The 72,089-nt window shown below is 36.1% G+C and overlaps 4 protein-coding genes across 5 annotated transcripts; all 4 read left to right on the top strand.

Annotated features, from left to right (window-relative positions):
* Window positions 1-17,607: 17,607 nt before the first annotated feature.
* Window positions 17,608-29,806, top strand: cdc16 (cell division cycle 16 homolog (S. cerevisiae)). Its single transcript, XM_028436176.1, has 18 exons — window positions 17,608-17,782; window positions 17,967-18,021; window positions 19,725-19,822; window positions 19,973-20,011; window positions 20,101-20,241; window positions 22,049-22,208; window positions 22,329-22,423; window positions 22,710-22,843; window positions 23,573-23,652; window positions 23,762-23,811; window positions 23,903-23,976; window positions 24,074-24,199; window positions 25,773-25,925; window positions 26,129-26,192; window positions 26,292-26,353; window positions 26,594-26,729; window positions 26,972-27,062; window positions 29,110-29,806. Exons 1-18 carry the CDS (start codon window positions 17,735-17,737, stop codon window positions 29,361-29,363), a joined length of 1,860 nt encoding a protein of 619 aa, XP_028291977.1. The 5' UTR covers window positions 17,608-17,734; the 3' UTR covers window positions 29,364-29,806.
* A 3,470-nt stretch (window positions 29,807-33,276) lies between these two features.
* Window positions 33,277-41,772, top strand: upf3a (UPF3A regulator of nonsense mediated mRNA decay). 2 transcript variants are annotated; one of them, XM_028436343.1, is made up of 10 exons: window positions 33,277-33,450; window positions 35,666-35,772; window positions 35,875-35,981; window positions 36,182-36,280; window positions 37,115-37,225; window positions 37,789-37,844; window positions 37,924-38,082; window positions 38,165-38,298; window positions 39,785-40,076; window positions 41,280-41,772. In XM_028436343.1, the coding sequence occupies exons 1-10, from the start codon at window positions 33,319-33,321 to the stop codon at window positions 41,466-41,468; spliced, it is 1,386 nt and encodes a 461-aa protein (XP_028292144.1). In that variant the 5' UTR covers window positions 33,277-33,318; the 3' UTR covers window positions 41,469-41,772. The 2 variants fall into 2 exon arrangements, with proteins under 2 accessions (XP_028292144.1, XP_028292143.1); XM_028436342.1 differs by having other exon boundaries at window positions 39,785-40,088.
* Window positions 41,773-45,519: 3,747 nt separating this feature from the next.
* Window positions 45,520-50,775, top strand: p2ry8 (P2Y receptor family member 8). Its single transcript, XM_028436550.1, has 3 exons — window positions 45,520-45,775; window positions 47,242-47,564; window positions 49,230-50,775. Exons 1-3 carry the CDS (start codon window positions 45,752-45,754, stop codon window positions 49,915-49,917), a joined length of 1,035 nt encoding a protein of 344 aa, XP_028292351.1. The 5' UTR covers window positions 45,520-45,751; the 3' UTR covers window positions 49,918-50,775.
* Window positions 50,776-52,702: 1,927 nt separating this feature from the next.
* On the top strand, window positions 52,703-64,123 carry asmtl (acetylserotonin O-methyltransferase-like). The gene is made up of 15 exons (XM_028437029.1): window positions 52,703-52,773; window positions 53,835-53,943; window positions 55,540-55,671; window positions 55,759-55,806; window positions 55,889-55,953; window positions 57,234-57,298; window positions 57,473-57,581; window positions 59,093-59,381; window positions 59,447-59,602; window positions 60,479-60,641; window positions 60,778-60,977; window positions 61,060-61,192; window positions 62,176-62,316; window positions 62,469-62,591; window positions 63,402-64,123. Exons 2-15 carry the CDS (start codon window positions 53,851-53,853, stop codon window positions 63,605-63,607), a joined length of 1,923 nt encoding a protein of 640 aa, XP_028292830.1. The 5' UTR covers window positions 52,703-52,773; window positions 53,835-53,850; the 3' UTR covers window positions 63,608-64,123.
* Window positions 64,124-72,089: the final 7,966 nt, after the last annotated feature.

Genomic DNA, 72,089 nt, shown 5'->3' with positions numbered 1-72,089 from the left:
CTATTTTTATTCCAATTTGTTCCCAATATTCCCAGAATTATAGATAATAGGTCAAAGATAATTATATATTTTAAATACTAAGGTGACCTAAAACTTTTTTGTGTGGAGTTTGCTTGTTCTCCCCATGATTTCCTGTCCAGTGGCGTACACTGCAACCATGTACAGGATGAAGTGTGTATAGAATGTGGTTCTTAATAAATAAAACAGTTAAAAATCTGTTGAATACATTAGAAATGAAAAAAATAAATAATTATGTTATATTTATCAAACTCTCTTTTATTGCTCAAATCGTCACGTACAAATACGCTGCATGTGTTGTGCTTTCTTATCCCCAAGGTCAGGGAACCTGCAGTTAGTGTTGCTCATGGCGACTGCCTTCCCTCTATGATTACTGTACTCCAAGGATTTAGACTAAAGATTTTCCATCACAGACTGAAGACAATATTGTTCTGGCTTTAATATGCCTGGCTTTCACCAAGCAAGGGTTGGGGAGTGAGAAAACATCACGCACATCTGTGTTCAATGTTTTATTGAGTGGCTTTGAGGTAAGACTTGGGAAGCAATTTGTGATTGTTGCTTTTTTTTTTTTTTTTTTTTTTCAACAATGTCACATTCACACTGCTATTACATTATGATTGGAGCTCAACACCAGTGGCCAAATATAGCTTTAAATAAAAGGAGCGCATTACAGTGCAAACAGTGATTTTTGTGAGAAATTGTATGGATTCTCCAACAGGTGCCCTTAGAAAGCATGCAGTTGATTTGAAGTAGGATGAAGTTTAATTATGCTTACACAACTACAGTATGATTATCTCCACATTTGCTGCATAGATTTAATAGTGAAAGCTTCTGTGCTCTCCTATCCTGTGTTTTTTTTTTTTTTTTTTTTTAGTCTGGTGCAGTTCATTAGTGTGTTGTGTTGTGTGTTCATCTCTCAATTACCACATTAATCCACTTTAATGACCTAGTTTTGAGGGCGTCCAGGTCTTGCCAGTTGTCTATGATAACTGTTTCCTTAGGGATGTGGGCTACTTTGACACTAAATGTTTCCTAATTATATATATATTTTTTTACTTTGCACATGTAATCATTTTAAAAAAAAATATACATATATAATTTAATTACGCTGTTTTAATTTTTTTTTAATGATATCTTTCATCTGTGGAGATGTCTTTAGCATACATAGGCTACATCACACGTCCCAGATATATGACAGTGTCCCAGATTAAAGCCTTATGCAATTAGGTGTAAAACCAACTTTCCCATGCACACTGTAGACTGGGGTGAGTTGGAACATCTCCAGCCTTGCAAAAGCCTCCTATGTCATCTTTGTTATCGATCCGTCTAATGTAATGTAAAGTATCATCGCGCCCAGGGAGATATTGTCTGGCTGTTTTGTCAGGGATGATTAGAATACGTTTTTATGATTGCCCATTGTTGAGGTTGGCAGGAAGTGCTCCCTTGTGAGTTTTTAACAGCTTGTTTTCTCCTGAAGTGGAAAAAGCAACTTGATTCTAAAACCACTGAGACAAATGATAGAGTGGTCCCGGTTACATGCACGGCCCCTGTGGATTTACAGCAGGATACACTTTCAAAAACACACGAGGGATTTTTTTCATGAACACTGGAATGACATATTGCCATTATTGGGAAACAAACCTGAATGGAAGGATATAGATCATCATATCTAATTTGAGACTCTTTTTTTGCCTATTCTCACCTTTTAATATATGGATGTATTTTCTTTTAAAAAAAAAACTGACTTGAAGTTAGAGAATTATACTTCACCGTGACTGTAAATCTAAAATAAATGTATTCAATTAAAAAAAACTAATAATTGACCACTTATTTTGTTATTTGGTAATACATTAAAGACATTCTTTTGTTATACAAAACCAGTACAGGCACTCCTTAAGTTTATTTTGACTAAATCACCATTTATGTAAGTTGAACCCTTTCAAAGAATATATAATTCCTGTGGCATGTAGTTGTGTCTACTGTACACTGTTCAATGTAATTAAACAGATTAAGGGGTTTATACTCAAAGTTATACAAAAAGTTCTAATGACTTCATTATGTCAAGTTGGTGTGGCATGTTCTTCCTTTTTTTTTTAAAAAAACTATTTGAGTAAATGGAATCATAATTGTTTAGAAATAAGCATAACTTAAAAACACAACTTAAGTACAACTTAATTAAATTAAATAATTATGGTACATGCTAAGACTGATCAACATTGTTCAAATAGGGGTTATTAAAAAAATTAAGTAATTCATGTCGCACTTTATGTAACTGTTATCAAAAAGTACAAGTAGTCAGTCATCCAACCTTTAAGTTCTGGAAATTTTTTACTTTTAATCAGCTTAAAAAAAATTGAGGCAATCGATTACCTCAATTTTTTTGAGTTCTGGTAACTTATTCAGGTTTGCAGAGTAACAGATGTGAGGATTATGAGGGTTAACAATGACATCTATCATGACGCGTTAGACTAAATTTCTCACTATTTCTTTCTTGGCTCTTTTTTTCTATGTTCTAATACCTTGCAGTGAATCTAAAAGGCTCAGGAAATGTTTGCCTATTCACTTGCATATTAACTATATTAGACAACATCCTGAGCTGCACATATTAGCATATCACCAGCGTTGGGAGTAACGCGTTACAAAAGTAACGCAATTACAGTGATGTGTTACTTTTTGCTGCAAAGTAATGTAACGCATTACTAACACAATTTTAATAATAATATACCCATCATCTCAGTAACGCGTGTTAGAAACAGCACCAGTAACTTGAAGAAACACCTGGACGGGTGCCACGCTGACACCAAGTTGACAGAAAGAGTTGCAGGTGCGGCAAAGAGAAAGAGAGCAGAGGACGAAAAGAGTCAGACAAAGCAGCAGAAATGAAGTTTTTCTCTGTCTGCCGTGCTACTTGAACCAAAAGAAGTGGTGGAGGATACGAAGCCTCTGTCAACTGTGGAATCGCCGGCTTTTAAAAAGCTTGTGGGCTAAATCCCCACCAATGCCAGCAATGACAAGGAAAACTAACGTTGTCATAGAGAGTGGAACCATACCATCCAGTAGTGTTGTAGTAATCGAGACGGGTCTTGGTCTCGAGACCAAATTTTAAAGGTCTCGATCTTGTCTCGGACTCAGAAGCAATCGAGGCCAGCACTAATTCCTGCTATTTTTAAACTTTTTTATAATGTGATAATAACAAGGAGAAGAACGGGATAAAACAATCCTTTATTCATTCTTTAATCCACCTTGTATAATGACCGCAACCTTCCTTAATGTGACTGAGTGACGTGTGTGACACACACACACACACACACAAGCAGGAGAGAGAGGTGGGAGCTAAACATGTACGCTAACTTGTTGGTTGTGAAATAATACATTTGTATTAGGTAACACTCTGTGGTGTGTAGGTGACCAGCCATGTTATTTCTTGGCAGAAATACTTTTAAACTCTTGCTGTACATAATGAAAATACATGGTTATCAGGGAAAATGAAACCAATCGCATCCTTCAAAACCCAAATGATGAACTAAAACAGAAGAATCGTCTCATAGATGAACATCTGGAGACTATTTCAGAAATGGGGGTCGCTCTCAAAAAGATGGAGAATAACTTAAAAAGCAAGATGGACCAATGCAACCAACTGTACATATACAGTATGTGTTCGATTTCCTGTCTTCCCTTAAAGTAGCGTTTTGGCTTTGCTGCTCTCAGACCTTGCCATGGAGACTGATCTTCACTTTGTATTAATAAAATGTTATGTTTATATCAAGAAGGTGTCCGTGGAGAATTATTCACATCATCACATCAACATTTTAAAGGGAAATCCACCACTGACGTGAAACAATGATTGAACCTATTATTTACCAGCTACCACAAACTGTGATTCCCAAATGGGTTTTCTTCTCCCTCTGAAAACCATCATCCATCTCCTCCTTTGAAACTTTCACATTTGATGATCTAATTAAGTTTTAATTCATCAAGCGTTGCTTTTGTGCGCTACTGGAGACTGCTGCTGCTGCTTTCCTCGTTTGACATTAAAGCCTAAAAATGCCTGAGTTCATCCAGGGTTTTAACTCTCTCTTGAACTATTGTCTATATTTGGAGACATCAGTCACAGAGACCTGAGACTAAAATATTGATGAAGTATGGCTGTTCTTTCTGATGTAGCATTATGCCTTTGCAGAGTAGACTACGGTAGTTTCCCAAAGCAGTATAAGGTAAACGCATATATGTAAATGTTTTTTTTTTTGGATAAAAGCTGTAATAGTCATTATTTGTGAGGGAAAAATGTTCCTAGTTATAGCTCTGGCTGCATTCAAATCATGCACTCTAGCAGCAGCTCCCAGAGAGATTTTTGTTCAAAACAGTCCCAATCAACATATCCACTTCCTTATCATCAGCTCACTCTATTTTTAGCAGCTCTGGGTTGTCACACGCTTGACAGCGATGCTCTATATAGCTGTAACAATGCACATACACAGTAATGCTCATGAGGCCAAGGTTTCACCCGAACATATACAGGCATGTGTGGTCATGCCATTGATTGGGTCCTGCAGCGCAAAGAAGATAATCAATATTTAAGCTATTTCAATCCCCGTTTAACCACTGATCCAACATGTAGTAAAGCATTTTGTTCTGCTCACCCAGTAATCTTTTTTGAATCAGTTGTTCTTACAAGGATGAATTCTTACAAAGAAGGGAAAATGGTTTATTTGCAGAGCTGGCCCTGAACTGAATGTTACCCGTTTAAAACTCTGTGATAAAGGGGGCAGCATTTGAGTTTTTGGTGTCAACACAACATTACTTTTACTATGTGTTCTACCTCTATTTCTTGATGAACCTTTTTTTTTTAGAAGTTTTTACTCACAGTTTTATGGTGGGACACATTTCAACCAATTCATACTCCCCACATCTGCTCACCTTGGCAGGGACCAGACCAGGGGTGGACTGGGACAATTTTGCAACTTTCTTTGTCACATTTTTGCCCTTTTTGATACTTTTTTCAGACTTTAGCTACCTTTAGCCAATAAATATCCCTTTTTTCACAGTTTTTTGTCTATTTTTGCAAGTTCTTTTTGACAATTTTCATCCCAATGAGCTATCTTTTGCCCAATAAATACCACTTGTTTCATTTTTTCCCTATATTTTGCCTCGTTTTGTTCCACATTTTTGTCATTTTTCACAATTTTTTGCCATATTTTACCATTTTTCACATTTTTTGCCATATTTTACCATTTTTCACATTTTTTGCCATATTTTGCCCATTTAAGCTACCCTTTTCCATTACATACCTCCTAGTTCCTCTTTATTTGCCCATTTTTTTGGTCACTCTTGACTACTTTTAGCTCATTTTAATCACTTTTCACTCTTTTTTGCCACTTTTTTGCCACTTTTGGATCATTTTTGGTCACCTGTTACCATGTCTGCCTCCACTAACTAGTCAAAAAAAAAAAAGAGTACCAGACTGGCCCACTTTGGGTCGACGTTCCACCGGGACGATGCCAGATGGCCAGTCCACCCCTGGACCAAACCATTGGGAGACAAATGAGGGAAGAAAGTTTCATCTTTTATTAATTATTTTTAGAGTCTTTACCAAAGTCGAGTTCAATGTGTTGGTTGTCTCCAATATGTTTTCGCACAATATTTGTCTTTTCGTAAATATTTCCTTTTCAGCAAATCACTTTTTCCAAGGTTTTGCCAAACCAGTGAATTCCTTTAACTTCAGCTGGTTTTCACAATAAATGACCAAACTTCACTTAATCTGCAGGGTTGGAGTCAATTAAAATTGTTAGCACGTAACTGTAATTAATCGTAATTGATAATTAATTGTAAATGAAAGAATTTGTTGCTGTTGTAATCGTAATTGAATTGAAATCTGTAAAAACGGTCAATTACATATTACACTTCTATGGCTTACACATGAGTACTATGGTTAACATTCAATAAAATATGTTTCATATCAATTTTTCTTGTCAGTTTTCTTGAGGATCCTTTTACCATTTAAAAAAAATTGAAATTGAGGGATATACAGTCAGAAAAAAAAGGCTCAGACACACACATCATAAACATTAATATCAATATTTTCATGGATAAGTAAGCCTAAAAAAATAACCAAGAGATGAAAAACAAATTGGATGATAGACAATATGTTTTAGTACATTTTACAGTTGATTTAAGACATGGGTCAAAACTGACCTGTCATCATAAGAGATGCTAACAGAACGCTAACACAAGAGGAAGATTACATTCAATTACTGAGTAATTGTGATTAATTGTAATTGAACATGGAAAATTGAAGATGAAATTGTAATTGAAAAATGTAGTTCAAACCAGCATTGGGGTCAATTATAATTAGAATTTTGTAATTCATCATTAATTACAATTATGGCATCATTTTAATTTTAAAAATCTGTTGCTGTCGTAATCGTAATTAAATTGTAATTAAGTTGACGTTGTGATTGCAATTGCATGAAAATTCTATAAGAATTGTCAATTATAATTTAACGTAAAACTGGGGAACCATGTTTTATGTACAGATCTGTACATATATAGTTAACAATTATTAAAATATGTTTCATATCAACATTCCCACATTTCACCATTTAAAAAAATGTACATCTAGGGGCAAAATGACACAAAAAAGGCTCAGACACCCACACCAACAAAATTAGGAAGCCTAACAAAGCCAATAGAACCAATAGATAGGAAATAAATTACATGACAGATATTTGATTTTGTGTATTTTACAGCTGATTTAGGATCAGGTATCATAAGAGATGCTAACAAAGCTAACACAAGAGGTTGGTTAACTTTTATATGGTTATTCATTTCAGACTCAGCTATTGTGATTAATTGTAATTGTACTTTGGTAATTGAGAAGGAAATTGTAATTGACTTTCTGGAGATAAAAAAAAAAAAAAAAAAAACTATTTTAATTGAATTGTAATTGGAAAAAAAAAATGCTAGTCACTGTAATCGTAATTGAATTGTAATTAAACATGGATAATTGGAAATGCAATTTTAACTGAAAAATGTAATTGACCCCAACCCTGTGTGTAAAGAAAATGCTGCATTTTTGCACCAACATCTTTAATGTTCACAAACAAGCAGGGTTGTTTTGATAATGTAGCCAAAGAGACAAACTCCCTTCCTTGCAGTCCCCAGGCTGAGATGTCCATAATACTGTCTGTGAGGTTTCAAAGAGAAGTGGAGGCCTCTTTAAGTGTAATGGGGCCAAATTAAAGTTAGATCTGCTGCTCTGTTTGCATGCGGGAGTCGATTAGTCCAACATGTGAGAATCTCGACCTCTCTTCAGCTATAATTCCTTACCCTCACGACTCATTCCATGGTTACGTAACTGTGCTGTGGCTCTTTTTTAACTTGTAAAAAAAGTGGCATTCATTATTAATACCCTTTCATAGCGCTGATCTATCGGAGATATAGAGCTTTATGGGTTTGTGTATTAAAAGGAGACAAACTTCCTGCATTCAGGAGGAAGCGCCATCTGTATTTGCCAAACTGTCATCAAAAGAGCCACTTTTAAAGGGTTGAAGCCTATTTCTGAGTCAAAGCATCCATCTCTATGTAGCTCAGCGGCATTAATGGAGCAGCAGTGCTGAGAGTATGCTGCCTCCGAGTCGTTACCTATTCTACCATCCATTAGCTGGAAATTGTGTTGGCTTTAAAACAACGTGGTGCATATAAAGAGAAGACGTGTTGTTAAAGTCACACTTTACCAGAGAAAACTCAGCTTAAGGACAAATAAATTAGGATCAGAGGTGGATAAAAGTATGGTTTATAACACTCCTTAAATGGGCAGTATTATGAAAAAATCACTTTATAATGGTTTTGCTTTAGCCTCAGTCAGAGGGCCAAAGTTGAAAAAGTTCTGTTTCCTCCCTCCCTTGTTATTTCACATTTTGTAAAAAGTCAGCTCCAAACGGGCGAGTTGGAGTTTTCCCTCATTATGACTGGAAACTCCTCCTCCTGACAATCCTTACTCCTCCTACCATATATGGCGAAGGCAGGGCATCGTCACCATGGTTTCATAGAGAATATACTTTAATGTCATATATGTAAAGTTACATACACAAAATGTGTTCTCAGCATCCCACAGTGATGGACCATGTGGAATATGAACCAGTGACCCTCCGCTCCCTTAACCACTTGGCCACTAATGCCCTTTATCCACAGTTAATACTGTATATTTACGTTGAGTATAGGGATAAACCGAAGCGCAGCGTTAGCGCTCGCAATTATTTTTATAAGGCTATATACCGCCTCGTATCATCTTTGACATGATCTGACGTGTTTGTGACCCAATGCGACGCAGTGGTAGGACAAAACAATGAACTGTCACCTTAAATAAACTGTTCCTGTAGCTAGAAGAGGTGAGGATGACAAGAAAGCAAAGTAGCAGTTTCAGTGAGTGTTTGAAGCAGCTAAAACAGCGTGATAAAGGTGTGCTTCAGGGTGTGATAAACACCAGCTTGCACTCAGAGGAGAAGGACGCTTTTCCCTCCTTTTTCCCCCCTGCTTGCTCTCTTTGTCTGGTTTTTGTCTTGTTTTATTCTAACAGTATCTGCATCCCCATCCTAAATCTAAATCAAAGAATTGATCAGCTAATCTTTCTTAATTTTTGGTCAAATTTCTCAACTAGGAGGACGGGCATTGGGAGAGTCCGTAAGTCCCGAGGACATGGAAGACGTCCACCACCTGATTGGAATTATGATAACTGGTCTGCTGATTGGATCTGGCATTTTCCTGATTTATCGTAAAATTCGGATTATGTTGGCAGCAATATTAGAAGCCGCTTGTCAAAGATGGAACTACCCGACCTCTCAGAACTCTCTGATGGATTCCACCGTGGTGAACTTTAAGAGGAGTGGAGAGTTTGTCTCAAGGAAATGGCCACAATATTTGGTAATTGATTGAAAGACCAGGAACAATAGGGCTGGCAGTCATGTTGTGGCTAGCCCGTCTGAAAACAACTTCTCTTATCTCATTCGGCCCCCCTTAAAACAGCCTGTCTAGGTCTGTTTTTTTTTCCACACTCTCCATGGATGGCTGTTGATTCGACACTCTGACCTTTACTTTACTTTCCATAAACACCTGCGATCTGGCACAGCTAACAAACTTTCGAGGTCATTTCTACGGCAACGCTGTCCCACATCATCAGCTGGAGAACTATGAGAGACTATAGCAGAGTGTTTGTAAACAGGCTTATCTCAAATGAACACTGAACCTTCACTCCCACATTTACATACACAACCTGTTTCTTCACCATCTCCTCTGCCCCCTTCCCCTCCTCCCTTCCCGCAGAGGCAGCAGGAGGCGAGCCATAAGGGCAGCGCCATCCTGTGGCCGACCTACAAACTACCCATCTTAAGACCATTCCCTGTGCTGATGTGCTGTTATATTGAATTGAATGTTGTGTTTGTTGTTTTTTGTCGCAATGTTTGCTGAAGAGTTTTTTCATGACCCCAAACTCCGCCTCGCTCTTCAAGGGCCTAGTTTGTTTTTTTTTTTTACCTCTTCTTCCTACCCATTGTTTCATATTTCTCATCTAAGAAATGGAGCTCTGCCTGCTGTGGCTGCTCCCCCCATGTGACATGTTATTGTCTTTCTTTGGTCGGGATGCATTTGAAACTGAATTGCCCCTCGGGGATGAATAAAGTTTTCTGAATCTGAATCTGAAGCAGTGTTTGTCAGACTCACAATCACAATAGCCGCTTAAATAGCCATATGTTTTACTGTAATGTTTAGTCGGGGTCTACAGACACGCCCATTCATATGCATGAAGGCCTGTTTTTAGAAGCGGTCTGAAAGTGACTTTTCAAAGGGCCAAAACTTTGGTAAACAGGCGAGTCTGGGAAAACAAACCTCAAATAGAATGTTGATGGGGGTCTTAACAATTGGAGATGGGTGAAAAATAGCATAATACTGGACCTTTAATTTTCATTTTGGGTGCATGATCTGATAAAATTTTAAAAACATTAATTTCCATAACACAATAGTCAGCCGAAAAAAAAGTATCAAGAGAAAACGTGATCTCGCTTCATTCTTACAGTCAGTGGAGCATTTGTTTTTTCTCTAATTCCACTCTCTAAAGAGCTTCGTTGCATATCTCTACTGCAACAAACAGGTGGCTTTGAGGTGGTGTGATGCAGCCACCTTTGAAAAGGAGCTTCTTGTGGGACTTGTTACCATAGTCACTTCCACCACACACTCACCAAAGACTCAACCTTGGCCTTAGGGAAACACAGTGACTCCAGCAGCTGACGTGACCATTGTTCCTGGCTTAAAAACAAACCAAGAGAAATGTATGAACTCATGGAACTTTTGGCATTGTAGTATTTCACTAGGGTAGGGTAAAGGGTGTTGGTTTTCTACCTCTCAATCTCTTTTTTAATAACAATAGGAATAATAATTTTAATATCACTCACAATAATGAATAACTCTTTCCAAAACTCAGTGGCTGGAATGTTTAAAAATGCATTTAATTCTTTGTAACAGGGGTCACCAACCTTTCTGAAGGGCCACCAGTTTGATAGACATTTTTTCAACACAAAATTTTCATGATTTCACTTTAATTAAAGAGTAAGATAATAAGGAAAACTAGCAGGGCCTTAAAAAGTTGGAAATGTTTCAACATGCAACCATTTCTTTTCTTAATCCATTCAATTGTTTTATTTTCAATCTAACTAATCATAAAACATGGAACATTTGTACAATTTAACTGTTTTGTAATATTTTACAAAAATCCACTTTATATTTTATTTTAAAAAAAAAAAAAAAAACCTGTTACCACAATCTGCAGCTTCTTTGACAAAATCCTATCCGCAACACTTAAATTTGTCCCAATGTTTCATTGAAAATAAACATTTAAGTTAGAAGCATGGCAAATAAATCCGATTTTGGACAAAGCTCATTGGTTACTAGTGCTTCTGTTGCAACAGGCCTGAGGCTACGTCTTGTGGTCCATCTGGGCTACCTGGTGCCCACTGCTTTATAAAGACTACAAAGTATTAAAGAAGCAGTGACAGAACAGAAGCAAAAACAAACAGAGACAGCTTTGTCTTAATGAGAGAGCTCAGCTGTTCTCATTCCTTTCTGTTCCATTAAGACGTCTCCTACAATAAAAACAACAAGAACAGATTTGGGCCAAATGAGACTGGAAATACTTCATTTATTTCATCAAATTCATTTATGAGAGTTTCTCCAATGAATGTCAGGGAGATGTTTGTCTGAACCAGGGGTGTCAAATTAATTTTTAGTTCAGGGGTCAAATATAAAATAGTTTGATCTTAGGCCATATTTTAGGTGGGAAAATGAGCAATTTCAACAATATTCTCCCCAAGTTTGCACTTTGATATACAAGTGATATAAAGTATGTAATATCCAAGCAATAATTGACAGGTATAAGTCCCTGCAGGATTTTCAATTTTAAATTTCTTTGATTTTGTGACTAATTTTGATTTAATTTGGGGAAATAATGAGAAATAACTTCAGGAAGATTTAGTCCTTTGAACAATTTGAGATTTGAAATGACTGCACTCACGTGATGGAAGCATGGGGAAATTACGATCCTCGAAATGTTGCATTTAGAAGGTCTGAGATATCTACAACTGAATTATTTGGTCATTTACACAATAGCTTACGTTTTTTTATTTCTGCTGCGGGCTGAATTAGATGGTCTAAAGCAGCGATTCTCAACTGATGGGTCGGGACCCAAAAGTGGTCGTAGACCTGTATTGGGTGGGTCGCGGACAGCTGGTCAAAAATAAATAAATGAATATTAATTGTCTCTCATGTTGGACTTTTATTTTGACAGGCATGCAGTGAAATGCATGTTGCACAGGAAACTATACAGATTTATGTGTTAAAAAAAGATATATATGTGAGTTTTTACTGGCATTTTTGAAAAACTAAATTTGGTTTTTGGAATTCTATAAAAAAAAAAAGTGGGTCGCGATTTAATGACCGTGACAAAAATGTGGGTCACTGTGTCAGACCAGTTGAGAACCCCTGGTCTAAAGGGCCGGATTTGGCCCCCGGGCCTTGATTTTTGACTTGCATTATCTAAGCAATGGCGGTTATACACTACTTCAAATTGCAACAACTACATTCTTGTATTGACTGATAAATAATAAATGATAAAATGGATAGCCTTTAAGTAAGTTTTGAAAAATAAATAAATAAAACCATATATTTGTAATTATGTGTATTCCTGGTTCACATATTACTGGTCATTTTCACTGAGTTAAGGATGCTTCTGTTCAGAGAGCCGTAAGAAAAAGATCTTACTTGCACTAAATATGTAATACCATTTTCCTGTCAGTAAGGAGCAGTGTTGTTACATATACAGTATGTTCATGTTCATTCAGAAAATCCCAACAGCTTGAATGGGCTTCATTCACTATATCAGTGTTTCTCAAATGGGGGTACGTGTACCCCTCGCAGGGTTGGGGTCAATTACATATTTCAGTTACAATTATATTTTTAATTACCCGTGTTCGATTACAATTGCAGTGACCAGCATGGTTACAAAATGAATGAATGAGTCCTTTACTTCTAAACAATCAGGTGTTTCTACTGTTTCTATTGTGTATTATACTTACGGTATTACAAAGATCTCTCTGCAATCCCAATGAGGCAGTGGATAATTAAAAAAAAAAAAAAAAAGTCTCGTAAATCGACTGTTTATTTCCAGTAGTGAGAATCAATTCACAGGGCAGGAAACTCACAGGTTAGTAGATGTGGCATTAAGGTGCTAATATCCTTTTTAGTGGACCATACTGGGTGATATGAGAGGTGTGGTGTGCACTTACCAGGTTAGCACGCACCATCACACACACACACACACACACACACACTGTTGACAAAAGTTCCTTGGCTACAAATGGAAAGTGTGTTTATTGCAGAGGAAGGATTATACTTCTTGTATACAGGAGAGTTGTCACCTTTCACCAGGTTTTACAGAAAGAAGTAGTTAACCTCCTATTATCCTCTAATATTACTAATACTTTTTTACCCCTGGGGTCAATCTGACTCCAATGATATTTGCCTCCTGATGACGATGTTAAAAAAAATTGTTGACCAAGTTTTTGTGTCAGACACTTTGTTGAATATGGAAATATTAGTTCTACTTTGGCAGGTTTGAGTAGTAGGTCACGCATACACACACAGATACACAAACACCCACATTCATGCCCATGGTTTGGAAAAGTTCTCATGAGAATTTTGGTATTATTATTTCTGCAAAAAAAAATAAAAGACCAGCTTTATCATGAGGTATAGGTAGTAAAATAATATGTTCTGAATTACCTGTTGGCCTTTTTTTTAAAATCTAATGTGTCAGGTGTGATTTGTTTAACAAAGGCTGAAAAAACTCCTCTAACATGTGACTCTAGAAGCAACAATGAGCAGCATATTGTCATGTTATAAATATGATTTAATAAAAAAAAAGAGAATATTGTTACATAAAAATATCTCCTCTATAGATAGTGTTGTGTGTGCCTGTGTGTGTGTTGCATTATGTGTAGAGTTTACAGTAAGCCACATCCTTTGCATGTTTCCAAGTTACTGTTGCTAGGCTGTTGTGTTTTACAGTAAAATAGTATATTTTATTAGTTGGTTTAAAAGCCAAACGTCTAACATTAAGTTAACAGCATTGAAGTAACTTGATTATAATTTGTTATTTTTTTTTGACATGTGCTTTTGTAACATCTACAGATTATATATATATACATAGTTAGATTGATAGACAGACCATTATTATTATACTTACCCCAGAAAAGGTTTAACTACACTGCAGTTTCTCAATTAGCATAGAGGTTTTAATGTGTAATATGTATTTCTGCATCACTGTTGTGCTGTATATCGTTTGCTATCCTAAACAATCACACCACTTGAAACTATTCATTTACACCACCTCCTTCAAACTGCTGTCATGGCAACCAACAGATAATGCCATCTTTGAGATCAACTCAAACACACACACATTAGCGGGATAAAGAGTTGGGACATTGAAGCACCCGGACAACCGCAGATTGTAAGGTGAGCTAGAGAGCTTTATCTGTTCATTTATTAAGCACACACGTTACTCTCAAGCTGTCCATAGAAAAAGATGAAGTGTTACTATGTTTTCATTTTTCAGGTGAAAGTTTAGGCCTTGTGGTTTTGCAGCTTAATGCAGTGTTGTGTGTGTGTGTGTGTGTTTTTTTAGTGTTGTGATGCAGCGCCAGGCTTCCCAATCTGGAAACAAATTACAGCAGAAATGGGACAATGCTTCATTTGATTTGCAAAGAAGAAAGGTAAAGTAGGAAAAAAAAAAACATGAATGAAGCTTCATATCTGCCATAATACAATGACTTCACACTTGTATAACATTTTTAAACTGATGTAATTAATCTGTCCTTTTAAATGGATAATTGACATATTTGTACCAAGGTGAAATTGGCTAAAACCACTTTGGACATGACTGCACCAAAGTGCTATGACCACTTGTCTGTTAAACTGAAGAATCTAAAGGTGGGTATTTATTTATTTATTTATTTATTTTCTTATTTATTTATTTATTTATTTATTTTTGTGTGTGACAGTGTGTATTAATGTACAGCCAAAGTTGTACATACACTGGATTTCACTAAGCGCTAATTTCCATCCGTAGTCCCATGATGCAGGGAGTAGAAGCAGATACAGAATATAAAACATATACACAGCTCCACGACAATATGACAATACACGGTAACAGTGTTGTGAAATATACAAACAACAACAGACATAATCGGACGATACATGATGCAATACAATCATCCTATTTAAATGCTCGATTAAAATGCCTCAGCCTACAAGATACACACACACACACACACACACACTTACTAGTGCATGAAGAATAGATTATGAGAATATGTTTAATTAGTGGTCACAACTTTGGTTACTAATAAGCCATTCTTTAAGCAGTTTGTTGAATGAAACACAAGGGTGGGTAAAGAAATACTACAAAATGTAATTATAGTTACATTTACACGTTCGCCTCACAGCAAGAAGGTCCTGGGTTCAAGCTCTGGGGTGGACTTGGGTCCTTTCTGTGTGGAGTTTGCATGTTCTCCCCGTGCTGCGTGGGTTTCCTCCGGATACTCCGGCTTCCTCCCACAATCCAAAAACATGACTGTATGGTTGATTGGAGTCTCTAAATTGCCCATAGGAGTGAGTGAGAGAGTGAATGGTTGTCTGTGTCTGTGTTGCCCTGTGATGGACTGGCGCCCTGTCCAGGGTGTACCCCCGCCCAGTGCCCTATGAGAGCCGGAGATTGGCACCGGCAGACCCCCGCGACCCTGTTAAACGGGAATAAGTATGAAGATGGACGGATGGATTAGGGGTGTGTATTGCCTGGCATCTGGCGATGCGATTCGTATCCCGATACATATGTCACGGTACGATACGATATGATATATCCCGATATTAAAGTATAAGGCGATTATTGCGATTTTGCACAAAGAACTGCAATTACAAAGTGGGAAAGACTTTCCTGGTTAAATAAAAGTAAAAAAAATAAAATAAATATATATATGGATGCATTTTGAATTGATCCAAGAATCGCGCAGCGTAAGATCGCCGAATCGATTTTTTCTAACACCCCTTGTAAACGTAGTGGTTTTGGGTGTAATTAACAACATGTCATAGCTGTAAAATGTCTTATTTATTCATTTTGTCTCTTGTATCTTAACAAACTATGCCCATTGCTCAAAGCTGAAAGACGATTTGACAACAAAGATTCAGGGGGAAAACAACAGACTGAAAGAAAAAATATCCCATATCATGAGGACAGGATCGGGAACAATGGAATACAGAAATGTCTATGAACAAAAAAGGTTAGTTGTAGTTGAGATATGGGCATCTCATGATAAGTAGGATGAAAACTGTTGTTTCTGCAGTAGAAAGTGTCCTCTCGCTTGTTACTTATTGTAGCCTTAACCAATGGAGACGGAAGACTGAGTTGCTTCGGATAACCAAGGAAAATGAGGCAATCCAGCTGCGCCTGAATCAGTGCAAACCTCACTATTATCTGGGGAGCTGGAAGGAGGATTGGCTCAAAACTCTGAAGATAATGGACAGCATTGCTCGTTACCCACGAGGAGACATGAATCACCAAATGGTGATTATTTCTATTCAAACGCTGACGTCCATGCCTTCTGCACATTTCATTATACAGCACAACATTTAATGTTGTGTAATAAAGTACAGCGATATGAAATTGCTTGTTATTTGTGTTTCATTTCAATAGCAGAAAAACGAGAGGAAAAAAACACAAAAAAGAGGAGTACAAGCATCAAGACACTCAACAGAGCAGATTCAAGAAAAAAAAAGCACATTGGCAGAGACAAGCCAGCATGTAGAACCGGCAATTCACAAATAGATGACCGTTTTTCAGACAAGCTGGTGTGGACTTCATACTGAATAAAAAATCTTTTTTTCATCTGTACTGTATCTTTTTTTTTTGGTAACTCTTTTGGGAAATGTACTGTACATGGAAGAGTCATACAGTGTTTTTTTTTTGGCTGTTTGTTTTTGTTTATTTCAACCAATCACTGTGTATTGCATAATCACTTTCTAAAGATATGAGGCAGATATTATAACAATAAATTGAAGACTTTTGTAATTATTAACCGTACAGCACGGAAACTGCAAGATATGCTATGTAGCATTTCCATCTTTTAAGTTTATGTAGACCTACCCAAAGTTAGAATAGATCAAATATATTTAAAAACAGACAGCATACATAGCATGAATATACATACGTATAATATTTAATTTAAATGTTCACCTGCACTACTCATCACTGCACTACTGCACTATTATCCTATTATTATTATTATTATTATTATTATTATTATTATTATTATTATTATTATTATTATTATTATTATTATTGTTATTATTATTATTTTGCACGTATTAGTCTTTAACCACTGTTTATATTGATTGCTACTATTTAATGCCTACATTGTTTGAGAGAGCACAGTTCACCAAGTCAAATTACTCGTGTGCGTATAACATACATTACATGGCCAATAAAGTTGATTCTGATTAACCTGAAAAATAGAAATAACATGTATTTTAATTGGTCCCATTTTGTATAATAAAAATTTAGTAGCCTTGGTTCACATTGATTTTTTCATTGACTGTCTGGGAACTTACTTCTGATTTTATATATATATATATATATATATATATATATATATATATATATATATATATATATATATATATATATACCATAATAGGAAACTACAGGAGTGCCTTTTGCAACAGTAAAGACTTCCGGTATCAAACGTTAGCCAAGATTGGGGAGCGAGTAGCAATAACTTGCTGGCACAACTCCTTAAACAATGAAATAAGGTACTTGGGCTATTTATTCCTTTAAAAAAAAAAAAAAAAAAAAAAAAAAAAAAGGAAGAAAGAAAAATGTTATTATTTTACGACAAATGTGGTTAAAAAAAGAATATATATATATATATATATATATATATAGTTGTCCCGGAAATACTCTCCTAACCCCAGTTTCGTTCCGGAGCAAATTGACGGAGCACTCCCTGCTAAAAGAAGCCGCGGAATTCGTTTATGTGCGCTGTTAGCATGCTAGCTCTGTCTATTTGCGCCTTATAATGCAACTCTTTTGAAAATAAGGGTGTCTACATCTTAAAAACACAACATGAATATGGACAGGCTACGAAAGCGTGTTCGGCAGTACATTGACCAGGTAAGGAATCAAAACAAGCTTGTAGAGTTTGTATATTGCTAGCGAAAGCTAGCCGGTTAGCACATGCACTGACTGTCAGTGAACATTAATGTTTGCAGTTTGCCTGTCCGCTTTATAAATAGCATGGCGTATTGAGAAATATGTATTTAAGGTATTAATGTTGCTGGTGTCCATGTTGTTGCAGCAACAGTATCAAAGTGCTCTGTTTTGGGCGGACAAGATAGCGTCACTTTCTCACGGTGAGTACATCAAGGCTCTGTCCTATAATTCTGTACTTTCGCTTGAGACAGTTGTTGGATTATTATTGGTCATAATAATAAAGTAATATTTCCTTATTTATCGCAATGTGATTCTGCTGGTCGTTCTTTCCCCGACTTACAAACTGCATTGCTGTGTACAGTATATGGTTATAATTAATGAAAATATCCTGGTGCCCTTTAAGTCAAACTGCAACATGTATTAGACTAGCATTTAACAGAGACCAACAAGGAGCTGGAGACATCTGTTTTAACAAGGACTATACTGAAAATACGTGACCACCACATCCAGCTTTTCTTTCCTATGATTTGGTGAAACTAACCCATTTAGACCAAAAATAAATACTCAATATCGTGCTGATTGTTATTTTTATTCTCTTCATTATAGACCACAAACGATAAGGGATTTTTAGGGCCAATGCTGATATTTGGGTTTTTAAAAAGTCATATTCTGATGTATCTGCTGATACAAAGTATTTTGGTCATATATGAAATAAGAACATTTGAGTAAACAGGATATATATTATATAGGCTGTGGCTATTCATACGGAGCACCCCTCATTAGCCAGTTTAGGTGCCGCGATAGGTTCACCACGTGACTTAATGTTCTGTTTTATTTTAGCTCATATTTATTTTTAGCTACACCGCTAACCTTTTTATTATTAGCTTTAACCCTAGTCCTAACCCAGGAAATACCCTAAAATGTATATGTATTTTTCAAGGTGGATTTTTGCTGTGTTAAATATGTTAAAATGAAAAAATATATATGACAAAATTGGGATTCAAACCCACGTTAGCGGAAGAAAAGATCCTTGAGGGCGGCACATTACGCTTATGTAGAAAACGTCTTGATACGTTTCTGTATGAGTAGACACTTTGTATTATATACTGTACATTAACACAAATTCTTACAATGCCCATAATATCATTGAAGACAGTGAAACAAACCTTTACTAAAACACTGTCAACATAAGGTCTGTAAAGCCACTGTTAAATTTTATTTCCTGAGTACAATGTGAAAAAGACTGTCATTCATAAATGAAATTGCTCACATTGCAAATGGTAAACATGGACAGATCATAAAAGGCAAAATGTTAGTTTAAACTATAAACTAGTGCACATTTTGAAATCATTACTGCAGATTCAAAAGTAGCTGTTTATAATGTATAAAGCACCCGTGTGCATTTTGACAGCTAATTTTGATTTTGTTTAGTTTGAGTCAGTCTTTTTGACTAAAAATGCAACTTAGTTTTTGTCTAAATTTAGCCATCAGAATTATTTCCGTTATAATCTAGTTTTAGTCAACCAAATGAAATTAAGATTTTGCTTAATTTAACATTAGTTTTCCTGTAGTTACCATAACAACAGCTCAAAGCTTTAGAAAAACATGAGGTAAATATGCTTTGTTTACGTTTTTACAAACATTAGATTTGAACTGCTTCAGTAAAAGTGCTCCCTTCATCTTATATCCATGCATAACCGAAAGAGTGATGACATTTAATTGCCTTTCACTTGTATTCTACATAACAGCTACTGAGTCACTTATGGATTACCATTACAACGTAAGGGGATAAAACGATGATCTGAAATACTGCTGTGTAAATGTTTACCTCTAGTGTTTGATTAAGTATCCTCTTAATGACAGAAGTACAGTAACTGTTAGTTTTGCTCTGTTTGACCCACAGAGGATCCCCAGGATATCTACTGGCTCGCTCAGTGCCTTTACCTCACCTCCCAGTACCACAGAGCTTCTCATGCTCTACGCTCACGTAAACTAGACAAGGTTAGTGAGGTGTTGCTAATGTGAATGAATTAAGTGGATTGCATCATCAAAATGTCAATTATTTATGTGCTTGGCATGTGCCATGACTTTGATGCCAGACACTATAATGAGTTGTTTAACATGACTCATCTTTCCTGTCCTCACTAATAGATGTATGGAGCATGTCAATATCTTGCTGCTAGGTGTCATGTAAGTAATGCAAATCATTTTAAGGTTTAATGTTGTTTATTATTATGATGACGTTGTATTTTAGTTCATTCATATGTATGGATTTTTAGTACGCTGCTAAAGAGTTCCAGCAGGCCTTGGATATTTTGGATGCAGAGGAGACAGCCTGTAAGAAGCTGCTGGACAGGACCGTGAAAGAGGACAGTGGGACACCAGAGACAGCTAAAGAATGGGACATGTCCCCTACCTCTGTGAGTTTTACGTCATAATATTACCACAGTCCAAGCTATTACTGTATTTACACAGTGGTGTGTTGTCTAAATTATTCTGCTGTTACACGTCACCAGGTAAAATGATGACCAGTTTAACTAATACACCATTAGCTAAATTTGTCTTTGTACCAGTGCCTTTTCAGGTTTGAATGCAGTCATAATAATCTGAACCACTTGTTCATCACAACACATTTCAATTAGGAATGCACCGAAATGAAAATTTGTGGCCGAAGCTGAATAAAATATAAACGCTTGGCCGAATATCGAATGCAGTTAAGTTTTTAACTATTTTTTTAAAATAGTGCATAAATAGCAGAGAATACATTTTTAGACATGTTTTTTAAAGAAAGTAAATGTTTATTGAATATTCTGACATTTTTTTAATATTCCAGTAGCCTTTGCTTTTCAAAAAAAGCACAACAAAGTTTATCATTTATATTAGTCCTTCAAATAAAACAAAACATGCATTCCAAAAAAACTAAAGTGCATTGATGAAAAAAATCACTTTATAATGGTTTTGCTCTAGTGATGTATGCATCCTTTTAGCCTCATTCAGAGGGACAACGTTGATAGTTTTGTTTTCTCCGTCCCTTGTTATTCCACATTTTGTAAAAACAAAGTCAGCTTCAAACAGGCGGGTTGGATTTTGCCCACGTTGGCAGGTGACTGTCACCTAATACCCCTCCTAGAACGTAAACTCCTCCCTCTCCAACTATCTTACAGCAAAAACAAACACTGCGGTGTAATATAGAATATATATTATACTTTACTGCCATATATGTAAACGCAAACTGCACTACTGGATGCCCATACTGTACATAGTTTAGTTTTGTATGAAGTAAAGTTTGACAGTGACTCGGGATATAATATTTGCAAAATGTTTTATCGTCAATATTGATTTTCTGCAACAAGCAGTGGCTGGAATGACAGGTTTCTTTTATATAAATTTAAAAGAAGACGTAACAAATATGTTTTAAATAACAGCAAAGTATTATGTATTCTGTTTCATTTTTGTAGAAATGCTGTACTTAAAATAACTTAACAGTAGCATAACCAACTTAGCATCTGCATTGCTTCACCCCATGGAATTCAATTCAGAGGGTCCTACTCTTATAGTGGGGTCTCCTAACTCTTTTCCCCTTGGAGAACCACAGCTGAACATCTGGCCTGGCCTTATAGTGCATCAGTTTTGGCCCCTCGATGCTGATTCTGATGAGGTCCTGATATTGGGTGGAATTGTGTATGCGCGTGTACGCTCTATCACTTTGCTCTGCATTTCATAGACAAGGCAATTCAATGTGCTTTACATGATTTAAAAAGTGCAACAGAAAACATTTAACAGTTTGAAAATCAATAAGAACATTAAATCAGTTGTAAATTTAAAAAAAAATCTCCCTCTGTCATACGCAGTAGAGAAAGAGTCTTTAATTTCTAGACATTCAGCCACCTGTTTCCAAGTGAAAAATAGCATCTAAATGGGTGATATTGTCCCAAAACATGCATGTAAACTGTTAAGTATTTCAGTGTCATGTTGGGGCCTGATTGTAAATAGAGAGGAAACAAGAAACTGCTCAGGTTGTTTTTTGTTAGATGAATTTTTCCATTTCAGAACGTAAATTCCATTTTTTCCTTCATAGCACTTACGTTTTAAAATGCAATTTTCATACGACTGTCCTTTAGGATCGTTCGTCGCATGCGATTCTTGTCATTTACCAACACATGAATTCCCAGGACTGAGTATTTTGTATGTGTTTGGTTTCATTTCCCTTTCTGTGTAACATTTCAGATCAGCAGCTCTATCTGCCTCCTGCGGGGTAAGATCTATGACGCGATGGACAACAGGCCATTAGCCACATCAAGCTACAAAGAGGCCTTGAAGTTGGATGTGTACTGCTTTGAAGCCTTTGAGCTCTTAACTTCCCATCACATGTTGACTGCACAGGAAGGTAAGGCTGGCCAGTGGTGGACATCAGCATTTTAATCTTCTATAGAAATGTTTTATTGCATAATAGTTCACTGATTTGTACAGTACATTAATACAAAGCATAATGTTTTTCTTTCCTCAGAAAAAGACTTCCTTGACTCGCTTCTTTTGAGTAAACAGTGCAGTAGTGAAGAGGAGGAGCTCTTGCATTTCCTTTTTGAGAATAAATTAAAGAAGGTAAAAAATAATTTTACTAAGGACCACTTATTCATTTGTCATTATGCTAATGTATTTGTGATTAAAGACTTGTGCAGTGTATCACAGAGCTAACAACCCTATCGCGCTACTCAGTAGGACCACATAAATGAATTGAAATGCAAATGTTGATTGTGACAGCTTTTCATTAATATTCTTTTTTCCCCAATGACTGTGGTGTATGTGCTTATCTTCATTCAAGCTTATTTAGGCCTTCATAATGTGGCTCCCAGTATGAATTAATTCCCTCCTTTTCTTAACTGTACAGTACAACAAGCCCAGTGATCTGGTGGTGCCCAAGATGGTCAATGGTCTACAGGATAACTTGGATGTGGTGGTGTCAGTCGCTGAGAGGCATTATTATAACTGTGACTTCAAGATGTGCTACAAACTCACATCAATGTAAGTATCCACATGGTCCATCCTGGTTTATAGAGGAATACAGATCCAGAACACAACAAGTGTACAGCTAAGCTTACAACTGTTATATATGTTTATCCACTGTTGTGAATTAATGCTGAAAGGAAGCTAATCAATAGAGATTTCCCAATCAAACTTTTACTCTTGCAATATCTTTGACGATATCAGCATGAATCATACATACATTTATTACTGGTACTTATTTTCTATTGTGGAATGTTAGGAAAGGCTTATACAAGTGATTTTACTCAGAGAACAATAGTAAGCTACAGTAGGAATGAGAAAAACTGACCCTTTTATTATCAACAAATGGCTTACAGAAATTTTACCCCGGCTCAAACATGAGAATTGAATGAAATAAATGTAAAAGAAAAATAATCTAAAAACCAATAGAACCAAGTTCACTTTAGTTATTTTTTTACTGTCAGCTGGAGTGGATTCTGATTAAGCTTGTTGAGTAAAAGTAACATTTTTAAATAGTTATTCACATTGGTCGATGTGAAAACATAATACAATAAAATAAATTAGTAATTAAGTAATTCGTTATTGCTGTAATTGGCTCTTCATCATGGCAAATTAATTTAGTTTTTTTGTTTAAACAACATAGCCTCATTGATATTTAATTGATTTCCATTTTTATAGCATTGCCCTATGCTCAAAAAAAAAGATTTAGGTTTTAAATTATAAATTGATTTTTATTTGTTTTTTCAGGGTGATGGTCAAAGACCCCTTTCATGCAAACTGTTTACCAGTTCACATAGGAACATTGGTAGAGCTCGGTAAAGCAAATGGTAAAGTATCTCCCAGTGCTCTAAACACACTCGGCTCCTTGTTTACTCTGCTCTTCTATTTTTCCAATCAGTTTAACATGCGTCTGTGTTTTTTCTCTTCCCTTTGTAGAGTTGTTTTACCTTTCACACAAGCTTGTAGACTTGTATCCTAACAACCCAGTAAGTGTACCCTGATATCATTCCCATTACTCTGCATACACAGTTACACACTTTGACCTTAATGCTAACCTGTGTTAAACTTTGTGACAAGGTTTCTTGGTTTGCTGTGGGGTGCTACTATCTAATGGTCGGCCATAAAAATGAACACGCTCGGCGATACTTAAGGTTTGTGTTTATAAACATGGTCAAAACAATATACAGATTGTTTGATGCTGCATTAGATTTACGCTGCAGTTTACTGTTTATGGATGATCTCCTGCAGTAAAGCTACAACCCTGGAGAGGACGTACGGCCCTGCGTGGATAGCCTATGGACATTCATTTGCAGTGGAGAGTGAACATGACCAGGCCATGGCTGCATATTTCACTGCTGCACAGCTCATGAAGGGGTAAGAACATTGACTTATAAGTAATTGACTCAATTACAATTACGACTTTTCACAACACTCTTGAAAGTGCATTTTGTTCCAGTCACATGTAGTGAGCGATGCAGCTTAGAATTTTTATAACAGACTTAAGGTTCAGGGAAAATGTGCAGGTTTAAATGTACAGTGACTAAGAGACAAACCAGACACTTTCATCCAAAGCGATGTACAACACGAGTAGGTAGGGTTAAGGCACTTTCTCAACATCCCACAGTGATGGCCCAGGTTGGATTCGAACCAGCAACCCTCCCACTATAAACCCGCTTCCTTAACCATCACGCCACTACTTTTTAAACCAATCATTTCCTTTTTGTAACAAGCACACAAAAAAATGAAATAGTTACAGTTCATCACAAAAGTATCTGTAAAATCACAGATGCTTTGCTGTAAACTTTAGTTTTTGAAACGGTGAGGGATAGACCGACATCTGGATCCATGTTTTGTTTCCACCTTCATGATCGCAGTCGACAGTGGCTGAAACAGAGACCGGGCTGACTCCAGAGCATGTCGACATGGTGCATTTCTCTTAATAAATACCCGTAAAAAGAATGCAGAGAAATCCTATCCTTATTTAATACCATTCAGCAGCGCTGCAGGTGTGTGATTTAGAAAAATCCTGATATTCTGTTATTGTTTATGCTTGTGTTTGCAAGTATAAAAATGATGATGAAGGGAAAACGTTCTCTTCATCGTGGTGCTTTTTGAATGGGTCATTGAACAGTCTGTGAATGTCACTGTCACTGTTTTGATATCAGGCACTGCAGGGTTGCAGTATTAATAAACTGTCTAATTCTACTTGATTAAAATGTATTATACAGTGGATTTATAATAATAATAGTGGTTTGGATTTATTTAGCGCTTCTTTCAAGGAGACTCAAAGCACATTACACAAGTTACAGAAACCATTATTCATTCACACTGGTCACTCCCATCAGTCATACCAGTGGTGGTACAGAAGCGTGGCTGCCATTTCACGCCTCCGGCCCTTCTGACCAACATGCTTTGCCCAAGGACAGAATGGCAATGACTTGGATAGAACAGGATAGGAACCATCAATCCTTCACTTATTGGATGACCCGTTGTACGACTGAGCCACGGTCGCCCCATGTCGTAGAACTAGAATAGCTGTGTCTGCATGACTGTTATTCATGCATGATTGTGCATTACGTCACAGATTCTCAATAGAACATTTAAATCTTAACGGTAATGGTAATTAATTGGTAAATGAGCGTCGGTTATTGGCGATAAAAACACATTACATTACATTAAACTTTACACTAAGGGCAATAATCTGCAACATAAATATTTTTTCTTTGCATAACCTCAAATTAAATTGTTTAAAAGTGGAATTATTGGACTTGTATATAACTTCTCTACTGTTAAAAATAAAAGATAGTCAGAGCTCGGTTTCATCTATCCCCTTTATTAAACTAAGCCCAGGTTTAAACTAAAGTGATTACTTTGCATCATGTGGATGATCTTTTGTTATTGTTTTTTTTAGGTGTTTTACTTTTGTTTCTACGTCCTTTTAATCTAGTTGCCACTTGCCCATGCTCTACATTGGCCTGGAGTACGGCCTGACCAACAACTCCAAACTGGCAGAACGTTTCTTCAGCCAGGCGCTCAGCATTGCTCCAGAAGATCCGTTTGTTATACACGAGGTCGCAGTCGTGGCGTTCCAAAATGGAGAGTGAGTATACTGCGTAGAATACACAGCAGCACCTTTTACTGCGGTCTAACAGGAACACAGGATTAACTAATTCTTTAAAACAGGACGACACAATGTTTTTTTTTTTTCCATATGAAGTTGAAAGAATGTACTGTTTGATGGTATCCTGATTACTCTTTAGTCGATTGCACAGGAGGTAAATTTTGCTGCTGAATTTGTTTCAGCTGGAAGACAGCAGAGAGGTTTTTTCTGGATGCAATGGAGAAAATTAAAGCCATAGGGAATGAGGTAAACACTACATTAATAATAATCATATCTACATGAGTCATTGGAGTGTTTTTTGTTACATTGAATGTTGATCATTTGGTGATGTTTTCTAAACTGAAGGTTACTGTGGACAAGTGGGAGCCTTTGTTAAACAACTTGGGTCACGTGTGTCGAAAACTGAAGTAAGTTTCAAATCAAACAAATTCTTTCTGGGAATACATGGCAGGACATATCCAAGGCTTCTTCTCTTTCAATTTACCATCATTGGTGTGTCTGTACGAGATAGTGGGATTTAGATAAATGCAGAAACTTTGTATTTCAGTGCCACATGTTATATTTTGTGCAGGATTTATGGAAACTTAAACTTGTAACAGTGGTCAGTTATTGTAGAATGTTAATATTGTTGTTTTCGGATCTTGTAGGAAGTATGACCAGGCTTTAGAGTACCACCGTCAGGCACTAGTGTTGATCCCGCAGCATGCCTCCACCTACGCCTCCATTGGATACGTGCACAGCCTCATGGGTGACTTTGAAAGTGCCATTGACTACTTTCATACGGTGAGAGTTTGTTTAGCTTTATATGACATGTTTTAGGTCTTTTTGTCCCTTAGGAGTCTGTTGACTCTTGTGCTGTTTTGTTGAGACATAAGAATAACATAAAAAAAAAAACAGTTTTCTATATAAGCAAATGGTTGGAGGTTGTTTTTGTGGTCATTTGATTGACAGTCTTTGGATTTCTGTTTTCCTGTAAGCAACAGAAACATTTTAACTTGATTGCTTTGTTATTTTGTTTGTGGCAGGCACTTGGTCTCAAACGGGACGACACTTTTTCTGTGACGATGCTGGGTCACTGCATTGAGATGTACATTGGTGACACTGATGCATATATCGGTGAGATTTTATCTTCAAAAATCAGCAAATAATCTTTTACCAATGTTAAACTGTTTTTTGTTTATAATTTTATTGCACTATTTTTGCTACTGTGTAGTTTGATGCATTTTTAAACAAGGTCACTTTATAGCAGTGTTTTTCAACCTTGGGGTCGCCGGAAGCAGGGTTCTCATCGGGAATTTTTCATAGCATAGGGGGCGTGGTGCGTGAGTAAATGCCACTGGCGGGCAAAATTTTGAAATCTATCATTCTTGGGGGGCCAAATATAGTGAAGTAAAACTAAAGTTTTTTAATCTTTGTTACTGCCTTACTTTAAGGGGTGTGTCATCTAAGGGACTTGACGATACAATGATTAATCAACGATTATTACGATATTATCTCATTGACTGCCGTTGACGTACATATACGTCATTTCAAATCCAAGCGTTCACTGTCATTGACGTATATGTATGCCAATTGTGTTTTTCAACGGGGGTTGCTAGGAGACTGTGACGGATGTCTCCCATGATTATCAGCCTTGTACTATGATGTTGTGACCAACTGGTGCCATGTAGGGGGCAGCAGTGAACCTTGGAGGAAGGCCAAAATACATTGAGGGAACCATACAACTCTGACCCAGATAGCAAAATAATGATCATTTTGCCATCAAAAGTCCGGTCTCAGTGTTGTTTTTGTTGTTTTATAGAAGGAAACCAATATTGAGTTGTCACTCAAGTAAAAAAAAAAAATAGCCTCAAAGTCACTGACAGGTTTTTTCCGAAAAAGCTTGTTTTCTCAGTTTTTTTGCTCAGAAACTGAGGAACGAAACAAGCTAGAAACAAAAAAGAAAAAATTTAATGAAAGTACAGTTTATTTTTTGAGATTTGCTTAACATGAGAGTTAACGGATAAGTCAGTATCAAAATGTTTTTTTTACTGTGGTGACAGAGTAATGCCATCCAGAGACACTATTTGCTCTGATAATGTATCTCTGAGCTGTTTTGGACCAAATAAAATCACTTTGGTTTTATCCTGGTTAAGAAGGAGAAAGTTACGGCTCATCCAGGATGTGATGTCTTTAAGACAAGCCTGGAGTTTTAATAGCTGATAGTTTCATTTGTCAATGAAATCAAATTAAACTTGTGTCAACTGTCGTGGTCCTGTCCCCGTGTCGGGGCACCCTGAGGACAGTCTGTGAAGGGGGCACCAATCTCCACTCTCGGTTCCCGGCTCAGCGAGGTATCCATGTCCACGGACTCTGTAAGCAGCGAGCTGGGAGCGAGGCCGTGCCTTTGCCACGAGGCCCTTCCAGGCCACGCTATGTTTGAGCCTCCGTGCACAGAGGAGTCCGGACTGTTTGCACCCCTCGGAGCTTAAATACGTGGATGGTTATTATGGTTACGTAAGCAGAGGATGCATCGGGGGCAGCTAAAGGGCTGCAGGGGTCTTCAGGTAAAGACTGGAGCATCTGAGCCAATCGTCTGTATTAAATAAATGGTGCGACTGATGAATGTGTCTCTCGGTTATGCAGATTAAAAACAGAGTTATAACAACTCGTGCACATCTGACGGTACCAATTAAAAAAGGAAAAAACAACAGGAAATCCCCATACGTTGCTGAAAACGTAAGGGGGCGTCATTGCTCCGTAGGGGAGCAAAATCAGGGGCCCCTACGCTCCACAGTGCTGGCGAGAACCCTGTGAAGTGTCTAGTAAATTATTTTAAAAAAAAATAATAATAATCATAATAATAATAAACAGGAAAAAAATGAAATAAAATGCAGTATAAAAATATCTGAGCATGTGCATCTCTTCACTTTGTGCACTAATCGTCGCTATTCTGTATCGTAACAAACACGATCAAAAACTCATTATAGAGAAAAAAGTCTTTGGGTTTGCCAGAAATGAGTAATATCACAATGGGGTCAAGGTCCAAAAAAAGGTTGGAAACCACTATGGTAAGGTTAAAGTAATCTTTATGTTTTAAAAAAGCACACAAAAGTTTATGTAGCTATTTTAAAAAGCAGAATCCTTTGAAACTGTAAATATGTCCTATTTCTTTCCTACAAAGGTACAGACATCAGTGACAAAGTGCGCAGTAACTTGAACACCCCATCGCTGATGAAGATGCTAAACACCTCTGAAACGGGGGATTCCGTTGCCACACAGAGATTGGATGATACCAGCGTGACTTCATTAGAAACTCCACTGTCTAACCAGGACAAAATGGTGCTGGAGACACCGCTGCGACTCTCGTTAACGCTGGAGTGTGACATGTATGAGAACGACGTGATGCTAGAGACACTATCAGACACCAGCACGTAATCCAACGCTGTGGATTGAAGAAGTGCTACAGGCCGTCACAGATGCACTCATGGAAGCCCAAGGATAATGTTGGAACCAAACAATGAAAGCCCTCCATCCTCCATCAAAGGTTTAATGTAGATATCCCTCTTGTGCATTATTGGGGACATAGAGAAGAGGCTAAAGGGAGCTAAATAAACATGTGTAAGTCCACTGTGCACTTTAAAGAGGAGATAAATGCGTGCCTTGGTAAAGGGTTGGAGTACATTTGAAAAGGACTTTGGGTAATAACACTCAAAGCATGTGTTTTGACACTTGACTGCACTCAGCAAACACAGCCACACATCGGTCCTATAGGACAGCTCAGACTGTGAAAGAACCTTCTGGTTTGCTTAGCCCTGTGGATTTTTACCTTCAAATAAAGAGCCAGCTCAAGATTTGCAGTTTTGTTGAGAAAAAGAAAACTCTTTTCCTACGCGATAAACATTGCATTTAACTTAAAATAAGTTGTGCTTTTTTTTTTTTTTTTTTCTGTTATCAGATAAAAAGGTCAGATAGTATGTCACAGAAAATGGAAGCACATGCATAAAAAAACATTCTTTGTGGGGTTAGTGTTCTGGTGTTATTATTCATGATTATTTACCAATACCTATTCCAGTTAATCCAATGTGTGTTTTCTGTTCTTTTGGATTAAATTCAGCAACTCTGCAACCAAACATTAGGCAGACAACACGCATTGTGCTTTATTTTATAGTAGTATTGTATACAGTACATAAAAGGCAACGTTTGTGCTTAGACCTGTGGCACCAAGATGTAAATCTGTGCAATTAATCAAAATTTGATTATGATTTTGATTATTACACTCCATGATTACAAACATAACATAATTGAGAAAATTTTTTTTATTTTTTATATATAAAATTCACTTCCACTATTTCAGATATCTACGAAGAATAAAGCTTGGCACACGAGAAAAAATTATTATTATTAATACTAACTTTGAGTTGTTTAATGCACGCTCATGCATGTTCCTCTGCCCCGTAATGACTTATTGTTTGACAAATAATCGTGATTTCAATTATGACTAAAATAATCAGCAGCTGCAATTTTTTTATTTTATTTTTTTATTTAATTTAAAAAAAAATTGGAGGGTCAGGCTTTTTTGGTGCTTCTGGGTGTGATCTCAGACAATCTACTATTATTTCTTTAACATCTTTGTTGTGACTTGTTAATGGGAGGCATGCATTGCATTTTGCAGAACTGGTTAAAAACCTGTTTATCTTGCACTACATTTAAAATAAATGTATTGAAGCACATTCCTCCCAGTAAATATATATATTAAAAACAAAATATGTCAAAATTAAGAGATACTAATTCACAATAATGAGCTATTTTTTTTCTTTTCCTAGGATTTTTTATTTTTAAATTTTTACTGGTGGGAATGGGCTTTCATACTTTGTCCTATTATCTGTATTGTGGGATAAAAACTATTTCCTCGGTATAAGGAAGAGTGTAATTGTCTGGGGGAGGAGTGAGGACTCCCAGCTCCTCAGAGGACCGTCTGAAGAACACTGTAGTCCCGTTCTATTTCACACTGTTCATCCGATGGAGAGCGACTCGAAATGGGCTGCACTCCGTCTAACTCTGCCGGTGTCTACACCCGCGACCCGGTGTGTCGAGACCTGGACACGTGCTCCACGTTTGTCCCCATGAAGAGCTCCGTGTCCTCTCCGGAGAAACCCGGCCTTTGTGGAGACATCGACGGAGAAAAGAAGTCTTTTCTCAGCGGTGAGTTTTCTGTTCATTATGATTTAGTTTACAGAAGAAATAAAGGTGGTTTAACTGAGGAAAAGGGTTGATTCCGCTTGTGTTTCAGTACCCGGTCGCGATGTCCACGGACGGTCAGTGAACCAGTCCTCCCATCGGGATTCATACAGCTCGGTCTGTAGCGTCGCTCCATCGGAGTGAAAACATCATCAAACACCTGCACCGAGAGGCGGAAGACACTGTAAACGCTTTAACTGTATTAAACATTAAAACAAACGGAATTAGTTTCTGTTTCTTAAGACCATGTTTTATATCCTAATACTGTACACCGGTGATTTCCAAACTTGGGGTCGGGACCCCATGTGGGGTCGCCTGGAATTAAAATGGGGTCGCCTGAAATGTCTAGTAATTTATTTATTGATTGATTGAAAAACCTGCTTAAAATTATGTTTTTACATTTCACACAATAAATATCAAATAACTGCATGTATTATACTTAAAGCTGATATCCGGAGTTTCTGAGAATTCTTTGTTTATGATTTTTTTGAAATGTGAAAAAAAAAAACCTAACTAGTCTTGAATGGTCAGCTGCCGGTGGTCATTCATATACATCAGTGTATATTAGTCCCTCCTTCGTCCTATAGAACCCAACAATTGGAAACGATTGCCGAGTGCGCCCAGCCAATAGGCTTTGACTTCCTGTTTTTGAGACTGTCAATCAAAGTGAATGTGGAGCTATGCACAGGTAACAGGTAAATATGATTTTGGCTCTTACCTGACCCATAGACCTACTGTATATCAATGCGACACAATGTGACCACGTTATGTTACGCGATGAGCGTGCAGAAAAGTAGAGGCGTGGCTTCTGGTAGATTGGCAGAGGCAAGGGGAGGAAGTGGAGCTGTTTAGGGCGGGACATCGAGACGTTTTTTTCAGAAACTCCGGATATCAGCTTTAATATTTCTCAAATATAAATCTAATCTTGGCTACACTGTATTTGTTACACACTTTTATAAACATGATCAAAAACTAATTCTAGAAAGAAAAAAAAAAAAGTGTTTCTGGGGTCACCAGACATTTGTGATATTAAAATGGGGTCACGACCCAAAAAAGGTTGGAAACCTCTAACACACCAACACATTAATTATGGTGACATTTAGATGGAAACTTAAATTGATTTACAACAATAGTACAATGCTTAGAACTGGATTGATTGATTTAAATGTTTTTCACAATTTAATGATGTCGAACTCAGTCATATATACAGTATGATATAGAAGTGTTAATAGTGGGAACAATATGTTTGAATAGCATTAGAAGGATATATGGATTTTTCCGGTCGACCCACTTGAGATCAGACTGGCTCTATATGTGGCCCCTGAACTAAAAAGAGTTTGAAACCCATTGCCTATGCGTCTTTCAGTGTTACCCGAGCATGTCCGTCCTCTATCCCTTGTTGGTCAATGACGATTATGGGGCAACTTCCTGTGTGAGATGAACAGATCAATGCAAATAAAGCAATAACACAAACAGATTAACTCTTCTTTGTCACCACACACACACCAGAAAACACTTAATACAAGCTCCTGGTAATATAATAATAGAAAAAAAGCTCATTACCATCACACAGGAAGTTGTGCCCATACTTGAATCTCCTGTAACACCTTCAGGAGAAGGATGCTTTTGCACTGACTTCCAACCATACAACAAAAATAGATGGTTAATTACTTTAAATGGCAATACACAGAGTGGGAAAAACATCATATTTACACTAAAATTGCTGACTGTTGTCTGTGAGTAGCCTGCTAATATCAAATCGAGTGTTATTTACAGTGTATAGCACATTTCATGCAATGTGCTTCACAGTCAAAATCAAGTCAGCTCAGCGATCACGTGCAAATTAAAAAATCCAATATTCAAATTCAGAATAAAAACTCAACATGTACAAAAAAATTACACACACACACTGAAAACATGCATCGACATCTAACCATAAAATGTTGCAAAAAGTAGAGTTTTTAATTTCCTTTTTAAAGTGTTTAAAAGCATAAAAAGTGTATATATAAATTAATATCATATTAAACGGTAATAATTGTAGCGATGGTTGATATTATTGTTCAGTTTTCCTCGTTTCGTTTCACCGCTGCTGAAATCTCGCGATATTACGGCGGTTTTAGCGACAAAGACGTGAAGAGGGAGATGGAGAGAAATGCGGTCTGAAAAGGAGCAAACAACAGCGGCAGGAACAGAGAAATGTGTTGAGATTCAGCTCCTGGACGTACTGGACAACACTCCTGGAAACATAAAGCTTAAGGAGGAGAAGAAGGAGGCGTTTACTAAGGTGGGTGAGCCGAGCGGACAGGCCGTGGTGGTGGTGGTGTTGACGGTGAGCAGTGAACGGTGGCAAACATGGAGCTGTGTTCAGCACCAAGGACAGCGCCGAGTAACGGTGGTCTAATTACTTTAACATTACCTGCTTATATTTATATATGTATTATTTATTCATATATACCATATAACCCTAAACAGTCCACATTAGTGTTACAGGCTATTTTAGGCCTTTTAAAACCTCAGTTTCCGAATAAATGTTATATAATCATTTATCACCAATCTGACGTTCCTGAACCTATCAGAGCATTTTTACGTGATATTCTCTAATATCTGGTTATCATTGGAAACCTATCTAGGGGATTTTCAACATTGGGGTCGTGACCCCATGTGGGGTCGCCTGGAATTTAAATGGGGTCACCTGAAATGACTCAAAAATAAATATTAATTTTCAAATGACAACACAACACCTACTTTCAATTTCTCATATATGAATATAGCTGAGATAAAATGCAGTTTTTCCAGTTTCATTTTATTTGTTTGTTTCAGTCTAACACAAATGTATTCAAACATAAATCACAATTTAAAAATATATAACAAGACTGAACGCAGGCAGAAGCAAAAATGCTTATGTGGCCAAAATAAATGATGACATTCAAGTTATACTTTTTTAATATAAATAAATTCAACAAGTACATTTGAGTTGCCTTTTTTCCAAATAATGCAAAAAAAAAAAAAAAAAAAAAAAACACAGACACACAGACAGGTACTTTCTTTTATAAACAACATTTAACAAAGAACACATAACTCTAAAATATATTGTGACATTTTCTCTTTGAAATTAAATAGTGTGTCACTCATTTGTATTTTACCAACATTTTTGCACAATTTGACCCCTAGAATAGACATACTGTACATCTTTGTTTTACTTCTAATGTTGCTTTTGGTAAAATAAACATAAATTGATCTCTTAAGCTGTATTATTCTTCTGGAAGAGCATATATTTTTGCTTTGAACATTATTTATGTTGTTTTATAATAAACAGTATCTTTAAATTTCATAAGTTTTGATTTAACAAATAATGGTTGTGTTTTTTTTTTTTTGGTTTTGCAATAAAACAATATCATTTATTATGGTTTTAAAAGTAGTCTAAAAATATCTGAGCTGGCACATCTTGTCACGTTGTGCACTAATCTTAGGTACTTTATATTTGTAACAGTGTAAAAAAAAACATGATCAAAAACCTACTTCTATTAAATAAATAAGTATATATATATATATATATATATATATATACAAGCTATATATATATATATATATATATATATATATATATATATTTAATATATTAAATAAAATGTGTACCCTATATTCACCCAAACTCCAAGAAATTATCTAAAACTGGAAAAAAAAGTATTCAAATAAACATAAATCCAATGATAAAAAAGAGAAAGTAGCGGTGTCCTAATACAACTTTTTCATTTTTTATACGATATAGATATTGCTGCCTTGACTGTTGGTCGACACAGCTTTTCCTTTTTTTTTTTTTTTTACATTATTTTAGTTACAAACAATCATAAACAATAAAAAGAAAGTATTCTGGTTTATTTTTTCCATTACTTTTTGTTACAAACAACCATAAAAACCATAAACCATAACATATATATATATTTTTTTTATTTTATTTTTTTAAATTATTATTATTATTATTAAATAATTAATGTCTCTCATGTTGGACTTTTATTTTGACAGGCATGCTGTGAAATGCACGTAGCACAGGAAAATATATAGATTTATTAAAATAAATAAAAAAAGATTATGTATGTGTGTTTTCAACAGCTATTTTTTAAAAACTAAATTTGGTTTTTTGAATTCTAAAAAAAAAGCAGGTCGCGATTTAATGAGGACATGCATGAAGCCCAAATAGCACTTTTATGATGTTTAAAGCACAGAAAAGTTGATTTTGCGTAACATGGGCCGTGTAAGTGTGACATTTCGTACATCAGCCTGTCTCGGGACAATAGATGGAAATCAACCTATGGCTTATAATCTTACATATTTACATTTGTTGACTGTTCATTGATATGTACTGTCCCTACCTAAATAAAAAAGAATAGATAAAATAAGTAGATAAATAAAAATAAAACGTACTTACAGAAATCACATCATAACACAGTAATGGAAGCTCTTTCACAGGTGTGAAAACATGTGCATTTTTTTGCTGACAGGTGGTAATTCGAAGGCTTCCACCAAGCCTGTCGAAGGACCAACTGGAAGAGCAACTGAGTCCCCTTCCATCCTACGACTACTTTGAATTTTTTCCTGCAGATCAGAGGTTTGATGAATTCAATAATAATAATAATACACCTTAAAATGCAAAATCCAACAGTTTTATTATCACTGCTGACACATGATCTTTCTTCTATTATTTTCACAGCCTTTACCCCCACCTGTTCTCCAGAGCCTACATCAACTTCAAAAACACTAAAGACATTGTGCTTTTCAGGGACCGCTTTGATGGCTACGTCTTTATTGACGCTAAGGGTACGATTGGCCTCTTGTTTATCAGTGACTTCACTGTATGTGTACACAGTGCTGTTAAAGTATATGAAATACAAACATTAGCCAGCTGCTTTCGTGGCGCTAGGTGGATAAAGAGCGTGATTTAGAGCTTTTTATGGCATTATATTTACAGATATGGGCTGGTCAATAATAGGTTGTGTCCTGACTCACTGTTATTTCAGGCCAGGAGTATCCTGCTGTGGTGGAGTTTGCCCCATTTCAGAAGATTTCAAAAAAGAAGCTAAAGAAGAAAGATGCCAAAGCTGGAAGCATTGAAGAAGGTACCAAACAGTGTTTTAATCTCAGTTATATCTCATTTAATACATGTGAATGTCTTATTAAATGTCACAACAATTTAAACCTAATCAATTAGAACCGTTTCAGAAAAAAAAAAAAAAAATTTTAGACATGAAAAAAAATTAAATCTGATCATTATGTGTCATTTTCACTCCTTTGTTTTATTTATTTTTTTATCTTTATTTTATCTATTTATCACGTCCGAAGTAAATACTCTAATTGTAGCTCTCCACATTAATTATAAGACTTATTTTCCAGAATAAACGCTGTTTTCTCATCTATTAATTAGGGCTGCATAATTAATCACATTTAAATCGTGATCACGGTTTTGGTTGCCATCCATGATTAAATAAACCTGATCGTCCGCAATATTTACATTATTATTTCGTTAGTATTTGGTACATTTGAAATTCTTGGGTACTTTTTTTTAATTATTATTTTTTAGTATAATTCCTATTTAAAACTTTAATTTAATTTGCACTGTAAACTGTACATGTATTGTTTGTTTAAAATTTTAAAATTTTTAAAATTAAAATTTTTCTCAACGTAATTGTGATTATGATTGTGTTTACAATATTGATAAAAAAAATAATCGTGACTATCATTTTGGTCATAATCGTGCAGCCCTACTATTAATATATTCTTCTGCTGACATCATCATTGCTTCTTTTCAGTTCTTTTCCCATTTCCCTTATTTCTAATTATTTTTATTTTTTTCTGTAATCACATATCACAAACAGTAATGATATTAGGCCGAGTAAAGATAATCTTGCTAGTGTGATACTGTATATGTTAATTCTGGTTTTGGATCCTCCCAGACACAGAATATCGGCGTTTCCTGGAGAATTACTCGTGCGATGAGGAGAAGTCCATGGCCAACCCGGAGACGCTGCTGGGAGAGATCGAGGCAAAAACCAGAGAGCTCATAGGTACAGCAATATATACAAAGCAGATTGTTCTTCTTACAGTAATTATGTGTGTAGGCGTATACCTCAGTTAAGTTACACTAAGTCATGTTGCACTAAAGTCAAAGTTGGTTTAAAAGCCACCGGCAGATTCTATGTTGTTTTTTTTATTTTAAGTTGTTGGCACATGGCAAGTTAAAGCCAATGTTTTGAGTGTAAAATATGCCAATATATTATATTTCATACATAATGTTCTCATGAACGTGTAAAAATTTACAGATTTGTTGTTTCTTAAGTCATATATTTAAAAAAAAAATTGCAATAATCACCTTATACTTTAACATCTGGATACATCGTATCGTATCGTATCATGACATATGTATCGGGATATGAATCGTATCGCCAGATGTCAGGCAATACACACCCCTAATGTTAATACTGTAAAATTAACTATAATTACATTTTGTAGTATTTCCTTACCCACCCTTGTTTCATTCAATAATAAGAATGGCTTATTAGTAACCAACGTTGTGATCAGTAATTGTGTGCGTGTGTGTGTGTGCGTGTGTTTACCTGGGGAATTTTAGCCAAAAGGACGACACCGCTGCTGGAATACATAAAGAATAAGAAAATTGAGAAACAGGTGAGGAAAAGAAAACACCGGAATGAATATGAATCAGCAACACTGTGAAGAACTGATTTTTTTTCTTAATTTTAAACAGAGAATAAGAGAAGAGAAGAGGGAGGAGAGGAGGCGGCGGGAGCTTGAAAAGAAGCGGCAAAGGGAGGAAGAAAAAAGGAAGCGTCGAGAGGATGAGCGACGCAAGCGAAAAGAGGCGGAAAAGCAAAGGAAGCTCTCGGATAAAGACATTAAAATCAAGGTGGGTGACTGTTGTTGGTGGGTTTTTGGAGGAACACATCTGTTCCATCCTTTTCTTTTCTTTTCTGTGCTGCCTTTACCAGCTTCTGAAGAAGAGTGACAGGGATGATGATGTGGATTCAGACCGAATGAGGGACAAAGGAGAGGCTGGAGAGACAGAGAGGGGAAAGTGGGAGAGAAACGGAGGACAAATGAAGAACAAGGACTCCAAAGAAAAGTAAGGACTTATGTTTAACTTTCACACCTTCATTTTAATAAAAACCTTTGTTTTATTTATTTATTTATTTTTTAAACCTTTGTAGCATCTTTGGTACCAAAAGTGACATTTTGGATGTTTTTTTTTGTTTGGCTCATTTTAAAGGCTAGCTCTATGCTCAATTCCAAAGTCCTGTGAATTGTAAGCAGGGGTGGGAACCTCACGATACGCGATACAAAGCTCACGATAGTGATTATCTCACAATTTGACAATACTGCAATTATTTATATATTGGTCAGAAATCAATCTACGATAGTCTATGACATAACAAGAAAAAAAAAAGATTTAAGTGAAAAAATACAATTTTTATTTATATCTCTGAAAGACAATAAATTCAAGTGTCCTATGAACAGTGACACTATTCTAGTGCAACATTTTTGTAAATAAGTGTCAACATACCAATGTAAATGAATACGTATCTCCTATAGTGCTTTCTGTAAACAAAAATTTACTCTAAAATTTCACATTTTAGTGAAAAAGCAGAAAAGGTTTTGAAAATAATACAATAAATCTTGAACTAAAAAAATATAAAAAATAGAATCAAATCGATACTTCGTGCGAAAAAACATCGCCATATATCACCGTATCGTGATATTGTCACACTCCTAATTGGAAGTGTGTAGAAAAGGCGATACTGTATGCATCACACTTTCACTTCTTTACCATTGTAACCAGGGATTTTCCATTACAACTTTTCCATTTCCGATACGATACCGATATTGCATCCTTGAGTACTGGTCGACACCTATATCAATTCGATACAATAACAGCACAAATCATACATACTTTTATTACTTATTTTGTAGTGTGGAATGTTAGAAAAGGCTATTTAAAAAAACAGCCCCATTTATAAACAATATAAAGCAATCATTGCTCACATAAAAAGAGCCCCAGCAATGTTTGTGAGGGGCAGAAGGAAGCTTAACACTTATCTAGTCTCGTAATTGTGATTAATTGTAATTGCATAATGTAATTAATTACAATCATAACACTCTTTTTTTTACTTTTTCAACTTTTAACTTGTTTTTCCTCAGTTACCTCTTATTTTGACTTGTTTATCTACATTTCCTAATAGTTTATGTTCAAGTAATTTCCCTGTGGGATAAATAAAGTACTTGTTACTACTTATCTTATTATTATTATTATATTTTATTATTATTTTTATTTTTTATTATTATTATTATTATTATTATTATTATTATTATTATTATTATTATTATTATTATTATTATTTTATTTAGTTTTGCACATTCTAGTCTACTGTTTATATTTATGTTTATATTTATTATTATTTTTTCTAGTTGATTGTTATTATTTAATGTTTACACTATTAGAGAGAGCACAGTTCACCAAGTCAAATTCCTCGTGTGTATAACATACATTGTTGGTCAATAAAGTTGATTCTGATTCTGATTGTGACACTTGTAATATCATGTTTGTCCACTAGAGGGCAGCCTGAAAGTGACAAGGAGCAGAGGGAGAGTCAGCATGGAAGGAGGCTGAGAGACAAGGAGCATCGTGGGAAAGATGAGGAGAGGAAACGTCAGCGCCACCACTATGAGTTTGACAAGTTCATGAGACGAAAGGACGAGACCAAGTGGGGCAAAGGGTACTGCCAGGATCGAGCCAAGAAAGAGGGGCACCACCATAGTTACTCCTTCTGCCCAGACAGCTTAGACAAGATGGGAAAGGAGGAGCGGGAGGACCTGGGCAATAGAAAGGAGCGATTACGTAACAAGGTGAGCGAGAAGGTGAGCATGAGATGGGGAGAGCAATGGGGTCAAGGATTGCTTTTTTTTTTTTTTTTCTTGATCAGAGCTTTACACCATGTGTTCATTCAAAGAGGACAATAACATTAACCAATTAAGAAAAGTTATGGACACTGATCGACTTCTAAATCAACGATTTAGGGCTGGCTAGGGCTGGGCGATATGCAGCAAAATTCATACATCAATCATTTTTTTTCTCAAAATGACAATATATAATATAAATCTTGATCATTTAATTTCATATGAAGTCTTACCAGGGAGACAGTTTAGATTTGCTGGTGCAAAATGCCACACAGGCTAGAATAACATCAAGGCTCTTTAAGTTAAAAAAAAAAAAAAAAGTAACTTGTGCGTGTATCACAAACTAGCGCCCCCTAAAAGTAAATCCACAAAATGACAGCAAAAAAACCCCAAAAAAAAACACTAAATTACTACAAAAACACAAATTAATGGAGAAATCACAAAGGAACAACACAATTACTTAATAGGACAAAAAATACATACAAAAGAAGAAAAAAAAATGCACAAATCAACAACAAAAACATACAAAAAGAAAAAAAAAATGTGCAATGGGACAACATAAATAAACAAAAAAAACAAAACAAATGAACAACACAAACACAGAAAGAGGGGGAAGAAATGCACGATGGGACAACATTAATACTTAACATAATATAATACACAAAAATAAACAAAAGGATAACAAAAGACACAAAACGACTGAGATAGACATCTGAAATTACCAAAAAATACACAAAAGGACAACAAAATATAAAATACACAATGGGAATGAGAAATTTATTAACAAACAGCTGCAGAATATGTGCCACTTTTAGCTTTTTCTCCTGTAAGGGACAGCATGTGTGAGTGGGTTCTGTAGTGTGGCTTATTTAGATGAAGGTCTGGGTTAGGATGCTTTACATGTTGTTCTGAGAAGTAATGATAACAGCGACTCCTAAAAGTAGTATTTTAAAACAAAATAAGCTATAAAATGAATATACATCGATTTAGGCGATTTTATAATTGTCTACATGGCCAAAATAGAAAACTTGATATATCTTGAATCTCACTGTATTGCCCAGCCCTAATTGTGGCACACTGGAGTAGATTTCTACAAATTATTCTCCAGAAATGTGATTTATTGTCTCTTCTGTGATGTTTATTGATGTGCAGGACCGTCCGGCCATGCAGCTCTACCAGCCTGGAGCACGCAACAGGAAGCGCATGAGCTCCGCTGGTAAAGGGTACGACAGCATCCCCGTGGGTCACTCGCCTGAACCCAGGATGGAGCATTGTTTCGACGTGGTTACCATGCCAACGGGGATAGAAAAGGGGTATGAGAAATGTAAAGATGAGCTTTGAGCGGTGCAATTATATATATATAAAACTTAAAAACAATTGAAGTATTTAACAGTTTAATTCATATGTGTCAAACTCATGGCCCGGGGGCCAAATCCAGCCCTTTGGATCATCCAACTTGGCCCACAGGAGAAAAAAAAAATGACAGAGAAAACATGAATCATTGTGTAAATGAAACTCAGCAGTATTTGCAGGGGCTAACATTTTTTGTGGTGCCTATATCGCATGTTGGCAGTCATTTTTGACGTTGAATTGTCGAAAAAACTCAACATTATTACGAATTCCTTCAGTTTTTCTAAAATTATTACATTATCCTGTTTGAACTGATATCTATCACTTATTGCTTGAACATTGTCAGTTTCTTACATATTTTGTATTCTATGTATACGTGGAAGTGTAAACTAGGGCACAATAATGTTGAAATTACTTGTTTTCCCGCGTTAATCTGTGGCCCACTTAAACTCAAACTGCTCCGTCCGTATTTTGGCCCCTGAACTAAAATGAGTTTGACACCCTTGGCTTAATTGAAATAGAGGAACATGGGTTTGAATGACTAACAGTTAGCTTTCAAGGCTAACATAGACCCCTGGTCCTTACTGTGAGATAATGGTAAGGTTTTTATTTTACTGCACAGTCATGGTTTCCAGGACGATAGCACAACAATGAGCAATTTTATGTTGGTTAAAATTTGGTTTAAATTTTTAAAAAGAGAAATGACAACATCATCAGCACTTTAAATTCTCCAGATCATCCTTTCTGGTCATATTTACAATATGTGTAGGAGGCAGCTAAATAATAATCATTGTGTGTGTGACATGCTACTTTGTACATCTCTATAGACTTCACTCATTATTGACACTTTATTAAGTTTTTGTAAATTAAAAAAATTTAAAAAACTGTATACATAGCACTTTCAGAGAATGGGTGTAGAAAACATAAGAAAGGGAAGTTCTGTGTGTGTGTGTGTGTGTGTGTGTGTGTGTGTGTGTGTGTGTGTGTGTGTCTGTGTGTGTGTGTGTGTGTGTGTGTGTGTGTGTGTGTGTGTGTGTGTGTGTGTGTGTGTGTGTGTGTAACCTAAAGATGAATTACATTTGTTGTTTAGATCATGGGGTTCTCAACTGGTCTCACCCTGGGACCCAGATTTTGCCACGGCCATTAAATCGCGACCCACTTTTTTTTTTTTTTTTTCTTTTTTTTTTTTAGTTCAACCAACCAAATTTAGTCTTTCAAAAAAAAGCTGTTGAAAACACACATATATGATATGTTTTTAAAACATAAATCTATATATTTTCCTGTGCAGCATGAATTTCACAGCATGCCTGTCAAAAGAAAAGCTTCTTTCAAAATAAAAGACAAGTCCAACATGAGAGAAATTAAGTATTTATTTGTTTTTGACCAGCTGTCCGCGACCCATCCAGTACACGTCCGCGGCCCAGTTTTGGGTCCCTAACCACCAGTTGAGAATCGCTGGTTTAGCTGCTTCATGATGAAAAATCAGAATTCTCCATTATATTCTGTAAAGGGAATAAGAATTGTTTTTACATTTCACAATAGATTTACAAAAACATAAACGTCTGATCTCTGCAGCTTGCTTAGTTTACCTCTGAGTGCCGTCAAATACTACAACTGTGATAGATGAGGACGAAAACTGGCTTTGTGTCATTTTCGTTGTCTGTCTTTCCCTGAAGCTGTAAGAAAATAAAGCTTTTTCTCCTCATATGAGGACTTAACAATTGTTCAGTTTGTGTCAGTTTGGGCGAGGCAACATCATTTACCCAGAAACACTGTTCAATCAACTGATATGAGTCAGCTATTTTCAGCTTTGGGTGTGGTTACATTAAAGGAAAGTCATCCTTTTGTCTGCACTAGCCATGATCTTCTTCTTCTTCTTCTTCTTCTTCTTCTTCTTCTTCTTCTTCTTCTTCTTCTTCTTCTTCTTCTTCTTTTTCTTTTTTTTTTTTTCTTTTTTTCTTTTTCTTTTTTTTCTTTTTTTTCTTCTTTTTTTTTCTTTTTTCTTCTTTTTTTCTTTTTCTTTTGTCTTCTTCTTTTTTTTTCTTTTTCTTTTGTCTTCTTCTTTTTCTTTTTTCTTGTTCTTTTTCTTTTTTTTTTCTTGTTCTTTTTTTTTTCTTTCTTTCTTTTTTCTTTTTTCTTTTTTTTTTTTTCTTGTGTACACTAGTTAAAATTCCTCTGTTATTCGTGAACGGATGAGGCTGAAATTTGATAGCTATAATCTATGAATGTCTACGTATCGACGCTTGGAGCCCGATTTTTGATTTGGAGCCTCAAAAGGAAAAAAAAAAAAGTTGATTCATCATTTTTTGCAAGTCAAATATTACGACGCTTGGTGGTACCGAATCATTGGCACATACCAATATGTAAATGGGGCCCATTGCTCCGTATGTGTCACGGGGGGCGCCATATTTTTCAAATGAGTACTCCTCCGTTAGTTCTCATTAGATCAGAATACAGTTTGATATGAATACTCTATAAATGAATATGATGAGATGCTCGGAGCCCTTTTTTTTTTTTTAATGGGCCCGCCATTTCCGGTAGTTTCCAAATTTATGGTAACATAGTCGTGTGATAGATCTTTTCAAAGGTAATTCAACGTAGATTACAATTTTACGTCGCACAATTTTATTTGTTTTACTCAGTGGAACAGAATCATTTCACTGAATTCTCAGGAACGTGGTACGTTCTGTTTGGCGCGGAAACGTTCTGCGGGCCCGGCCGTAGTTCATCAGAACTTGTTTTATTAGATAAAATATTTTAGTTTGTGTTGTTTATGCCTCATAGATCAATGAATGGAACATCATTTACTTATAAAAGAAACAAAATGGCTGCTTGAAAGTTTGTTTTCTTCAATGTACACAGTAAACACTCTCATTGACATTTTTGCAAAAGTTTCACGTATTGCATTGTGGGATGTGGAGTCTCATAAATAGAATTATAGACGTGTTTTCACTTACTGTGGTTTTGTGTTTCATTTGAACACAATTCAATTGTAGGCAGTTTTTCCACACATTTTATATATATATATATATATATATATATATATATATATATATATATATATATATATATATATATATGTACCCACAACTCAAACAAGTTGTTTTACAATTAGTCCAACTCAATTTTATGAAATTTTTGGTGTAACTCATTTTTATCCAAAATAATGATAATTATATATTTTGTTAATATAGTCAACTTAAACATTGTTCTAAACTCCCAAAACAATTCAGACATTCATTTTTATTAATTTAACCATTGTTTCAGTGCAAATAGTAAAAAGTGCACGTAATAAAAACCTTCCAGTGTAAGTACACTTTTAAACACTTTTAAAACATGAGATTATTTTGACCACAACAACAGCAAAAAGTGCTCTATTTCAACATGAAATTACATTTTTTTAAGGTCCAAACATTGATGAACTTTAAAAAAACATGCACCTGTCTTGAAAATGTAGTGTTTACGGTGGGAATTTAAACCTTTTTTCAGCTCATGATCTTTGATTTATTGATGAATAAGGTCTACACTTTGCGCTTATGTGAATATTGTGTCTCGCATATTTAATGTTTGCCATTATTAGGAGTAACAGATGTGGCAGTGTTAAAAAGCCACATCCCAGTCCAGGCCTCCTCAGCACCAGCAGAGCCTACAGAATGTCTGTTAGATAAAGCAGAACTTTCATTATCAACAGGAAATCACCAGCTTCGTGAACACACACACACGCTGCAAATCTCGTGAGCGGTGTATTTAAATCTCATACATCATAGCTGATGGATGTATGTGTGTTTCTTTTTTTTTAAAGGTACATTTTGAGAAACGATGCCTTTAAATGCCACAGTTTGTTACTTAACACGACAGCTGTGTGACATTTTCATAAACCTCATAATTTCTGTTTCTATAACTTGTATAGTAACAGAGCGGAAGTAACACCTTATGGAACATCGAAAACCACCAAAGTTTCACTGCAAACTTTCGATGTGCGTAGTAGTATCGGAGAAACACTTATACAAATATTCCATATGCCCTTTTCATATGTGTCGTTATGTTTTTGTGGAGCCTCAGATATAGTACGCCTGCATCCAAAGAGTCATTTCGAGGACTGAAGCTAGAACTCGTGGCAGTTACAACCGTCTGTTTGTGGGATGAAAATGGTCACATGATCCATTTCCTCCCTCTAAAACTGTGCCAATCGTTTCCTGTCAAGTTTTACTCAACAATAATATCTGTACCTCCATCTCAAACTGCCACTCCTTAACCTCCCTGCGACGGCAGTCATGTCTGCATCTGTGTCGACAAACGTGAGTCCTCAACAACATTCTGTTTTTACGATCAAGTAATATTCATGCTTGAATATGACGTTTTATTTTGTAAATTTACAGAAATGTTTTGATTGTTTTTCTCGGTTTGATTTTAAATTGAAAATGTAAACTTTAAAAGAAATTAAATTCAAAATAAGACTGTTTAATTAACTTTAATACAACAAAGAAAGTCGACAATTTCACCTTATAGAGCTACATTTATGGAAAACTGGGTATGAAGCACATTTCAGTGATAGAACTGACCTCTGTTGAAGCAATGCAAGGAGAAAAGTTCAAACTGTGAAATAATGAGTTTTGTGTTACTGTAGTTCTACACTTTATTGATTTCAACATACATGCCATTGCATAAATCAGTGTATGTGTGTTTGGTTTGTGGTCAACCCAGTGTACACCATAACCAAGTGCATGAACTTTCAGGGAAAGTTTCTCGATTCCTCAAATCTAAAAGACTAGAGGACGTGCTATTACGATCATGTATTTTAATTCTACACTTTTAAGTGAACACTTAAATTCATCATAATCTCTGACGGCTAAATTCCATTGATGAGTTGAAATTCTTAATTTTGTAAATCAAATTTCGGTTCAGTTGTGTACAAATCTAGTTTGTCTATGGCAAGCCCTTTTAACATTTAATAAGATATCTGCAATTCAATTGTTACATGTAAAAATCTAATTGCAGATATGTGTAATTCAGTTTCTACATGTCGAAATTACATTTTGACATGTTGAAATATATTTGTTACGTGTGAAAATGGCTTTACAGATATCTTGAATTAACATTTCAACATGTCAAAATTACATTTGAACATGTTCAAATGTAATTTCCACTGATGAAAACTAAATTGCTACATGTCCGCCAGACTTATTAAATGTTAAAAGGGCTTGCCATAGTTTGTCTAAATAACTCTCCAAAAGCTTTGTTTCTTTTTTTTTTTTTTTAATTATTATTACAACCAATTTAGAATTAAAATGACATTTACAACATATTTAATTGAGGATTTCTAAATTGAAATAAAGATGAATAAGAGGAAGAGGCACCCACAGCAACAGTTTCCTCTTCCTCACATCTCGAGTACAAATCTCTTCCTGTGTGATTGCCTTTTATCACCCACATCTTGTGCAAACTAGACTCTGTAACACATCTTTAATCTGTTTCAAAAGATCAAAACACCTGCAAACACAACTACAGTATGTGTCACCACGAACAAAAATTGTCAGATTGGAAATGTATTCACTATTATGTTATATTGGATAATTTTTGGTCAAAACTCTTGAAAATGAACTAATATTTCAATTATGTAAATTTAAAAAAATACACTTGACCTTTTTGATAACTAAATACTTTTTTTTTTTTTTTTTTTTTAAGGTTTGGCAATTCCCAGTGTTATCATATCTTCTGTTTTCTAACCGTGCCCCTTGATGGTTTGTTGTTATACGTTACACAGGTGATGGGTGATCATCCCTATGGAAACATCACAGCAGTGAACTACAGCGTGGTGAAGCTCGACGACGCAACCCTGTCCCTCCTTCAGAATAAAAGTCTTAGCGTGGCCATTTCTGTCATTTACGTCCTTATTACTGCAATTAACCTGGCTGGAAACGGCCTGTCCATGTGGCTCCTCCTCTTCCGCACGTCCCCAAAGACTCCTTCCATCATCTTCATGGTTAACCTCACCTTCACTGACTTGTCTGTAGGCGTTGCCCTACCTTTTCAGATCTCCTACCAGCTCCAGGGCTATCACTGGAATCAGGGGCCAAATATGTGCAGGTATGATGAGGGATTTTCTGAACTATGTTGATTTCATCAGTTATTGTTTTATTCTACTTTGTCTCATATATCACGTTCCCTGATTAACAAAAGAGACTAAAACTAAATGCGAGCGAAGGCAGAATGTCTGAAGTGACTGTGTGACTGAATATAATCATATTTTAATCATATTTTTGTCAACAAATAAAGACTGGAGGAACATTTAAACAATATTCTGACCTGCTATAAATACATGTAAAGTAATAGAAGTTACCGACAATATCCAATCTTTATATTTCCTTGAGTTTGTCTCCATTTTTTATTCAATTTGGGAAAAAATTGCGTAACATTTTTATATAAAATGGCAGTATTTTGGAAAAGATAAACAATTTACAATTAAAAATGACTGTCGTCATGTGATAAAAGCGTGGGAAAACTGTGCTCCCTGGCAAATATTGTGGATATATATTGGATTTATGTATTTGGAAAAATCAGAATGACTTGGTATTTTTACACAATGATTATTTTTTTCTGTCATTTTCACTTTATCTTCCGAACCAAATTGGAAGCTCTAAAGGGCCAGATTTGGCCCCCGGGCCTTGAGTTTGACACGCAATCTATAGATTCTGTCAACTTAAATTTGACTGAACTAAAAAAGATAACTATTAGTATTAAAACACGTTACATTTGGGTCAGAAAACGAAATGTTATGTCTATAACTTCTATTCCCTTTCAGTCGATTCACTCGTTACAACACATATAGTATGGGACATGTATACACGCCATGCAGAGCAGCTATGAACCGGAAACCAACCTCCAGCACCTCTAGTGCATGTTAGACCCACAACCGAATGGGCCACCGAAGGGGCCGTAACATCCAGACGGTAAAACCGAACAAAAGTGTGTGGTGATGACCAACTGGCAGCACGACAGATGTCACTAAAAGATGCCCCCCTAAACAAAGCCCACGATGTACATACGCCCCTGGTCGAATGTGCTCTCACACCCTGAGGTAACTGAAGACCCCTGCTGTTGTAGGCCAGGGAGATAGCCTCCACAATCCAGTGAGAAGCCCACTGTTTAGACAGGGCTTTACCCTTAGCTGGATTAGCAAAGCACACAACCAGCTGATCACATAAACGCACACACATAGAGCACGTACGGGACACATGGAGTGTAACCTCCTTTGCTCCTCAGATGCAAAAGGAGGAGGGCAAAAACTCATTAGCTCAAAAATCATGGAGCTATGAGCTGAAGGGATGACCTTAGGCACATATTTGAAAAGTGTTTTTGAAAAGCGGTAAAAATGGGACAAAGAAAGTTGCAAAATGGCCAAAGAAAATGGGTAAAAAGGGGTTAAAAAGTTTCCCCCTTTTGAGGTTTTCTGGGGGAATAATAATCAAAATTAGGACATAAAAAAGTCACATGTTAAGTATCACTGTCTTAATAATGGCTTCTATGTGGTGTCACTGATAATGTAGTGGGCTGGTCTGGACACAAAATGCCAGGGCTGAATTTTTGTCCCAGTCCACTCCTGCAGACCATTGAAAATGGTCATCAATAGAGGACTCAGAATTGATTCTTGTGTTTCGCCTGTCTGACTAGGCAATGATTGATACATGTAATAAATAAATTATTACTATTAGTAACACTTGTCATTATCATGTTTTTTTCTTTTCTTTACAGGTTCTTGACACTGGTATTCTACACCAATATGTACTGTTCCATCCTAACAATGATGGCCATCAGTATTGAGCGCTACCTGGGCATCGTGAGACCGATGCTGTTCAGACAGATCAGGGAGAGGAGGTCCATCACCGTCATCTGCTGCTTTCTAATGTGGGCGTTGGTACTGAGTGTGCTCTACCCACTCATGACCACAGATCTGACATTTGACGTTCCTGAACTGGGCATTACCACATGTTTCGACATACTGAAAAAAGACATGCTCCCCTCTCTGACAGCATGGGCAGCTTTCCTCATCACCACGGTGTTGGTGCTCTTCCTCCTCCCTTTCTGTGTCACAACGTTTTGCTACGTCGGTGTCATACGCAAGCTGACGCGTGACTCCAAGACTGCTCAGAAAAAACGGGCGATATCCCTTGCCCTCATAGTGCTTTTGGTCTTCACTCTCTGCTTTGCTCCAAATAACATCCTCCTGTTGACTCATTCTGTGTTGAGACTCTTCTACGGGAAGTCTCTGTACATGGCCTACAAACTGTCTCTCTGCTTAAGCTGCCTGAATAGCTGCCTCGACCCATTTATTTACTATTTTGCCTCCAGAGATTTTAGACACAAGTTAAAAGAAATAATAAATCTGCACAGCCTGAGCAGTGGAGACTCAGTAAAGCTGGAACAAACTCCACTAACTTAGCATTGGAAACTCAACACACAGACAGCACTTAATTATTGTTTTTGACCACCTCTAAAAAGGTAAAAGCAGCTCTGAGTGAGTCCCAATTTTAACATCTTGTACTGGAGGCTAAGTTTCATTTTAGAAAAAAAACCAAGCTAGAGAAGAAAGAGCATGTACTGTAGATCCTAGGTTCCCAAAGTAAGGTACGGGTTCCCCCAGGCAGTGCTTAATTTGTAAATGGACCAATACTACCACGTGAACACAAACAACTAATTAACCTAAATGTTAATTAAAGAACAATGAATCAGCATTAAGGAAGCGTGGACAATCACCCGTTACGGAGCTCATCCGTCTCCCTCTGAGTGATAGCTGTCAAAATCTGCCATGTTTCAACGCCAAAAAAAAATCAACGCAGCCACACCAGACTTTCAGAACACATTTACAAAATATTTACAAACTTTTAACACCCATAAAGGTGCTTTCACACCGTACGCGACTGAAGCAACTAGATTACATTCAAAATCAATGTAAATGACGCAACCTCAAGCGACGCGACTTGCGTGATTTGATAGTTGAAGAATTTTGAACTTTTCAAGCGACTTCAAGCGACAACTCCCCTAGCCGTCACTGTCTGCAAAGCCGAGACAGCAGCCCCTCCCTCCCGCTCCAGTGAGACGGCTGCAGCAGAAGACTGTACTACACTTCCTCAACTTTATCGGGGCAAAAATCAAGCGATAAACTCCTTGAATAAGCCATAAATTCTGAGTGAACTCATCCTTTAGTAACTCCTAAAGATGATTATTTAAACCGTAAAAGCGGTGCTGTCAATGATTAGTCCGGAGAAGAAGTGATCAGCCCTCTCGATGCAGCAGCCCTCTGTGCGCTCTTCAGTTTTGGGCGACCGTGGCTCAGGTGGTAGTGGGTTGTCTTCTGATCGAGAGGTTGGGGCTTCGATCCCAGTACCTGACTATGTGTCGAAGTGTCCTTGGGCAAGACACTGAACCCTAAGTTGCTCCCAGTGGTCGACTAGCGCCTTGCATGGCAGTCCTGTCCCACTGGTGTGTGAATGTGAGAGTGATTGGGTGAATGAGCTGATATGTAAAGCGCTTTGAGACTGCTTCAGTGTGGGGTTAAAGCGCTATATAAAATCAAGTCCATTTACCATTTTACCATTTACATTCAATTTTGTGTGTATACAATGACATTTTCAGTGATTCCAACTCAATAAAGGACACAGCTGTCCAAATATAATACTTGTAATCAAAACACCTAAAAGCAAATTAGGTGCTGAAAAAAAAGAGAAATGAGGTGCTGGATTCAATCAAATATACTGTAAGTGCCTTTCAAAATATGAATTAAGCTCTGCCCCCAGGAGTACACAAATTGTCACGTGGGTACGTGAATTAAAATTAAAAACAGTGTGACAACATTGGAAACTAGAATACAAATAACACCAGTCAGAAATCTCCATGCATTACCACAAATTATACATTGGCCTTTGTAACACTACCCAAATATGACGAGAGCTACGTGGCTTGACATTATCAAAATGTGCTTTGGTGCCTTTTTCTATCACGTACTTGTGTGAAAGTTAATTTCAAGCTTTGACGAACATGAAAACAAAATACAGAACAAAACATTGCGTGGAGACAGATTTAAGACCGTCACAAATTCAGCCAAACATTGCAATTGTATTTCACAGTTTCAGGGTGATGGAAAAAAAAAAATGTGTTTATCATTGAAATGCCAGTAGGCTAGTTAAATTGAGTGATAATTCCAAATAATGTTATTAGTCTTTTTTTTTTTTTTTTTGGATGTATTATATCTACAGGATTGGTAAAATTCTGAGATACATTTTATTGTAGGGCTACAGTGTATCTGACATTACATTATTGTGTTTTTTTAAAGGAGCACAGGGCAGGATTTGAGAAAAAAAAAAACATTCATTTTAAGTTTTTTTATGTTAATGTGCAAGAATAGAGGGTACATTGCTTCAAGTTAAATGTCTGAAGGGGTACAGGACTGTGAAAATGTTTTAGATAAAATGGAAAGCTATATGTATATATTATGTGTTTTTTAATTTTTTTTAAAGAATGTGTACAATTTTGATGTGTTTTTTAAAAATGTAAATAAAATGCATGTTTTTTTTTGGTTTTTTTACCCCACAAATTTCAACTTTTCGCTATCAAATTTCTTTTTTTTTTCTTTCTTGCAATCATTTGCTTTCTTTTTATCAGTCTGTGTTTTACAGTGGCTGAGAACAGCGCAAAAAAACACTTTTACAAACGGCCGCAACACGTTTACAAATTATTGCAACACTTTTTCAAATGCCACAACAAATTTACAATTTTGAAAACAAATGTACAAATTATTATTATTTTTTTTAATTATTTAATTTAATTTTTTTACAAATGTTGAGATGGATTGACAAAGGCACATGCAATGTAAAAGTGTTTCCATATTTGTTAATTAGTTTTGACCTTTTGCATAAGCAATTTGTAATTTTGTTGGGGTTGTTAACGTGTTTTGCACCTCTCAGCCGCCGTAGTTTTTCTATTATATAACATAGATATATGTCTGTTAAGTAAAGTTCATTTTAGGTGTGGGTTGAAGAAAAGCCAACGTGTCTCTTTTTGTACTTCATTAAATCATGACAAAACGAGTTGAGAAAAGCTGCAAAATACACATTTGAGAACTTTGGAATATCAAATGCATAGATTTGAAATATGATATTAAATATAAAAATCCGTCTAAAACTTGGTCGGTATCGGCGTTAATTTCCGTCCAATGCGTCATCACGTACGCGCAGTGACGTAATACGTACGTTCAGCGGATGGCTCGAGCTGTCAGTTTCCGGGACTGGTTGTGGTGACGGTGAGATTCACAGTTTGTCATCTGTCGCGAAAAAAATCATTTATATTTGACTTCTGTATTTAAAATACGTGACTTGCGTGTTTTTGTGTGCACTATATGCGAGTGAAATGTTCCGCTGTGGCTCTTATTTTGTTAATACAACCGTAGCGTCATACCTTGTGTTTGCTAATAGTTAACTCCAGCACGATGGAGTATTAGCAGAATAAATGTTAATGCATGGTGTGGTTTTTCTATAATAATTTTTATTATGTTAACACTTTAGGTATGTTTTTTGTGTGCAGAAACTAGTATTTTTGCTCGCATGTTTGAGAAACTATCAAGTTTGTTGTACCAAAGGCAAGATTTGAACTAAAACGAAGATGTTTGTCTTTTCTAAGGGGTTAACTTGTGGAATAATGTTAAAAGAAATAAAAATGAGTGACACAGTATTTATTTTCAAAAAGAAAAAGTCTAAATATATTATTAGAAAGCTATGTAAAGTTTGTTAGGGTATAAAGTGTATTTTTGTTAAATTATATATGTAATACATGAACTTGAATGTAATGATTTATGTTGGGCATATAAGCATTTTTTTGTTTCAGTCATTTTAGATATTTTTGACTTTATTATTGTTCATTATGTTTGAAGATTTTTGTTAGATTGAAACAAATAAAGTGAACTGAACACCAAAAGTACTATAATTATAACCATCAACGTGTATAGGTGGGATCACACAAATAAAATAATGATAAATTATTTATTAGTCAGACTTAAGCAGAAACTCTTACTTGACTTAATGGAACATTTGTGAAAGTCAGTTTTTATTTAACAAATTGAACAAGGTGGCCTTTAAAAAAAAAAAAAGAAAGAAAACAGTCATTCGCTAGTAAAAAAATATCTTTTTTTCTTACCAGTTAATAATTAATTTCACTTCAAATCCCATAACTATTGTAAAGAATAAAAGCAATATACACCCAGAGTGGGATTTTTGTCTGTGAACTTCAGCAGTCACCTGTGAACCCATAACTTGCTGTGAGATAAATGAGGCCACATCCATAATGTTTAACTTTGTTCACCCTCAGAAAGGCCAAGACCAACATGGTGCTGAACCCAGTCATTTCCAAGCTCACTGGTAAACTGGTGGTGCTGGCCAGTGCGTCCCCTAGACGAGTGGAGATACTACGCAATGCGGTACGTTCACTGATTAACTGCAGCATTATTATTCATATAGTTAAATCACTTTGTGTGTGTGTGTGTTTTTTTTTTTTAATATAAAATTGGAACAAACATTAAACTTGATCAGCTTTGTTGATGCCATTTAATCAATTCCTTGCTCAGTGTATTCTGATATCACAAGATTTTACCATCTCTGGGGTCGGGCTGGGTAAAAAAAAAAAATTGATCTAATCAATTTATCAAATTTGTTGATAAAACCATTTTAGTTTTGCAAATTTGAGTTTGAATTTTTTTTTTTTTAAATTTTATTTATTTTTTTCCCACCACAGTCTTTTCGGACTTTTTTGCATTTAGTCCTTGTGGGTTACCGTAGCGCGATGTGAGCCAGCCCCCTCTTTGTTTACATGCGTTTACCCTTTGAGTTGGCTATATGTGTGCCGCAGGCATGTTTAATTTTTTATTCACACTATGCTGAGATGCTAAGGGAAGAGTTTATTTTTAAATTTTTTATTGTAATGTTATAAAATATGTAGTCAATTTAAGCTACTGTGAAGGCACTGTTGAACTTTTGGTTAAACTTGGGTTAAAGCTTGCAATTGTTGAATGACAGAGCCTCATTTACTTTTTATTTTGGGATTGTTATAAGCATTTTAACTCTTGAGGACAATCACAGCAATAAAGTTGCATTTTTGACAATACAGTATATCTGATGTCTGCAGTCATTTTTAAGTGCATTGAAAAAAATAAAATAAAATTGAAAATCAAAACTTGAATTTTTCATAAAAAAATGTAAGATTTTTTTTTCAGACAAAATCGGCCAGACCTACTTTGGGGGAAAATAGTGTTTTTTTTGTATTTGCATTAATATCATCTTAGATTGTTTCTGTTTGAGATGACTATTGTTGAAATTAGTGTTATATCAACTAGCATGAGTATGTGTTTGAAGGATGGATGTACAAAAAGGTGTACATATTCTGTACTTTGTAGTGTTATAAAGGGGTATATTTGCAGGTGCAAAATAAAATAGTGTGTGCAATTTCCCTGGTTTAATTCTAAGGGACATGCGCATGATAAATGTGTTTGTTGTTTTTTTTACTCATTTCACGACGCGATCGAAATTGGGAGCCGTAATCTCAAAACAACATGAAATATAGCGTTTTGCAACACACTTAAATAACTTTTAGCAGTACAAAAACTTTTTTAGTATTGACTTTCTTTTGTGGACTGGAGGAGGGTCTTCTTCTACTGATTATTAGAGGTTGTAAATGAACAGATTGGTGCGCTCGCGCCCCCCTCACACTGTGGTCAAAAGCTGAATAGGTTTCATTTCTGGGTCAACATAAATGTGCCATCCAGGCGAAATAGAATTAAAATTAATGTTTATAATACCAACACCAAATAAGTCCATAATAATGCATGCACACACTCAACGTATGTGCAAGCAGTCAAAAAAGTTTCAGGTTGAACAGACACCGCGTCGAGGAGAAATTTGCTCCACAAACACGCACGCACACACGCAGAACTTCCGTGATTTATTAGAGGGATAAAGTTGAATTGATTGAAGACAAGTATCGGTTTCCAAAGCTGTGTGTGTGATTTTCTTTCTATCAGGGTCTTCGCTTCGAGGTTGTACCCTCCTGGTTTAAAGAAACCCTTGATAAAGGACTTTTTTGTACACCTTACGATTATGCTGTGGAGAATGCCAGGCAGAAGGCCTTGGAGGTGGCCAGGAGGATGCCCTTTGTGAGTAAAGATACTATTTGTTGGACAGTTTCAATCAATCCCTCAGTCGGGTGACGACAAAGCCTGTTTCATGTCTTCCATCTATAGAAACACAAGAAAACTCCTGATATTGTAATCGGAGCTGACACAATTGTGGTAAGTTTGTAAAAAAAAGTGTTTGTAATTTAGTGCATTCCTCATATTTTGTCATCAAATCTGGTTGTTTTTGTTCCCGCAGACTGTTGATGGCATGATTCTAGAGAAGCCCAAAGATAAAAATGATGCCTATAGGATGCTATCGAGGTTTGTACAATTTCTGTGGATTCACAGTTTTTACTTTAGACTAATTATCTATGAGATTAAGTTTTTGGGTATTATGATAGATGACAAGTTGTCATAGAAATCACATGGATAAATATCCCAAATTATGACTATTTTCCACAAGGTAAAGCAGTAACTGAATCAAAAAGCCTTATTTATATATTGTATAACTCACTGATTGTTCCATATCTGACTTCTTGTATTGAACTGTGGGGCAGTGTCTGTAAATCATACACAAATCCACTTTTTCTTTTACAGAAATGTGCGCTGAGAATTATTATTGGAAGTGGATACAGAAAACATACAAACCCAATGTTTATACAGCAAAACATATTAAAGTTTCATAATTTGGTAGAATACAACATTTTAAAAACCATGTGCAAAGCTCATTTAAAAATCTTACCCACTAATATGCAAAAAAGAGAATGATTAAGAGAGAAAGTAACGTAATCGTATGTATCTTGCTAACTACTCTGTACTGTACATAGCTATTATGTATATATTGCTATTTCTGTGGATGTCTGACGGAGGAAATCAGCACCTGCTTTATACTGTGCTTATTACTGTACAACATATTGTTATTGTGTAATTATATATTTTGGGGGAATCTGGACAAGATTTTTTTTTAAAGTTTTTTTTATTTATTAATTTTGCGATTATGTATTATTTATTGTTTAAGGGATTCATTTCTATGTGTAGTAAACTCATTTGTATATATGTATCAATATGCACAAGAGAAATGGACTTGTGAGATAAAAATTGTCGGCGGGGGTGGGGATATGTGCATAATATTGCATAAAACTGTAAACTACAAATTCGACTATAATCACTAACCACACATGAATAAAAGTGTATCATAAAAAAAAAGAGAGAGAAAGCGATTGTAACTTGTGAGGAATAGAGAAAAATTAAGAACAGTGACAAAGAAAGTTGCATTTCGGTTCAGGGGGTCAGACTATGGAACAAACTAAATGACATCAAATTATAAAGATCACTTAATATGTTTAAGAAGAATTTGAAATGTATTATGCTGAAGAAATATGAGACAGAATTGTAACTGTATTGTGGTTTTAAATGAGATGTGACAATGACAGCGTTGCACTTTGCCTTTGTTTCATGCCATTTATTAATTTATGGAGGGGGCAGATGTGATGAGTTGTATTTCTTTCTGCTTCTTTTCTTTCATCTTTTTCTTTTTTCAATCCGTTTTAATGTCTTGAATGAGATAAATGACCAATATTTGTTTTCTCTCTGGTTTTCAGTCTGAGTGGTAAGGAGCACAGTGTGTTCACTGGTGTTGCCATCATGCTGTGCCATGAAGAAGAACGTAAGTAACGACTTCCTGGGAGTTGAATATATGTAACCTATGACCAAGCTTTCTTTTGCAACAAAGATATTTACAGAGAAACTTCATATAAAACTTTTGCCCATTTTGGCACTTAATGTTGACAACCCAAGTATTTCCCTTTGTGAGCACATTCCTGCACTGTGCTGCTCACAGATGAGGAGGTCGATTACCAATTGATCGACTTCTATGAAGAAACAAAGGTGAAGTTTGCTGATCTCTCAGAGGATCTGCTGTGGGAGTACATCAACAGTGGTGAACCCATGTGAGTATGAACTCCTGAACTTTAATCTATGCAGCAGCTATTGATCGCTCCTGGTTTAGTAACCCTATTAAACATTTGACCAGTGGAGGTCATTTTCCTGCTGCTGAGCTTGATGCACTTGTTGCTTTTTGGACTTTGATGCCTGAAGGTCTACTTTGTTTATCTTGAGTCACTTGACATTTTACCTCCAAGTCAAAAATGTGAACAAAGGTCAGTGAGAGTGTTTGAGTTTAGCTGCATTTCAATGTTTAGGAATCAATAGAGTTATTTAGAATGTGTTGAGCCATGTATATTCCGTAGGGCTCTGAGATATATCGAGATTCAACATATATTAAGTTTTGTAATTTGGCGATATAGAAAATGACATTGTCGACTATTTCAATATACAGTATGTGTGTTTTATAGCTTATTTAGTATCAAAATGCTTGTTTCTAATTGTGTCCTAACCCAGACCTTCCCCTAAACACCCACACTACAGAACTCACTCATTCATGCTGTCCCATATAGCAGGGGTTCTCAACCTTGGGGTCAGGAGACACTGGGAGGGGGTTGCCAGATGCCTTTACGAAACTAAGAATATCATTTTTAACAATTATAGCCCATTTTTGCTTACTTTTACTCTTTTTCTGCCACTACACCTAACGTGCCATATTTTAACCTATTTTCATCACCTTTTCTTGCCATTTTTGCTCCTTTTAATGCATTTTTGCTACATTACTCCCATTTTTGACAGTTCATCAAATTCCCATTCCTTTTCTGCACATCTTTTCTACTTTTAAGACATTTTCGACACTTATAAACCCTTTCCACTACTTTTCCTCTTAATGTCACATATGTTGAGCTATTATTGTCACTTTTAACCTCTTTTCACCACATTTCAAGCTTCTTTTTGCCAAATTAACCATATTCACGATTTGTCATGCTCATTATTTGCCAGTTTAAACTAATTGTTCCAATATTGACACTTTTAACCTTTTTTTTTTTTACCACTTTTCTGTTTTTGGCCACTCTAATTTGCAACTTTGAACCAATTTCTGTGGTTATTAAAATCCTATTTCACCACCTTTTCCACCATTTTTGGTCACTTTGAACCCATTTTATTTCTGATTAAAACAAGGATTTACATCTTTAAGATAGATGATTATATACTGCGGTGCAAATAATAATAAACTTCCTGGATAACAGTGGATATTATTCAGATCATTAATTATGGGTTTATCACAGATTCTTAGAAATATGGACCATCATGGACCCCCCAAGCTCTTCCCTTTATGCCCCCATCGATGGCCCTGTCTCCACGTGACTGTTCTAGAATGTACATGCTTACACCCTAAGCTTGTTTGGCATATTGTGTCAGCAAATTTATGTCAGAATTGTCTTTCTGGTAAGACTTAATTTGAGTTATCGAGATTTATCTTGTACATCGCCATTTTGAGAAAAAATATCAAGATATGAGTTTTGGTCTGTATCGCCCAGCCCTAATATCCAGTGTATGTATGTCTGTGTCTCAGGGACAAGGCAGGTGGCTATGGCATTCAGGCTCTAGGAGGAATGCTGGTGGAATACGTCCACGGAGACTTTCTCAATGTTGTCGGTTTCCCCCTCAACCACTTCTGCAAACAACTGGACCTCATTTACAACCAGTCTACCTCCTCCTCAGTGCAGAAAGACGAGTGTGACCTGAACCGTAACGGCACTGATTCCACTCACTCCCTCAATGACTCAGCAGCTCCGACAAGCTGCAGCTCTTCAGCCGATCACCCTATCCAGAGCAGCCCCTCAGACAGCCCTGCACATAAGGTTAAAGTAGTAAAATAAGAGTAAATAATTCCTTTTAGGATTTTCACAAGATATTTCTCTTTTAGGTTCAAAGAAAAAGCAGCGAAACTGAAGTGAGCAAAAGTTCGTTGACTGTAGGTAACAATGAAGAACACAATGGGACCGAAGAGGGAGAATGTGAACCTACAAAAGAAGAGATTGAACGCATTATGGAGCTGTTGGATGGATTCAAAGCCTCTAAGGTAACTCACTTACAATAACACAATGACAATGACACAATTTAATTGTTGAATCCTTTTGATTCTATTTAGAGAAAATCATTATTTCTGATGACTTTCCCTTTAGACTTTCAACAAGTCTAAAGGGGAACTGAAACACAACAATCAGGGTTCTCGCCAGTATCAGGGCCCCCAACACTGTGATTTTCATCCCCTACGCTGTGATGTTGGCCCCTACGATGTGTTTCAATCAGTGTAGGGGGACTTTTCTTTTGTTTTTGTTTTTTTTTAATTAGTACCGGTGTAATAATTGTTGCACACTTGGACACGTACGTGACTCTTATGGTGCTCAATGGCCAACAACTAGGTGGGCCGAGCACAGGAGTTTCAAAGCGTCTTGGAATCAGTCTTTTGAATAAAATGTGTGAAATGTATTTTCTCCACAGTGTCTCTGAGTATTTATTAGTGGAGGACCTATACCAAGCTTGAGTTACTCTCTAGCTCCATTTATATTGACCCTTCACTAATTTCAAAATAACTTTTAGTTTTAAAGTAAAGTTGTAACAAAGATTTAAAAAAAAAAAACAAAAAAAAAAACTTTAGCTTTACTTGACAAAATTTGGCTCTCAAAATGCACGAAATAGTGTTTCAGATAGATATAAATTTCAAAATTTTCCACGGGATCCCTCTACAATACTTGCGCCGGCAGCGTGCGCGTGATGCAATCCCCCTACGCTGTGAAAAATTCCTGGTGAGAACCCTGACTTACATCAGTTTCTTCAATTCTGGGCCAATTTAGGGATCATTGGTCGATTGCAGATCCATCCTACATAGATATTTAGTCACTGATTGTTCCCCCATTCACATAAAACGTTTCTGTCTTTCCATCCAATGTTCCAGGCGTTGTTTACAGCATCTAAGTTAGGATTGTTTGACCTGCTGCACAGCACCCCTGGGCTGGCTGCAGCACAGGTGGCCCAGCAGATCAAAGCCTCTGTAAAAGGCACTGAATGTTTACTGGAAGCCTGTGCGTCTCTAGGGCTGCTCAAAGGCGCACAGGGAGGTCAGTTGGTCACATGGCTTTTTTGATCAATACATGATGGTCATCTTCAGGGCTTAGTATTCCTACGCCTAACGTAAAGAAAAGCTCACATGTTGTTTTTGTTATTGTTGTTTTGTTGTTGGCGTTGCCACTACAGCATGTCAAAGGGCTGTGTACGAGAACACAGAACTGGCTGAGCGTCTTTTGCGGTCGGACGCTTCCTTTTCACTGCTCGGATACATCGAGCACTGCAACGACACAATCTGGCCTCTATTTTCTCATCTTGAGAGCGCTGTGCTGGAGGGAACGCCCCAGCACGGGAAGGCCTTCAGCAAGAAGAATAAAGATCTGTCACAGGTAAAAAATCCATCACTTCCACCTGTGGTGCAAATGATTGAAATGAGGATTAATTCTAATGTTGTTACTTTTTTCGCCAAAGAAAACCTGCAGCAACAGTCGAGAAGTAAAAAGGAGATTCATGAACGCTATGGACAGTATCGCAAAAGTGACGGGAAAAACAATAGCAACAGCCTTCGACCTTTCTGCTTATAAAACTGCCTGTGACCTTGGCGGTAAGGAAACGACCTAGATTGGGTGTTCTCAACTTTAGGGTCAGGACCCCATTTGGGGTCGTGAGACACTGGCAGGGGTCGCCAGATGCCTTCAAGAAACTCAGAACATTTTGTGAACAATTTGAGCCCATTTTTGTTTATTATTGCCCTTTTTCTGCAACTCCACCAAACGCATCATATTTTAACCTTTTTTCATCACTTTTTCTTGCCACATTTTTGCTCCTTTTAATGCATTTTTGCTACATTACTCCCATTTCTGCCACTTATCTATCAAATTTCAATGCCTTTTCTGCACATTTCTCCACTTTCAAGACATTTTTGGCATTTTTAAACCACCACTTTTCCACCTAATTGTCACATTTAACTTTTTTCACCATATTTCAAGCTTCATTTTGCCAATTTAATCACATTCACAATTTATCATGCCCATTATTTGCCAGTTTAAACTAATTGTTGCTACTTTTTAAATAACATTATCCCCCACCCACCCCATTTCTGCCAATATTAACACTTTACCACTCTAATTTGCAACTTTGAACCAATTTCTGTGGTTTTTAAAATCCCATTTCACCAACTTTTTTTTTTCTGATTAAAACAAGGATTTACATCTTTAAGATGACAACATACTATAACCCAGAAATGATAAACTTTCTGGATAACAGTGGATATTATTCAGATAAATAAATAAATGTGGGTATCACAGATTCATAGAACAATGGACCATAATTTTCATGGAGGGGCCACAAAAAGCTGCCCCCTTTATTCCCCCTTATAGATGTCCCTGTCTCCACATGACTGTTCTTGAAAGTTCATGAACCACCTTCAGGTGGTCCTCTGTCTCTGGGCATCTTTATTTTGGGGTTTGTGGGTTGAAAAGGTTGAGAACCCCTGACCTACCAGGAGATGGCTTGGAATCTTCAGATGCGTTGCTACATATTGTAGACGTGGGCCTAATCTGATTCATGTGGTTTTATTTTTGTTAGGTTGCACGGGTGCTATGGCCCATGAGTTTACTAAAGCCCACCCCGGCCTCGCCGTCACTGTGTTTGACTTGCCAGCAGTGATTGAGATGAGGGATTATTTCCATCCTGTTCACACAGATGACAGAGTTTCATTTGTAGCAGGTCAGTGAACGCATCTATATTGTTCTTTTAGCAGTGAATGATGAAACCATGCAAGTGTCATCACTACAGACGTGTGTAGTTAGAGGATGACGTAGGGAGGATTGGGATACAGATGTCGACTTTGACTTCAAACTTCACTGATTTTATTTCAGGAGACTTTTTTCAGGATGAGTTGCCAAAGGCCGACCTCTACATTTTGGCCAGAATTCTTCACGATTGGCCGAATGAGAAAGTGTGTGTTCTCCTAAGGAAAATAGCAGATGCTTGCACACCAGGTAAAAACTGGATGATAAATGTGGATCAGCATTTTTTTCATTTGAGAAAACATTTAAATGTATTATTTTTTTTTTTTTTAATTTAAATAGATTTTTTTATTATTATTATTGCAATGTTTTTTTTCTTTACATTTTTTTTTCTTAATTTACATATTTTAAATCTAAAAAACATTACCGGTAATCAAAATATTTTTTTCATTTTTTTGTTCGTTTAAATCAGTCCAGTGTATTTCTGGATGTGGTTTGTTTGTGATTAAATGTAATGCTGAATGACAAAGTGTTATACGAGATGTTTGGATTAAAATTTGTTTTATTTTTTATGTCATTTGTTTATTTGGAGAGGACAGTGCACATTAATGAACACCAGTGCAATACTTGGTGTAAACGTGCCAGATTTAGCCATGAGCTACTTTCCATCCCGTAGTCTTCGTACATTTAAGACAATGACAATAAAAGATACAGACATGGACATACGCTAATATAGACATTATTTACAACCAACCAAGCAATTTCTGTAAAGGTGGAACAGTCTAGAGCAGTACACATTTTTTAAAGTACCATTTTTTGTCATACTTGATAAATTGCTAAATATGTAAATCATAGACATCAGTATAATTTTTCACAAAATCCTCAGTGATATTTTCATATTCAGACAAAAATCTGCATACATTACTCAAATATAATATCAAACAGTATTTATCTGTTTTTAATTTTTGTAAAGGTAATAAAAAAAGATTATAAAATTATAAAATGTAAGAAAATGAGTATTACCTTACCCCGATGTAATGTGTGTGTGTGTGTGTGTCCCAGGCTGTGGACTCCTGCTCAGTGAGATCTTTCTGGAGGAGGATCGACACGGGCCGAGCCGTGGGCTGCTGCAGGCCCTCAGTATGAGCGAGGGGAAACAAAGGAGCGTTAGCGAGTACAGCCGACTCCTGGAGAGCTTCGGCTTCTCCACGGCACACGTTACACACACACACAACTTCCTGGATGCTATGCTTTGCATCAAAGTGTAAAACACTCATCCGCACTGTATAGGAAGTGGTACTTTCTGTGTCGGAAATAATCAAACACTAAGCTCAGGAATGTTTTAGTTGTTGTTTTTTACTTAATCAACTGTAACTGTGAAGCATAAAGAAAAATTTGTAGTGTTTTTGTGTGTAAATTTGATTGATAAAATATTTCCCTAATTAAAATATTTGTGTTTCTGTAGCTGGTCCATGATAATGCTAATAGAACCATTAGAATAAGTGAGACATGCTGCTTTAAAATACATACGGCAGGTAACACTGAGTTTACTTTTTAGATGTGTGATGGACATAACTTCAGCTCTTATTATATTTCTAGAAAAATTTGACTACAATGTATCAAATTTCTATAACATTAATTCATCAAGCAGGTAATTAATTTAATTTAATCATTAGAAAATGATCAAATTGAATGTCACAGTTTAATAAATGCGATTGCAGTGTGTTCAATATTATTGTGTTCCACAAACAAATGTAACAACATTAAATCAACGTTAAAATGAATTGGCTGAGATTGTGCGTTTGGTTTATTTGTGGCAGAAATGGCGTTTTATGATAATGCAGGAGTTGGTCAAATATTTGCCTGTTGTTTCTAAAAGTGCTAAATTGTAAATTTATATTTAACAAACTCAGATCTGTGCCTGTTTTTGCAAAAAAAAAAAAATGTAAACTTTAAAGTTTAGGTAGTGATGTTGCTTGAAATAGCTCCACATGCAATCCATTATGCCTCAACTAATAAACTTTCTAAGGATATTTTGGATCTCCTTATGTTCTCACTTCTTATTTTATAGTAATTAAGTTAGTAACTGATTTTTAAAATACTTTTTCCCCTCCTAACACTTTTATATTGTTTATTAACAGTATGTAAACAATTTTACTTTTAATGCCACTTAAACCTTTAACCACTTTTTTTAAATCGCAATTTTATTTCCACTCATATGCTGAGACTGTTCTCCAAATGTAATCTGAATATTATTTTACCCCAGACTTGGATTACATGTTTTAAAATGTTTGCTACGTCAGAGGAACCCCTCAAGGTGGCATTAAAGACTTGCAGATGTTTCCCAGGGGCACAGATGTGCACACAGGGTCCCTTTTGTGTAGATTCCCACCAGCAGTGAGGTTTGTGTGTTGCAAAGAACAATAAACAATAAATGACAAGCTATCACAATTCAAACCGTCCAAGGTCAGAAAATTAATGCGATCTGATCCTTTTGGTTTGATGGTGGTGATTAAGAAGAATCTGGCTCTGTAATTTCTTACAGACATATACCTCTTGGATTTCAGTTGAGAGGCAAACGTTGGGAGCCAAAAATCTGAGGGAAATGTGGGAATATCGCTGCTCACTTTGCATAACTCTTATTCTATGTGACGTTGAAAGTGTATCTGGACTACTCTTCGTTTTTGGACCCCTCTCTAAGTATATTTTCCTAGAACAGTAATAAGGGTGGTCATGTTATTCACAGTCATTTTCTTGTCAGTCCATGCTCAGGCTCTTTTTGAAATCTAACTGATTTCCATTTACTGCTCATGGATGGGAAAAGACACAGAAAAGGGGTGGATTCGAGTTCAAAAATGACACTAGAAAGCTGCAGTTTTCCTCACATGTCGGTTGCCAAAATGGGCATTTATTCAAACAGAAAAGTTCAATTTGATTTGTTAATTAGATGCTTTTAAAGAGATTAAATGGTGCTGCGGTCGTAGAATGTACAGATATGTGTCATATAATTAAAAAAAGCAGGGAATGTGTTCCATCAAAGCATGATGAAGTACTTCCATGTATAGGGATTTATGGAGCGCCCATTGCAAAGTTGCACATCCTAAAATAAACAGCAACATTTAGCAACAAACAATTTTTAAAAAACGTATGTGAATTTTTTTTGTGTTACTTTTGACCAGATTTACAGCAATGTTTGTGAAATAATAAAAATACATAAATGTTAAATCTAAATGTTATATGTAAATTTTAAATGTTAAATATAAATGCTAATATGCAAATTCACCAAAAGTACCAGTGACGGAACGTGCGCTTTAGAATCAACACTTAGATTTAAGATTTAGATTTAACATTTAGCATTTTTGTTTAGTTTTAATATTTATGTCTAAATCTAAAATTTAGATTTGACATTTCAATTTAGATGTAACATTTCAATTTAGATTTAACACTTAGATTCAACATTTAGCATTTATGTTTAGTTTTAATATTTACATCTAAATCTAACATTGAGATTTAGATTTAACATTTAGATTCAACATTATTTTTTATGTGAAAAGTAAATATCACAAATATTGCTGTAAATCAGGCTAAAAGCAACAAAAAACTCACTTACCTTTTTTTAAAAACATGGTTTGTTGCTAAATATTGCAAACAATTGCAGTTGATTTTATCATCTGCAACTTTACAATCTGCGTCCCATAAGGATTTACATATTCATGTGCTTTCAGTGTCCCAGATTACTTCAAATGTTGTGTACCAGCATCAACAGTGAACACTGCAAAGGCCCTCTAATGAAAACCATTCAAATCAATCAAGTTTACCAAAGACCAAAGGCCAGTGTAATTTGGGAAAATTGCTGAAACTCTAAAGTAATCTTCTGTAATGTGATCTTGCCTATTGAACATTGGCTGTACTGTACGTGTCGGATAAGAGCTCAGTCATTTTCTTTACATGCAGTCTTGACATGCAGCGCTGATATGCACCTGCAAGTAATCATCATTGTAGTGTTAAGTGCTTTGATATTAAAAATGACGGATTTAAGACTGTTTGCTGCTGGTAGATAGTGATTTGAAAACACTTCCATATGTTGATAGGAAGGATAAACTGGGGTATGTGGACTGGGCTGTGTTCTCTGCTGTACAACGGGCCAGGCTAAACACATCATAGCTAAGGCTAAGGAGCCTGTTATTAAAATAAAAAAATAAAACAAGGATACAGTTTTTATTATTTGATGAATTGTGATCAACTGTAGAATAATACCTCAATGTACCACTTGGTGGCAACATTGACTAAATAAAATTTCAATTCAGAGCCTGTGAAATAGCTACCCAGTGTGTTGCCCTATAGCAATAAGGTTGTGGGTTTGAATTAATGCCCTCCTGACTAAACATAGGCTCATCTGTTTTTTTCTTTTCTTTCCATACTCTATAAAAACCAGTGTGTTCGACTGAAGTTTCTAAATTATGGTAAATAAGTCAATGACGTGACACCTAAATATTCTGTCCAACTGCATTTCGTTTAGTTAAAAATTGTATAAATGCATGCAAAGATACCAAATATGTACTAACATAGTATATATATATATATGCTCATTTAGTTTTTTTGTAAATGTTACTTACTAAATTACCACCTAATGCTCCTTTAGAACAGCTCTATTTACTTAGAAAACAGATTGTCGATGTTTTTAATGACAAATTGATGTGGATGGACCCCTGGTGTTTAGTTGTTGTTCCCTGTATACTGTTTGTACAACGCTGCTGCGTTTATCCTCCACTGTTTTGACAAATGTGGCCTAAAACCTTTGAAATATCCTTATTAGAAGATCTATGCCTAACAAGACTCAAATATGGGACTACTTTACAGTTTAAAGTCTGTATACGCAGCCATGTTGAAATGACGTCATTGGCGACGTCAATCGCCCCTTTAAGTCCATTGAGTTCTATGGGAGATGAAACAGCAGAGTTGGAACTGTCGGCCCCTGTCCACACCTGTCAAGTTTTGGATTCGAAAATGAGGGAAATTTCCTGGTGCCCACTACCATCCATCCCACCCGCCCAACCAAGCTCCAGTATTCCTTATATTTTAATATAGGTGTACAAGAAATGTAAAATATCCACTTATCAACCACTTACTAAATATAATTATGTGATTAGAATCTGGTAGGTCGACCTTTATTAACATTGAAGTGCTGTGAACATTCCTACTAGGGCTGGTGATATGGACCAAAACTCATATCTCATTATTTTTTCTGAAAATAGTGATATATGATATAAATCTGGATAATTTTATTTCGAATGAAGTCTGAGAAGAAAGAGAATTCTGGGTTAAATTTGCTGATCCAAAATGCTACACAGGTTCATTTATTAACAAACAGCTGCACAATATGTGCCACTTTTGGTTTTTTTCTCCTGTAAGGGACAGCATGTGTGAGTGATATGTAATATGGCTTGTTATGGGGGAAGCTCTGAGTTAGGACTCTGTTCTGAGAAGTAAAAGCAGTGACTCTTAAAACTAGTATTTTGATACAAAATAAGCTATTATATATAATAGAAAACTCGATACATCTTAAATCTCGATATATCGCCCAGCCCTAAATCCTAAATTATAAAACAGCCTAAATAAAAACATACATGGATATATTAAGTACATGCTTATTTAATATACTTACAGTTCATATACAAGTCAACACGTTGCATATTTTTCTATTAATTTCACGTTGCTTGTCTTTAAGTTAGACATTAACATTTTATTTTATTACATATTTTATTATAATTTTTCATGCTCACTCATGTGGTTTTCTGGTATTCACTAATGACTTACATGACTTACATTCTTTAACATTTTTTTTAAAGCAGTGTATATTTGTGGAGCTTGTGATTGGCTGATTTTTTTCATGGTGGCTTACATCGTAGTAGACGTTAAAATCTCAGTTATTAATCTAACAGAACGTGTAACTTTCTGTTCCAGTTTCCAAGGTATTTACACCAGTTCTTTTTTTCGCTGGAACGTCTTCATTCATTCATTCATCTCTGTTCTGAGTTGTTTACAGGTTTGTTGCCGCTGTCAGCACTAATCGCACGAGAACTGCCTCTCAGGCCACTTCAAATGGCAGTTCTCGCGAGGCTAGTTCAGTTTAGTAAGGCATCTTTTAATTATTATTACATTAAAATATGGGATATTTACGGGAAAATACTAATACGGGACGATGGCGGGAAAGAGGGGTAAAATACAGGAGTTTCCCGGCCAAAACGGGATACTTGACAGGTATGCCCCCGTGGTTACAGTTTTTTTCATTTCACGGATTTTGTTTATCAAATTTTGATAAACAAAAGAGGTCTACATGGACGTTTTTTTTAACTTTGACTGATTTTTTCGAGCAACCCAAAGCGGCACAAGTTGTCATTTTGACCGAAAAAGCAGCTAAATGATCCTGAATGCTTCACCTCCTATAGAACTCAATGGACTGAAAGGGGCGATTGACGTCACCAATGATGTCATTTCAACATGGCGGTGCACAGGGTGAAGTAGTCCCAGTTTAAAAAGTTAATGAAACAAATATGGTGCAAAATAGTGTGTTTTGTTAGGCATAGATCAAAGGTTTTAGGCCACATTTGTAACAAAAACGGTGAAGGATCCCTTTAAGGCCTACTGTGCTCCTTACTGCCACCAAGTGGCATGGAAGACTCTGCAATTACTCTATTGATGTTCACAAATATCAAAGTAATGACATTATCAATTGTGATCACTTAAATTTGACTTTTTTGATTTAAATTGGACTGTTTGACACTGCATATCCAGATAGCACAATATCATGCCTCGGCAACATCGGTGGAATAATTTTCTGCTATAAATTGCGTTTTGAAGTGAGTGTTTTCTGAGTATAAAGAGACGTTTCGCAACTAACACTTCACTTTCATCAGAAGAAAACAATTAACAATTGAAATGCTGTTGTAGTTTAAAATTGTGCAATTCCCCATGTCAAACTGTGTGACTGACTTTCTACCAAAATACTTTGTGACTTTGGGAAAGAAACACAAAGATCCAAACGGTTCCATGCAGAATAACAAACATCCTCTAATCTGTCGGTTTTTCTGAATTTCTTTTCCAAAACGCATTCACGCTAGGGCACCTGTTTCAAAGCGCAGGCTTGTTTAGTTCTTCGCTGTCAGCAAACAGAATAAGTACGATGACGGCTGGCTCCTCAACCCACATCTGATTTCAGCAAATGTGCTGTTGTTCAAAGCCAGTTGTGCTTCATTGATTTGTTTCAAGGCAGAGGAAAAATAACCCCAGGGCTTCTACCAGTGAGAAATAACAATGGAGTCCTTCTCTGCTGTTTGTAGTTTTGTCGGCTCGACATCAGTGGAAGAACATGGTGGAGTTTTTACAGCAATTCTAACTACACGACTACTTCTCATTGAAGGTGGAGCTTTGTTTTTGGGGGGATCATCAGATGGTTGAATTACAGTCGCAGAGTGGTGCAGCGTTGGGACTCTTCATTTCTTCACAACAGGACACTGCAGGCAGGAGGTCCAGGATCTCACAGGGAGTTATCCCAACAACAACATGATCCTGAACACTTGGACTTCAGACGCTCTCAGAAAAGCACTTTGTCTCCACTTTCTAACAAATGGTTGGAAACAGAGGAGGATACACAAAAATACATGCTTAACCTAAGGATAGGATACCAAAAGCTGTTATTCCATCCATCCATCCATCCATCCATCCATCTATCCATCCATCTAGTCGTCTAAACTCAGACTCAAATGTAAGCTTATGATGCTGGTCCCTTTCCATATGAAATAAGATTCAAGGATGAATATTTAAGACAAAGCAGCTTGTTGACCATCATTTAGTTTTCTGTAAATGTGTGCAAACTTTTTTTTTTCTAGCTAAAATGATTAAAAGTAAAATAAAAAGAACGAGACATTGAAAACAAGAACAAATATCCTCTTTGCCAGATATTAGGAGTTATCTGGCATGGTACCATGATCATTCACATTTTAAAGGCTTGTAACACATTACCACTCCCATTATTAATGATACAGTAGGCCCAATTATACAAGCACCCCCATTTTTTTTTTGAGAATTTGCGATGAAATGTTCCATCCGGAGCTGCTCCGGGTAAAAGTCAGTGGGAAATGAAAGAACCAACCCCGAAAAGAACAAAAAAAAAAAAAGCGAAGAATTTCACAAACCAAGATATGAGTTTTGGAAATTTTGACAATTATGAGAAATACAGATTTCTTTTTTTTTTAATTTGATCCAGAAAAACTATATATATCCAGATCCCCTCCCAAAATGTAGTGGCTTCTTCCATGGTGTAATGGTTAAAATTAGTAAAGTACTTTTGACTTAAACCTGCTATAACAGAAAAAACAAACAAATGAATAAACCCTGGTAAAAACATGACCTTTCGGCAAAGGTAACACTTAATTTTTTTGACATTTTCCTCACACAGATTTGACCCTTTAAGTTTACCCTCTGATTCATATTTAATGGAATTTTCATTTTCTACTAATTCTTGATTTTTATTTACATTGCTGCAAAGATTTCTCTCACAGTCAGGCTATAACCGACAGTTCAACCTTTGTGTCTCTGAACATTGATCATTTTTCCCACTAACCACACATTTAACTATAGCTGATGCTATTTATCCTACCATACAACTCAAACTATTGGCCACCACTGCAATAAAACGGCCAGTTCAAAAAACTTGAATATATCAAATAAGATTTAATCTGACGTACTAGTTGACGTATTATTTAAAGAAACAAATACCATTGTGTCACACTCACTTTGAGAAACACATTTTTAAACATGAGAAGTTGCTATGCCACCTCAACCGCAGACCACACATGTAGAAAGGCGGGTTTAAACAACTAAATGTAGTTAAATAACCATTCCTCAGCGGCGTTTGGACATTTTCAAAATATGTCAGCCCAAAGTGTAACATGATCTTTCAGTTTTAGGTCCATATAATGTTACTGCTCGACATGAACAATGACCAAAACTGTTTTAAGATCGGAACATAGAGGACAAATTAAGGACGTAGTTCACAAACACATTTGCAAACCTGGAAAAAAATCCGGATAATAATAATGATGTGGTCAAGAGTTTCATTACATAAACCAAAACATTTACCAAGCTTAGAAGTGCCAAACAAGACGATATGTAAAAAAATATTTGTCTTTATTGTTTTTTATGTGTTGGGGCCACCTTTTTAATCTGAATTGGCTAATAATTAATACACAATAGCCGATAGTGGGCACACAGTAATGATTTACCAAATTTTAGACAATATTTTTGGGAAGGTAAAAACACACAAAAAAATTGCAATTGGAAAAATAACCATGTTTGTATTTGACTTTAACTGACATACTTATGAACTTACTCTGACCTTTTTTTTTCCTTCTTTTTTAACTCAATAGGAATACAAAAAAATAAAAACCAAACAAACCATAACAATTTGGTGTGTAGATCGTGTGACGTTTTAATATTGCGATACCTTGTTGCACTCGATATTGTCCCACCTTTAATATCAACTCTACGTACACTATGTTATTGGAATAAATGTCGTATATCTGCCCCATACTCCACATGATGCAGTGAAATACGTGTCCATTCACAAAAAAAAAAAATCGGGATGTGTTACTTTCAGTCTTGTTTTTTAGCCTGAAAACCATAATTTCCAACAATTTTTGTAATGCACTGCCAAAAAAAGAAAAAAAAAAAACTGGAGGATTAAAGCTT

This window comes from Gouania willdenowi, chromosome 21 (genome assembly GCF_900634775.1).
Source record: "Gouania willdenowi chromosome 21, fGouWil2.1, whole genome shotgun sequence".
In the NCBI taxonomy this organism is placed as follows: Eukaryota; Metazoa; Chordata; class Actinopteri; order Blenniiformes; family Gobiesocidae; genus Gouania; species Gouania willdenowi.
Note: the sequence above shows the minus strand (reverse complement) of the source record. Positions and strands in the feature narration are given on the sequence as shown.

Bases quoted from the DNA above. Each gene is read 5' to 3' on its own strand.
- cdc16 (XM_028436176.1), top strand. From the start codon at position 17,735: ATGAATATGGACAGGCTACGAAAGCGTGTTCGGCAGTACATTGACCAG. The intron at 23,653-23,761 runs GTAAAGTATCTC...TTCCCTTTGTAG, and splicing joins AGAGCTCGGTAAAGCAAATG to AGTTGTTTTACCTTTCACAC. The intron at 26,354-26,593 runs GTAAGTTTCAAA...CGGATCTTGTAG, and splicing joins CACGTGTGTCGAAAACTGAA to GAAGTATGACCAGGCTTTAG.
- upf3a (XM_028436342.1), top strand. From the start codon at position 33,319: ATGCGGTCTGAAAAGGAGCAAACAACAGCGGCAGGAACAGAGAAATGT. The intron at 33,451-35,665 runs GTGGGTGAGCCG...TTTTGCTGACAG, and splicing joins AGAAGGAGGCGTTTACTAAG to GTGGTAATTCGAAGGCTTCC. The intron at 35,773-35,874 runs GTTTGATGAATT...TTATTTTCACAG, and splicing joins TTTTTTCCTGCAGATCAGAG to CCTTTACCCCCACCTGTTCT.
- p2ry8 (XM_028436550.1), top strand. From the start codon at position 45,752: ATGTCTGCATCTGTGTCGACAAAC. The intron at 45,776-47,241 runs GTGAGTCCTCAA...TACGTTACACAG, and splicing joins CTGCATCTGTGTCGACAAAC to GTGATGGGTGATCATCCCTA. The intron at 47,565-49,229 runs GTATGATGAGGG...TTTTCTTTACAG, and splicing joins CAGGGGCCAAATATGTGCAG to GTTCTTGACACTGGTATTCT.
- asmtl (XM_028437029.1), top strand. From the start codon at position 53,851: ATGGTGCTGAACCCAGTCATTTCCAAGCTCACTGGTAAACTGGTGGTG. The intron at 55,807-55,888 runs GTAAGTTTGTAA...TTGTTCCCGCAG, and splicing joins TCGGAGCTGACACAATTGTG to ACTGTTGATGGCATGATTCT. The intron at 57,299-57,472 runs GTAAGTAACGAC...TGCTGCTCACAG, and splicing joins GCTGTGCCATGAAGAAGAAC to ATGAGGAGGTCGATTACCAA.